Source organism: Cylas formicarius, unplaced genomic scaffold (assembly GCF_029955315.1).
Source record: "Cylas formicarius isolate icCylForm1 unplaced genomic scaffold, icCylForm1.1 PGA_scaffold_7__23_contigs__length_41026272, whole genome shotgun sequence".
Lineage (NCBI taxonomy): Eukaryota > Metazoa > Arthropoda > Insecta > Coleoptera > Brentidae > Cylas > Cylas formicarius.
Window position 1 is genome coordinate 3,195,226 of NW_026844352.1, and position 72,089 is coordinate 3,267,314.

General features: G+C 36.8%; 1 protein-coding gene across 3 annotated transcripts; it reads right to left on the reverse strand.

The window, feature by feature from the left end:
- Positions 1 to 15,464: 15,464 nt before the first annotated feature.
- On the reverse strand, positions 15,465 to 49,026 carry LOC132704773 (ATP-binding cassette sub-family C member 4-like). 3 transcript variants are annotated; one of them, XM_060675008.1, is made up of 13 exons: positions 48,833 to 49,026; positions 41,286 to 41,462; positions 39,325 to 39,435; positions 35,174 to 35,350; positions 34,952 to 35,111; positions 34,387 to 34,905; positions 33,765 to 34,329; positions 28,156 to 28,385; positions 24,576 to 25,343; positions 24,370 to 24,520; positions 21,223 to 21,453; positions 20,293 to 21,007; positions 15,465 to 15,815 (listed from the first exon to the last, which is right to left on the reverse strand). In XM_060675008.1, exons 2-13 carry the CDS (start codon positions 41,357 to 41,359, stop codon positions 15,539 to 15,541), a joined length of 3,978 nt encoding a protein of 1,325 aa, XP_060530991.1. In that variant the 5' UTR covers positions 41,360 to 41,462; positions 48,833 to 49,026; the 3' UTR covers positions 15,465 to 15,538. The 3 variants fall into 3 exon arrangements, with proteins under 3 accessions (XP_060530991.1, XP_060530990.1, XP_060530992.1); XM_060675007.1 differs by lacking the exon at positions 48,833 to 49,026 and adding an exon at positions 43,299 to 43,552; XM_060675009.1 differs by lacking the exons at positions 39,325 to 39,435; positions 41,286 to 41,462; positions 48,833 to 49,026 and having other exon boundaries at positions 34,952 to 35,119; positions 35,174 to 35,299.
- Between the last annotated feature and the right edge of the window lie 23,063 nt (positions 49,027 to 72,089).

The window sequence follows — 72,089 nt, forward strand, 5'->3', positions numbered from 1 at the left end:
GGCTCTTTATGACGCAGGGGGACACTTCGTACCACCGATGCTGATTTTTTATAGGAAAAATATGAATATTCAACTGATGAAAGGTACCTCCCAGGATCTATACCAGCAGTTCATCCTCGTTCACCTAGTTCACCAGTTTCACTATCTAAAAAGAAAACAACAAATAGGGGTAGAAAAGCATCACAAGCAGCGGTAATTACTTGGTCGCCTTACAAAACCGAATTATTCTTGACCACTGCCAATGAAACCACACAAAATATTAAACCAGTTAAAAAAAGGTTTCTTCTCAATCAACAGAAAAGATCACGTTGTACAAAACATCGAAGAACAATAGAAAGCGGCAATCAAAGGAAGATTCTGAAAGTCTGAAAGAAGCTAGATGATTTAGATGCCCAATGCACATTTCGTGAAGCCAAATTTTCTGAAGACCGCAAAGGAGAAGTCTAGATTCAATGTTTAATGTGTAACTTGCGGTGTCATATCGACTGCGCAGACGCTGATAGAAACGACTATATCTGTGACTTATTTTGTTTAAGTGTTTTTTTTTAATGTTAGCATAAAAAAAAATACTTTTTTGCTCTGAAATTATTTATTTTGTTGCGCTTAAGAATACATTACATGTGTCAAAAAAAAATTAAAAACTCGAAACATACAAAAAAATACTGGCACGTAAACGAACCACTGGGAAAAACATTAACTAATGTTTTGGGGCACATAAGATGTAACACATTATTTATACATAAATATACAAAAGAAAGTTCAAATTATACAGAAAACAACTAAAAGTAGATTTTGTGGTGCGTGAGGTAACACCCGGTTTCATTGTTGGAGATATTTTACAAAGCAGGAAATATGTAAATGCACATTACACTTATTACAAACGTAAATTCTGTGGCTGTGGCAGATTCTACATCTCCTTCGGGCTTTATTAGCATGAACATTTATGAGGTGACCTTGATTATCATAACGCACTTCATCTCAGGCAGGTGCAAGATTTCTTTGAGTAATTGTTTTATCAGTTTTTAAAAGTCGCAAAGCAATGTAAGATTTAAAATCTATCTGGGAAATTTTTTGTTAGTTGACAATATTATACAATTTCCATGCATTCACTACTAAACTATCCAGTAAGTTACAAAATAAAGGTCACCACCATTTTTTTCCAAATACCTGTAATTACCAATTCCGTTGTTATCTTAATCTTCCCCACCCATATATCTATTCCATTAGGCAATTAAATAAGGTTGGGGTATATTTACATCTTTCCGTTCTTTACTGTTATAGCGTTTTACATTTTGGACAGGATCTACACTAGAAACATTACTTGCCACAGTTACAACTGAATTGTCGTGCCAACGGACAATAGAAATTTTTGATTCAGATTCATATGCTGAAAGATAGGATCCGGACATTTATTTGTTCTATTTTCCCGGATAGTACCGGTGGCAAAATAACAATCAGTTTTTAAATGTACAAATAGTTTGAATGGTGAAAAAAATTGTCCAAAAAAATTTGGTGATTTACTGGCTTATCTACAACAGAAAGTAGACTCATGCCAACGTCACCGCTAAGACCAAGAATGAGGTTTATTTTGAGTACCATTATATGGAAGTGAATAAAATAGGTAGCCATCACATGAACAAAGGCACCAAAGCTTGAAGCCAAAACGAACTGGCTTACCCCTTATAAACATCTTGCTGGAATGGCAGCCAAAGTGTGGATAAGTTGAACGAAAATATGCCAAACTGAATATTTTTTTTATTTAAGGAAGGGTCTAGCTTTTGAAAATTTGTCATTTATCAAATTATTGTCAGATAGGTGCAAGTTTTGCTTTATCAATTGGGATCTATTTCGGCTCATATATTTTTTAATAAAATCAATTCTCTTGTCTTCATCAGTAGACCAATAATACTAAATGTGTGGCATTGAATGATAGCCCGAGAACAATAAAGTGCCTACAAAATTTAAAAGTTCATTTTTTAACAACGAGATTTCATAGCGGTTATTGTCTTGAGCATATTTTACCGAACATTTTAAAATCAAATCAATCACTTCGTTATCAAAAAACAAAAAAAATATGTCAAGCGGAGTTTTTCCAGAAAGCCTATTTTTTAGTTCCTCACATGATTTATATTCATGAGTGTACTCAATCTGACCTTTCTGCTATTTGACAGTAGAAGCAAACCTGCTCATCTGATGAGTCCTTTCCAGGTTCAGTATCATTAGTATTATTCGGTGTATGTAACTCGAAAGTTCCAACTATATCAGTTGGTTCCCCAAACTCTTGTAGATTAATGTTATCGTTCATATCTTCTTCGTCAGTCAAGATATCCACGTCGGGTGGAATATAAACTTTTTCAATATTTCAACATTTTTAGCATAAATTTTCAAGGAACGGAATGCTACAATAATATTACTTACAACTTTCATTGCTATTGTCCTCATCCATCACGATCTCCTTCGTAGCCGTCTCTAATTCCTCTTGAGTCAAATACCTCGGAAATGCCATATTTTACGAACTGAAACGTTCACTGCACAAGGCACAAACTAATACTAAAGAACACGCTTATTTTTAGTTGTTTATTCTACATGCGCTGACTGGTCTAGACTTGCGATAACAAAGTTTTGTTTCACAGATTAAACCAGTGGTGCATTCACGCACCAGTAAATATTTTCAAAAAATAAAGCATAATTAATATAGTATTTCCAATGTATGTTTTCTGCGATGTAATCTACATGCTATAGACTTAACAAAAATGGTAATATACATACAATTTTTTTTTATTTTTATTTTGGATTTATTTGAAAATGTGATAAAAATTTAACTTTTGAAGTCATATATAAGATCTTTCCTTGACACATAAATTAGCGATTTCTACGGTTTTATGTCCTTTGGTAGTGATAATAATAAAATTTCTAAATGGATATGCAAAAATATTTCCTGTATGTGACAAAAAAAATCATAGAATAGGTGGTGCATTAACGCACCACTGGTGCAAAAATTTTCTGTAGTAGCCCATATTTGTAACACTTTTTCATTGACTTCTATGATGTCATTTTTAATTATTTTATTTTATAAAAATAAAAACATACTTCCTTGAAAATTCAAATTAACTGTCAGTATAACTTGTGTTACGTTCTGCTTGTTCGGCGAAAAAATAAAAAACGTGATACACATCCAAAATATGTCAGATATGTCGAATAAATCAAATGGTAGCCCATATTTGTACCATCTCTTCTACTAACATTTTCTACAATAATAAATGTTGTGAATTTTAATTCACATAACTTACCCAACCGGACGCTGCAGAAAATACGATAAACGCAATATTTCCCTGAGTAATTTCCGCGATAGTGAAAATGAGATAAACTATTTGAAAAGAAATGGCTACCATCAAGTTCGCGCCAAACGCGAAGTCGATGTTTTCTATCAGCTCGCATATACGATTATGCAGACGTCTGTAATGTTTTACTCCTCTGCGGCAGCCGTGTTTCAACAAGTCCGTATTGAATTTTTGTACGATAAGAGTCGCATCCTTGAAGACGATTACGGTCGAAACCAGACTGACTTCAGATCGGTAGTAATAAAAGTCGAGAACGTGTATGGCCGGACAAACCGAAGATATTCGGAGAAGAAGCAAAGTGGAAATCGATCTCAGCGCCATCGCCGAAGCAAAAAGCATAACTTTTATAGCGACGACTTTCTTCTTGCGAAACTCAGCCCTCATTGTCGTTTTAAACATTTCGATATCTTGCGATATTGCGTGCATAGTGTCGTATTGCTTTAACATTGTTGCCGATATAACGTTGTTCATTAACAGTTGAAACATGTTTCCAAAAATGAAGACACCCCTCGGTATCATCTGCATGTCCAGCTTGTCGTAACATGTCACGCCGAAAATCATATAAAATGAGATTGCGTTAAGCGCCGCTGTATACAGTGCCGTATAGAACACTAAAATATTCTTTTTCGGTAACATTCGGGGCGACGCGAGTCCCAAAATGGCGTTGAACAGTGCTGTTTTTAAAAAGGTACTTGCTCTACCTGCCATGATAGAAAACACTCTAACCACCAGCAATCGAATAGAGGAGTAGAAAAGTGATTGACTCGAAAATTGACGTTAAAGATTAAAATAAATTATAATAATGGCCGTTCGAAATATCTATGTCATCCGATGGTAATTTGATGAGAAAGAAAAATGATTTAGATGATAGCACCTTATATATAATTTGAATTTAAATGCGTTTTTGGCGTAAATTTAGGCGATGATGTAATAAGAATCCACCCATCCATTAGTCTAATACCCGTGTAATCACTTTCAAGAGCGATATTTTAATGTCCATTGGCTGCCGCTATCGAACAACACAGTCGACTCAATTTTTTAACCAAACGTTTCTTCTCATACCCTCTGATACATATTCAACTTTCTTATGAACAAAAGTTAATTAAAGTTTGTCAAATATATATATTTTTTAACAGCTAACCTTGAGAAAATATTTTTTCTACTCCCGTCTCTAAAATACCTAATTACCCTCCGACCTAGCGTGCGGGGAGCGTCACTTTTCGTTTCCCATGAATCCGAGCCGCTTCGGACATTTCCGGGATTTTACCGCACCAATTTGGCAGCGATCGGATGTTTTCGGAGATATTTCCCACTCTTTGTATTTTGACATATGTTAATTATGACGGTCATGTCATGTCGTGTTGATTGGCGAAAATGTACCCAAAAACTAACGGTCGTAGAAAAAGTATAGTATGCCACCCGTTCTGTAATGGTATATTATGCAACAAGTACGGTAAACGACATTTGACTCACTGGTTTATTTGACATGAGCGGAGCGAGTTTTTAATAAACAAGTGAGTTAAAAAGTTTACAGAACGTTCAAAAATAGCATCAAATTAAAATTTTAAATTAAATTTGCATTTTCTAATTCCCTAATACTATATTACTGTTTTTAGTTCTTTCCTACCCACCGGTTTACGTTTTTTCCTATCAAAACATTGCTGTTGTCACTACAACACTGAGGCCAGCAGAAAGTGAAAATTTTGGATATAGCTTAGGAAGGTATCGAATATAGTTTCTTATTATAAAAATTAGTTTTACATTATACCGAGTTGGTCAACATTAATGATTTGCCTACCAGATACAAAAATGGGGAAAAGATTATTTTTTATAAGGGAAAACCTATACACATATTTAAAAGCATGAAGAGTTATGTCCCTATACCTCAATTGTTTGGTTTCTGAAATTAACGAAAGCTTCTGTGAAAACTGGATTACGTTGGAGTAATTAATTAATCTTTTAGGTAGCCGACGAAGCAAAATTTCCATTGAAATAATGAAAAATCTTTGGTCTGTCGACAATCCTCATGCCACAAAAGAAATAGGATTTTAAAGAAAATTGAGTTTAAATGTGTTTTGCTTGTTGGAAGACAATAAATGCAGCAGAGCAGAGACTTTCAAGATGGCGGCAAGTGCGGGAGTTGTTCTAGCAGAGCTTAATAAAATTAATAAAAAAGACATTGTCGGAAACTATAAGTAGCAACGGTGTGTTGTGCTATTTTTTCACACTAAAGTACGTGAATCGTATTGGTGATAGTAAAAGCGACGAAAATACCTTTTTCGATAGTGTTGATAACTTCCACATTAAATACAACAATTTAGAATGTGCTAAAATAAAGTTATCCAGTGATTTTTCAAAGAGTGAAACAGAGCTTCTTGGCCAGACAATTTTTCATGTGGAGAAAAGGTTAGTAAATCAGGAAGAAGTAATTAAGTAATTAAGTTGTTAAAAAAGCGAAGATCTCCATCGCAACACAGAAAGCCTGCATAAAAATGTCTAACTTGGATCGGAGCAGAAATCATTGACAATGATGAACCGAAAAATGTTGGAATGGTCGGTTCATAGATATAAGAAAGTGACCAATTGCTTTTGAATGGGATTATCCAAGGGTGGTCATTAACATACAATACAACAAGATTATTACCTAAAGTTTCGGAATTTAAATTCAGGTAAAATTGTGGTCCGTAATAGAAAATAATTTTATACCTACCTGTGTTTAATATTCTTTGGTTTGGTATACTACTTAGCTTAAGTTTATTAGCAATCATTCTTATTTCGTTTGTAATACAGCGTGTGTTGAATCGTGTGCGAATTATGCAAAATTTGTGCGAGTCTATTGTATCTCAGGAGATGCTCCCGCCCAAATGAAGAAAACACTATTCTATTGAGACAAAGGAAGTTATAAACAATGTTTATTTGACTCACATTGAACGTGGTGCCAGCGAGCAAGAATCTTTAGAAGAAACGGCCACATTGACGAAAATTCGAAAATGAACTGTATGGGGAAGTTGTGAATAATCCCATTTCAACGAGGAAAAAAAGCGATGCTGACACTTTCTCGAGTGTAGATGAAAGTGATCAAGATATAATACGGCGTAAAATTTACCAGTTATACGAGAAACAAAGCGTGCCTAAATTAGATATCTTAATTAAGAGGCTTGAAAAAGATGCAACCGGTGTTGAATGTGGCAGAACTATCTTATGGAAGTGTATTCAACACTTATTCAACACATGGGTTTTAGATTAAAAAAAAAATGACAAAAGGCATGTCTTAATGGAATCTTTTAGAATTCGGAAATGGCGAATGGAATATCTAGGAAAAATTAGGATTTACAGAGAACAACAAAGGCCAATTATTTACTTGGATGAAACCTGATTCGACACTTATGATACCCCGGAAAAGGGTTGGGTTGACTCAACTGATAAGTGTAAAACAAGCGCGCCATCAAAAACAGGTAAAAGAATAACTATTTTGCATGCTGGCTCTAAAGATGGTTGGATTCCAAATGGACTTTCTCTGTCTGCGAAAAATATTAAAGATTTTTCTCTGGATTATCATGAAGACACCACCGCTGATTTATTTGAAAGTTGGTTTAAAAACCAACTAGTTCCAAACATTCCTCCTAATAGCGTAATTGTAATGGACAATGCAAGTTATCACAGTAGACAGTTGACTAAAACCCCTTCCTCATGTGACACAAAAGCAACAATCCAGAACTACATGTATAATAACGACATTTATTATTTAATTATTAATTAAATTATTTTATTATATCTGCCATTCATCGTAACAATGTTTTTCCCGGTGTTAACTCCAATGTCCTCAAACTTATAGAGACCGAAGTTTTTAACATCCCTCCACAAAGTTGGGCAAATTCTGTTAAACACATAGAAAAAGCAGAACAATCGTATATCCATATTGCAAATAATTTAGAACAAATAATAATTAGAACAGGCGATGATAGCGATAGTGACACTGATATATTATGTGAATAACTTTAAGTAATTTAAGTAGGTAATAAAAATAATTTGTAATTTTATTTTAGATTTAAGCATAAAAACATACAAAAACAAAACCCCAAATAATTAAATTCTAAGCAAAGTACGGACCTGTTCGGCCGTATTTCATTCTTACAGCTTGGCCGGGTCTTTCCTTGATTCGTGTCAGTTAGTCACTTTCTTATATCTATGAACAGACTTTACCGCCTATGCGTTTACACTTAGTCAAATTAGTCGAGCGGTAGAGTCCTTCACTGTAAAAGAAAATACTCGAAATCAACAAACGCGTTAAAGAGCACAAATTCTAGGAGTCAACATTCCGCATCTCAACTTCAATAAAACTAGACCGATAGTAGGATCTAGTACGACAAGTATGGGGACAAAATTAATCCCCAAACAATGATATCTTTTGAGGCAACTTCTGCCTATTTATTGGGTTTTTTAAAATATACTGCTCCACACATTAAATTTAACTGTTCAGAGTTAAACAGAACAGCAAGTGGTAGTTCCTTTATTGTTTCGTTTCCAATTATAAATATCAGGGAAGTTTACCATCTTTTAAATCTTCTAAATCTAGGTCCGCAAGTGTGACTTCAGTACGGGACAATGAAATAACTCCTCAAAGCCTCAACTCAACCACCGACGTAAATACTATGACAAATGATTTTACTTTGGAAGAAATATCCGTTACTCACATAAATGTTAAAAGTATGAAGAATAAGTCTGATCAGCTCGAATTGTTATTACATTCAATAAGCCTTTCAGAAGTGACATGATGCTATTGGGAGGAATTATCATTAAGAAACTTGCAGTCCTATCGGCTTGCTAATTCCGCTTCTCGTTCTGAACTCACTGGTGGAGGAGTTGCAATCTTTGTTAAAGAGGGATTGAACTTCAAGGTAAAAAATGAGCCTATTTTAAATGTAGACCGACATTTTGAATATACTCTCTGTGAGGTATTTTCTGACTCTGTAAACATTAGGTGAACACCGCATCTTTTTTCTGTGGTGATTTTAATGTGAATTTTGACGATTCTCAGTCTAGACGGGTGGCAGCACTTGTGAATCTGTTTCCATTCTTTGGTTTGAACAAAACCATCTTTGAATATACTCGAATTACTCATAATCACAAGTCTGTGATTGACAACATTTTTAGTACGCTTTCATTAAATGCTTTAAATGCTCAAGTGATTTATACGGATATATCTGATCATTTCATGCAAAAAGTATCTTTTTCTGCACTCCACGAAAAAGTAAAATCTGTTCCAATTTATAGAAGACGCTTTACTGAAGAAACAAATATAAATAACTTCAGGAAAGAACTAATTAACGTAGGTTGGTCTGCCTTGCGAGGCTGGGAGGGCCTAGAGAATAAATTTCGTTGGTTCTTCAAAAAATTTATGGTGAACTTTAGATTTTGTTTTCCCCTAGAAAGATATAAGTCTGATGGTAAAATTAATATAAAGTCATGGCTTTCCAGCGATATTATCAAAGAGGGTTGTTTGCCGGGAGATTTGTAAGGATAAAAGATAACGATATTCTAAATAAATATAATATCTTAAAAAAAGCTACATCACAAAATTGCCGATGCAAAAAAATTATACAATAATCATTTCATTTTAAGTTTGAGCAGTATATGGCAGGCATCTTGGCAAATTTTAAAAAAAGAGGCAAACATTCATAAAGTAAAGTAAAGATACTATTAAGCAATAATAATAAATCTCTTTTCACCAATGGATTGACCTATTTCCGAGTTAGGGCGAAATCTACTAAATCTAAAACATTCATAGGTGGAATACTGGGAAATAAGTTTTGTACATCAAAAGACAATAGTGTTGCGTTAGAAGGGATTTTGATATCTTTAATTTTGTTGATTAATTGAAAAGAATTTTTTATGCCAAATTTTGGTTTAAAATCTGTGTGGAACTTTAAAAGTTTGGAAGTTTAAAGACCAAAATCATTTTGAATTTAATGGACAGATTTACATCTCTAAGGAAGGTTTGATTATGGGAAACCCATTTAGTCCTTTGTTAGCCGAGATTTTTATGGATAATTTGGAAAATATCATACTAGAACATCCTTTAAGTAAAAATTTTCTATGGTGGTATAGATACGTGGATGAAGTCTTTGATTGCTTTGTTGGAACGAACAGACAATTGAATTCTTTTTTAAATTACATTAATTCATTACATAATCGTATAAAATTCACTATCGAGATTGAAAAGGATAACTTTATTAATTTTTTAGACTTAAATATTACGAAATCGCAAAACAACAACAACAAATTAGATTTTTCCATAAACCTTCACACACGGACACAGTCACACATAACAACAACAGTAAACAGTATTTATCCGAAACCTAATACAGAAGACGAACAATTTAAAACAATTACATGCATAGGAGAACTCGGTGAAAAAGTTTCAAAACATTGGTCAAAATGTGGTTTAAAAATAGCTTTCAGAACTAACAACACAATAGGAAAACTTTTAAAAAACAATAAAACGAAATATCCACAATCTTAAAAATCAGGTGCATACAGGTGGAAATGCGGATCTTGTGCTAAAATTTATGTTGGACAGACAGGAAACGCATTAACGAATATAAAAGAGCGTTTAAAAACAATAGTCTAGATTCTAATTATGCTATACACTTAAACACAGAAAACACATTTTTGATATTTTACATACAGCCACAAAAAGTAGAACATTAAATTTATTGGAAGCCATGGAGATTAACAAAATGAGAAATTCCAATGTATTGCTTCACGATCAATGAGATTTAAATACCTCTCCTTTATTAAACTTAAATTCCCGCAACAAGATTAATTAAGGTTTTATTGTCATTTTTCGGTATATGTAGTAGCAGGTAGATTGTAAATATTACATTTGATAAAGATACGGAGTTGCCGAAACAATTTTCATGTAAAAATATATAATTTCGTGAAAATCTTAGTTCTTATTCATTTTGATAATAGTTGCGGCTGCCTGCAAAACTCAGCTATGCAATATTTCCAGTTGGGCACTCTGCTTCTGAGCGACTCGTTTGTTTTTGTCTTAGGTTACAAAAGAAAAACACCAAAATAAACTTACAACTTACCCAGCCAGATGCTGACGAAAATATGGCGAACGTAAACTTTCCTTGAGAAATTTCCGCAAGACTAAAAGTGAGGAAAATTATTTGACAAGTAATGGTCATCATCAGGTTCGCGCCAAACGCGTAGTCGGTGTTTTCTATCAGCTCGCATATACGGTTATGCAAACGTCTGTAGTGTTTTACTCCTCTGCCGCAGCCGTGTTTCAGCAAGTTAGTGTTGAATTTTCGTACGATAAGAGTTGCATCCCTGAAGACGACTATGGTCGAAACCAGACTGACTTCGGATCGGTAATAATAAAAGTCGAGAACGTGACACACTGAGGATATTCGGAGAAGAAGCAAAGTGGAAATCGATCTCAGCGCCATCGCCGAAGCAAAAAGTATAACCTTTATGGCGATGACTTTCTTCTTACGAAACGCAGCCCTTATTTTCGTTTTAAACATTTCGATATCTTGCGATATTGCGTGCATAGTGTTGTATTGCCTTATTATTGTTGCGGATATGACGTTGTTCAGTAATAATAGAGACATGTTACCAAAAACGAAAACACCCCTCGGTATCATCTTCATGTCCAACTTGTCGTAACATGTCACGCCGAATGCCATATAAAATGAGATTGCGTTAAACGCGGCCGTATACAGTGCCGTATAGAGCACTAAGATATTCTTTTTCGGTAATATTTGGGGCGACGCGAGTCCCAAAATGGCGTTGAATAGTACTGTTTTTGCAAAGGTACTTGCTCTACCCGTCATGATGGAAAACACTCTAACCACATGCCCTCCAACAAAGGGGTAAAAAAATGATTAGCTCGAAATTGATATCAAAAATTCCTGCCTTAAAAAAATTATTAACCTAATGTTTCCGAATATCTACTTCATCCAATGATGATTTGTCTAAAAAATAAAAATGATAACAAAATCTCAATCCTTTTACGATGTCAATCTAGGCGGCGAGGTATTACGAATGTTCCATTAGTCCATTATCAGTGTAATCATTCTGAAAAGCAATATTTTAATGTCCGTTGGCAGCAATGACTTACGCGAATCAATTTTTAAACGAGTTATATTCAACTACATGCGTCTTCAAATAACTGGTCAACTACACCGAATTGTTGGTAGAAAGCTGTGCAAGGCAGTCTTATCCAAGGTTGTCTTCCTCTCCATTGTAATCAGACAAGTTAGCTACGACTAAAGCCATAGTCGTTACGTGAGTTTAAATCAAGCATGCTGATTATTTCAGACCTCATGATATTTTCATCAGAAATTTCCGACTAAAGTTTCTTTAACTTCCGTTTTTTTAATACAACAAAAGTATGTCTAAAAATTAAGTTGAAAGTTGAAAGTCCTTAAAACTATTTAATCGTGAGTGTATTTCGAGAAAATACTTCGAATTAGAAGAATTACAATTATAATTTAGGATTGTAAATTTTCTACCTTACCATCGGTTTGGTCAAAGACTTGTACACTCCACATTGCTGTAACAATCAAATACAAATATTTTAACACAGAATTGGTAACCTCTGGCAACACCTGGGTAAGTTATATAAGAGTCGGGATTTATCTATGGTACAAAAAATTCACAAAATTACACAAAAACCAGTTAGGATATGAAACAAAATATCATATAATGAGAACGATTTCTCATGACAGACATGTTTCTTAGCAACGCTTGTAACACTTCAGAATTGTTACTTTACTGGAATACGATCCGGTAGTTCCGCGCCTACATTTTAAATTCTAAGCGCCTTTTTTTTCCTGCCTCACCGGCAAACACCTGATTAGCTCTGACGTCTGCGCTACCCGGTTAAGAAAGTCGTAATTTAATTTGCTTACTAATGTTTCAAATACACACTTCCTAATAAATGGTCTCCTTAAAACTATACCCTTTTATCAATGAAGAATTAATTGAACCCGACAGCGGAATAAATTCGTTCGCGAAATAGATTCGTATCACTAGTATCATTGGGCCTATGGCCTTATACACCAAGTTCCGTGATTTCTCTCCGTTCCGGCATCTCTCTGAGAAAGTAATCTATTTATCTTTCTCACTTCTGGCTCCGAGCGACATGCGTGGTATGATATCGTTTTCCTGTTTCGGTAGAAGAACAGTGTAGTAGCTAGCCAAAAAGTGATTAACCTACCGGCTTTTTCTTCAGCCATCGCTTTGCGGTTATAGGGTTAAATTCACTTAGATGTGTGGTCAGCGATTTGGTGATTCCGTTGCTGTTCATATTTTTGGTTCGTTCGGAGAACTGCCCACACTTACTTTGTAAGAGGATTTGACTACTACCTGCTGCCTACCAAGCTTTCACCCTCAAGAACATCCATCGAGGTAAAGTCTTTAACTATTTAGCTTTTGTTACTTTTACCATTCCGTTCACTCTTTAAAGAGTCAGTAAATTTTCCGGCCCGTTTTCGGAATTTAGCCGCTGTCGGCTTATACGCGGAAACTTTATAGGGTCCTTGGAACACCCGTACTCTCGTTGGAGCACCCACATCTCCTTGAAGCCCTATACTCGCCTTAGAGCACCCGTACCCCCTTTAGGAGGGCTCGCGTTTCGGAGGCTTCTAGATTGACGTATTCGGTGAGGATCCAAACTTCGAAGTTCCTGTGTTCTCTGGATATTGGAGCACATTTGAATCATCGCCTGACTACCGGCTCACTTGATAGATCTGCGCGAGGTCAGACTCCCCCTGTAGGCTGCACTGTTCGGGAAATAAACGAGGTGATGTCCGGTTCGATGTAAGCGCTGCGCGAGATATTGTTAGGCATACCCTTTTTTTTGTTTTCCGTTTTTGTTACGCTCGGTAATTTAATCGATACCCTTTTTTGCTATACCGACACGGAAATTCAATAATCATGTAGTTTTACTCTCTAAAATTTGTGTACAAATGCTTTGTAAATTTGTGTATAATTATTTGCGGGAAGTTGACGTACCGGTAATACTGAGTATGATCGTGGTCGAGTTTTTTTATGTTAATAATTACCTATATTGCCCCTGTACGCCTGTGCCCCTTTGTGTATTTCTATTATTTTGGGAATTTCGTATTAAACGGGCTGTCAACTTGTTGCGGGGACGGCAATTGAATTTTGCGGAGTTTAGGTCGGTATGTAGCGGATTTGTAGTTTCTCATTATCGACGCGTAATAAATAACGTAGACCAGTTTTCATCTGTCTCTTTTTTGTCCCCTTAACCTTCACGACTATCTTTTATCGATTGTACCAATTTAAATTTAATGGTAGGTTTCATCGTTAATGTTCTCTTTTTTGTAAAATATCGGGTTCCTCACACCATCTGAGAGACTGGAAGGTCTGCTACTTCCTGCTACTTCCTGGCGCCCTAAGGATAAATAGTGCTATATTTTCTTTATTATTCGTGGACCCCCCCCCCCATCGTTCAAGAACTCTGAGCACTACGGGTAACTAATTTGCAAGCACCCAGCGACCCAGTTTTGCAAGAAATCCAATCTTTTTTTTATCTATTCATTTATTTACCCTTTTTTTTTCCTTTTCTGACCAGTATTTCGCGTTGATTTTATATAAGATTTAGATCAAGAGGTGTGTGGCACGCAATTTTTTGCTAATGGGGAAGTAATTGTTGCTAACTGTGAGCAAGATGTCGGCTGTATGCTAAGGAAACTAAATGATGAATAGAAAAAATGGAACTAGCATGCAAAAATGAAGTACTTACGTATAAGAGAGGAACAAGAAGTTCTGAATTTACCTAGGCACCATGGTATCAACAGAAAGACTAATGTTGCCACATTGACAATGGTAGAAACAATTACGGATGATGGGTCAGAGTATTGGCAGTGATCAACCAAACACAAAAAAAAGAATAGAAACTATGGAAGAAGTAGGGAGCTGTAATATATGAATCCAGAACGAATACAAAAATTTTTATTCCAATGGGTAAGTTTGCATCAGTGTCCCAGGCTGTGATAATCGCACTATAAAATTGTGCAAGAGAAACCGAAATGATAAATATGGGTATCAGGGCACGAATTTTCGAACCAGAACCATTCTGTGAGGTGGTCTATTGCAAAATCAGACAATGGATGGGAAGATAATCCGGGCAACGGTAGAGGGATATGCCAGGACAAAGACAGGCCAAGGAATTCCTTAGAGGCAAATCAGTCAAATTTACAGAAGCCCTGTAAAAAGGCCTTGAGAATAATGGTGTGTCTATTGACGGGGCCACTGCCGGCTTAAAAGGCATCTAAATGGGAGTGGAGGAAAACACTGAATGCCGATTCTGTCAAGAAGAGGAACAAGTAGTCATACACATATTATGTCAGTGTGAAGGCCTATCCAGAGTGCGCTTTCATCTGTTGGGCATAATCAAAACAGAGACAATTAGTTACACCACTATAGAATTTATGGAGTCTTCTAAAGTATCTTTTCCTACTTTCGTAAAAACCGCCGTTTTTAAACTACAAGAGTGCGCTTTGTATTTAAAAAGCTTTTTTTTTTAATACCAATTACCACAATCCCACTAATCAGAGAATCAAGTCAGCACTGCAAAACTCACAAAGTTGATAAGTCGTTTTAGCAAGAATAACCTGCCTGATATCTCGCGCACAAACCTTATAAAGTCAGTGTTTTGGTGTTCTTCAAATGTTAAAAAAAAAATATCCAATTTTTTTTTTCGTGTACAATGTACATGAACACAGTCTGTCGGGTAAGAATCATTAAATTGTTTTTAACTGTTTGTGCTTAATATGACATTTTCACGTTATTTTTATTGCAAATAAACCTTATTATGATTATTATATTTAAGACCCGTATCGTTTTATTTATATACAGTTTAATGGCTGCTTGGTTAGTAATATTTGATTACTTATCCTCCCCAATAAAAGTAATTTTATGATCAGACTTGACAGGATAATTTTGCAACGATCGAATCTCCCAAAGGGAATAGAAAAAATCTTTAGTTAAATCGGAGTTCTATCAATTCACGATGAATATACCACATACCACATACTCTCTGATATAATTAAGGAAAAAAAAAACAAATTAATAGGATAGTCATTCGCGTTTATTCTTACATATAAAAACAAATTCACTAATTTGTATATATGTTTGTATGGAACTTGTATCTGTCATTCCGGAAGAGAGTGATGTCGGCGTGCGTAGCTATCTTGCGCAACTTTTTTGAGCTGAGTTGCCAAATTCCGTCCGGTTTCGTTAACCATCCCGCTGAAGACACCGTTAGGGTTCTGAAGGAGCGTGTGAGGATGCTCGAACTCTACCATGGTACCCCCGTCCATAACTAGGACTTTGTCCGAGTCCATGATCGTATTGAGCCTGTGCGCCACTGTCAAGACGGTGCAGTCGGCAAATTTTTTTCGTATAGTTTTTTGGATTAATGCGTCAGTTCTTTAAAAAGAATAAACCACAATATTACTCTCGATAAATTAACTGGCTAACTCGCTTAGCAACTTTTTGGATATTCACAACTAAATATATGTGAGTTTGATCGACGCCTCTCCAATCACGAGTGTGATTTTTCACGGAACGAGTGACGTCAGAACTGACACACGTCAAAATATCATGGTTAAAATTTAGAAAACCTCCGGCATTTTAAAGTGACACTTTGCACATACTTTATCAGCGCACAATTGGATATTTTGGAGTAGAGAATAGAAAATAGTGTAAAGTCTGTTCATAGATGTAAGAAAGTGACTAAATGATACAGGTCCGTACTTTGCTTAGAATTTAATTATTTGGGGTTTATTAGGAAAGATACTAAACAATATTTATTTATTTATGTATGTATTTATTTTTAAATCTAAAATAAAATTACAAATTATTTATATTACTTACTTAAATTACTTAAAATTATTCACGTAATATGTCAGTATCACTATCGCTATCATCGCCTGTTTTAATTATTATTTGTTCTATACTATTTGCAATATGGATATACGATTGTTCTGCTTTTTCTATATGTTTAACAGAATTTGTCCAACTTTGTGGAGGGATGTTAAAAACTTCGGTTTCTGTTAGTTTGAGGACACTGGAGTTAACACGGGGAAAACATTGTTACGACGACTGGCAGATTTCAGTTGGTGCCAAACATGTTCAATGGGATTAAATATACAGTGGTTAGGTGGAAGCCTTAAAACGGTATGCCCTAAATTTTTTGCATAATTATTACAGACATATTTTTTTTGTAGGTTCAAGCTTTGTAGAACCTCAATTAATTGCTTTTTAGTATAATTTGGTATACCTGTAGTTTTGGATTGTTGCTTTGGTGTCACATGAGGAAGGGGTTTTAGTCAACTGTCTACTGTGATAACTTGCATTGTCCATTACAATGACGCAATTAGGAGGAATGTTTGGAGAACAATCTTTAATATTTTTCGCAGATAGGGAAAGTCCATTTGCAATCTAATTCTTTTACTTCTTTTTGATGGCGCGTTTGTTTTACACTTATCAGTTGAGTCAACCCAACCCTTTTCCGGGGTATCATAACTGTTGAACCAGGTTTCGTGCAAGTAAATAATTGGCCTTTGTTGTTCTCTGTAAATCCTAATTTTTTCTAGATATTCGAGTAGCCATTTCCGAATACTAAAAGATTCCATTAAAATTTGCCTTTTGTCAATTTTTTAAATCTAAAACCCATGTGTTGAATACACTTCCATAATGTAGTTCTGCCACATTTAACACCGGTTTCATCTTTTTCAAGCCTCCTAATTAAGATATCTAATATAGGCACGCTTTGTTCCTCCTATAACTGGTAAATTTTGCACCGTATTATATCTTGATCACTTTCATCTACACTCGAGAAAATGTCAGCATCGCTTCTTTTTTTCCTCGAGGAAATGGGATTGTTCACAATTTTCCATACAGTTGATGTTGGAATTTTCGTCAATGTGGCCGTTTCAATGAGAGTCGAATAAACATTGTTTATAACTTCCTTAGTCTCAATAGAATAGTGTTTTCTACATTTGGGCGGGAGCATCTCTTGAGATCACTAGACTCGCGCATATTTTGCATAATTCGCACACGATTCAACACACGCTGTATTACACACGAAATAAGAATAATTACTAATAAACATAAACTAAGTAGTATACCAAACCAAAGAATATTAAACACAGGTTGGTATAAAATTATTTTCTATTACGGACCACAATTTTACCTGAATTTAAATTCCGAAACTTTAGGTAATAATCTTGTTGCATTGTGTGTTAATGACCAACCTTGGATAATCCCATTCAAAAGCAATTGGTCACTTTGTTATATCCATGAACAGACCATACCTAACAAGTTGCTAAACGTATGAATTTTTGTAAAAAGAGACAAGAAAATAATTCATAACATGTTTCATAGGTGCTCTTTTTAATACCAGCGTACGTTTCTATACATAATTTATTCAAACGCATTAGGCAAATGACATACGCGTGTTTTGCACAATGCAGTAATGCTGTTCAACATTTTGAAGAAAAGACCAGCCATAAATATATAATTCTGAACACCCATACTATCTCTTTGTCAGAAAAACAAACTCTTTTGATTTAATGCAATCTTATAGCCTTCACAATAACATAAAAGATTCAACAAGAAACCTTCAGGTTTTGCCCGAAGTTACCTCCCAACGGCAATAAAACTCGGGTCCGGTTTATTTAGATCGGTGAAAGCTAATTAAAATTCACTAAGAAAATATAATGACATTGAATATACACAATAAATTCATAACTAGGAATATCTATATATAATTACACGTCGTCATTGAGATTAATTATTACAGGATTTATGTTGTTTTGTATAGAAATGCATAATTGCATATGAATTTAGGATTTCCATTAGTTGCGCTTTTTTGAAACTTGTAAATCCGTCTTACGACGCACAATAGAAAAACAATGTGTTCCTATAGGACAAAATAAAAAATACAAAGCTACGTAGTGACTTTGTAGACTGCGTAGCACATAGTGCGAAAAAGACTATTCGCACAGCCATGGTTTTTCGAAAGCAATTCTTATTAAAGTTTGATATACATTTTTCAAAAACTGTTTTGCATCAAACGACAAATGATTTCGACGCGAAATGCACAGTAAAAACGATTATTCAACACTACCACTCAAGAAATATATCAGAAAGAAGGAAATAAACCTGGCCCATCTCTGGCTTGTCACTCAACGAAGAATAAATTTAGTGTTAATGGCTTTACTTAATAACAATAGGTAATAACATCGTTGAAGTTTTATTGGGAGGGTCAGACAGACTATACACTATTAGAAGCGCCCTCGTATCTAGGCGGAAATTTTTACATAAATAGTATAGGTGTTTTTATTTCGAATTTACTCTGCAGGTGATAAGTCATAATAATGTAGTTGAGAAAATTAAGAAGTTATCTAACATGAAGAAAATGTAATTTCAAGATGTAATTGAAAGGTACGTAGGTATAAGTATGGAAGTATGTACATTAGACCACTTTCTCTCATTAGCAGAGCAATTTTTTCCTACAAACCCTGAAAATTATGGTCCAATAGCAATCACATCATGCTTTGCTAAAATATTTGAATAAGCTATGCTTGACCGCTTACCGATTATTTAAGTAAAAACGCCATGCTGATATATTTTGTGATCTTAGCAGGGCGTTTGTAAGTATGAACCACGACATTTTTCTGAATAAGATGGAACAAATTAAAAAATTTCCAGTCTCGTCAGTAGATAGCGGCGTACGGCAGGGCTTGGCCCTGTTCTATTCATCCTTTTCATCAATGAACTTTCTGCTCACCTATCAAATTTTGGTTTATCACATTCCGCTCAGTACTGTTGAAATTCAAGTTGTTCACTGTTAATTTTAAGTCTTGAAGACAGAATTAATTCAGCACTTGTACAACTAAAGAGCCTTTCCAACACCAATGAACTTTTTTGAATTTCCAAAAAGCAAAGCAGTTTTGAATCAAAAATGCATAATGGTATTCTCTTTTGGGGAAATTCAATGCAATATCAGTTTTCAAATAGCAAAAGAAAGCCCTGAGGTCTATTGAGACTCTTCAAAGAGTGTGAAATACTGAATTTAGCGTATATATACAATTTTGATGTAAAAAAATAAAAATAAGTAACAAAAATACGAAAATTTTCACGACTCTAGTACACGTAACAAATACTGTTCTTTCTAATAAAAAAATAGACTAGAATTTTCCAAAAAATATTTCACGCACACGGGTGTTAGTGTTGGTTAGCTTAAATTGCTAGTTCAATTTAAAAAAAAGTACATTTAAAAATGATGATGTAGTAGCAAGTTTTAATAAATAAAAAAAGATAAAAAAGACCGCGTGAATGATAATTGGAAATCATAAGTGTCGTCGCAAAACCGAATTTTTCATGTTAAAATCAAGCAAAGAATCGTTTCCTTAAAGTTTGCCAAAACGTTTAAATTAAATAAGTATTTAAAGAAGATTAGATATATTATTATATATTACCGCACCTCCTACAGGTTGTACTTGTTAATATTTATAATTTAAGTACAGGGTGTCTATTTTTTTTATGACACTGCAGAATATCTCGCTTATTGATAAAAATAGAGGAATGCGGTTTAGGCAAAAAAAAATAAAATGATTATTAGTACTTTATATTCCTGGGCAAATTCCTATTCAAACGGAGTATCTACCGAATTTAGTTCGGGATTATGTGTTTTAATTTCCCACAACCCTCAAATTAATATGCCGTAATGAACCAATTTTGCATAAAATGAGGGCGGTTCATTCATATCACATAGGATTATGGATGTAATCCCGTGTCACGGAAATTTACAAATACCGATATTATATTGTTGGATTGGTTTTTCCCCGTGAAATCTAAAACGCAATTGGGAGGACAGGATTTATCGATAAATACTTACTGCGGATCGACATTGGCTGTGGCTTCGTCTAGCATTAAAATTTTGTTGTTCCTAATAATAGCTCTCGCTAGGCATATCAGCTGTCTCTGTCCGACGCTATAATTCGATCCTCTATCCATCACCCTATTTTCTAACCGGTTGATTATATTGCTCGGATCTTTCAGCTCGACGTCCTCGATCGCTTTATATAGTACTTCGTCATTGTATTCCTCAAACGGATCCAGATTGTACCTCAAAGTTCCAGAAAATAGTACCGGGTCTTGGGGAATTATCGAAATCTTAGAACGTAAGGTGTTTAAGGTAAGCTCCTTGGTGTCCAAGTGATCTATCCTGATGCTTCCTTCCACGTTGGCCAGACGAAACAGAGCTGTGATTAGGGACGATTTTCCGGCTCCTGTTCGCCCCACGATCCCCACCTTTTCTTTTGGGTGTATTACCAAGTTCATGTTCTTCAAAACCAACTTGCCGTTTTCGTAGTATCTCAGTCCCATGTCTGCGAAAACAATCTCCCCCGTTTCCGGCCACGATTTGGGCGGAGTCAACGGCTTGGCGGGTTCCTTTTCTTTAGGGAGTACTTTATATTCCAGAACTCTCTCGACTGACATCAGCTGATTGGATACCTCGGCCGCTTGTCGCAAACCCCATTGAAATAAGCCAGTCAACGCTGTAGATTGTGTTATCGCCAGGCCAACCTCGCCACCACTTAAACCAGCATCTGGAAAGATTGTAGCCTTTGCCCATTAATCAAACCAAAGCAAATCCAATCAAATTTATATGAAGGGAAAAAAACAGGGAATGTCACAATTTTTAAGAAATGGAAATAATAATACCATTTTTAACAATTTTAAGCGACAAGTGACTATGTCTGTTGGTTTGTGAATAGACAACCCTATGTTTGCATTGATTTAGGATAAATATTTTGTATGTTACCTTTTCCGAAGGTTAGAAAACTGAAAGTCACCGCCGTAATGAAAACGAAACAGAGCATGTCCATATATAGTCCGAAAGCTGAACTGGCGGCGATGTACATAAACCACGCGCTTGTGTGACAATCTTGGTGCTTGTCGAATTCATAGCGCAAAATGTTTTCGGCGTTGAAGGCTCGGATTGTGGTCAACCCTTGCAATGTCGCGTTGAGGTGGCTGAATACTGGACTTCGCACTAAGGACGGATAAAATATTTTAATGAGTTATGATACATTGATTTAAATTGTCAAATTTTTCAAAGAAACTTCCACAGGCTACTGTAAATACTTTTTAAAATACTTCTGAATTCCTCATGAGTCGGTTTTTGTTGGCTTCTACAGAGCTTGATTGAAACTGGCTCGCATTTTACTCTGTACCTGCTTGTATATTGTTTGAGGGGGCGGAGCTAAATGTGGGGCATAAACATCGTCTCGGATGACTGACATCTAGAGACCTGAGTCGCGGTTAAGATTGTTAAGGCCCCCACAGACGTCGTTCTTTTTTAGAAATTTTACCCGCACGATTAAAACGGTGCGGATAAGTTGGTCAGTGTGTGGCCAAAAACTGTCCTTTTTGCTGGCGTTCAAAAATATCTGGCACTGCTTGATTTTAACCGTCCGTTTTAAATGCGTTCGTTCAAGTGTCAGTGGGCGGTGGGAAAATAATTAAGGACAGTTTTTATCAGTGTCGACTCACTTATTTTACACAGCAATAATTAGTGTTAGTTTTGAGTAGTGATTTTAAATTTGTATTGTTGAATAAAAATATATTGCTGTAGTTTTTGCAATGACAGACTTAGGAAATTACAACAAGCAATTTATAATTGAGTTCATAGAACTGTATAGAAGCTATCCGTGCCTGTGTAAGGTTAAACTTACGGAGTATTCTCATTGAGATAAAAAAAAAGCTTACGAAGATATGATAAAAAAGTTACAAGAAGTAGATAACTCGGCAACAAGAGATTCCGTGAAAAAGAGAATTGACTCTTTACGTGACTGCTTCCGTAAGGAATTGAAAAAAGTCATTCACTCTAAGAAATTTGGCTCTCATTCTACTTTGTATCTGGTTATATATTGTTTGAGAGGGCGGAGCTAAATGAGGGGCATATTGGTGAGAGGTATAGACCTGGGAGGCGGTTAAGATTGTTAGGTTGTTTATAGATTTCTATAGACTCTCGGATTTTTCGTTGGTTAGTTTTATCGAATAAAATTTAATGTCCGGTTTCGTAAGCAAGTTCGACGTTGCAAAAACCAATGCAGGAGAAATCCAGAAGTTTTAATTGTCAAAATTAGTATTAGGATACAATGCAATACGTTTGTTTAGATCGACAATAATACATTGTAGGAAAAGTTATTTTTGATATTAATATAAAAGAAAAAACAAAAAATGTAGAAATTTTTTTCTAATAAGAGGGGTTTCGACATAACTTTGGAAAAAAAAACGGTCGCCCTACATTTCCAGGAGAACGGAAAGACAATTTTCAATTACAATAACTTGTTATTGTTGGTTCATACAAAAGCAAAGACAAGACAGTCTTCAAAAAGTACCAAAAGGAGTTAAAGATGTACGAAATGTGCTATAACAAGAACCATTAACAATAACTCAATAAAATCACTAGTAAAAAAATTGCTATAAAATTTAAATGCTTTAATTTGTATAATGTGGCCTCGCCAACCGCTAAATCGATACAAGTAAAACGCAAAAATAGTGGAAATTTTCGGTAGTTCACTTTCATTATCATTCATTAATTTTAAACACGGTACTTTTTGAAGTCATCCAGTATATCTATCATACTTGTGCAAATTTATTTTTGTCACCAAGCATGACTTTTTAGAAAGAGGCACTTTTTTCATAAAATTGGTAAGAACTTCGGAACACACGTTGTGTAGTGTCAAATTAGTTAATTAGTATTTGAACCATGGGGTATTCCGATTGAAAATTAACAAATATTGAAATTTTTAATAATGCCTTTAAAACGATTAGTTTGAAGAGATACGTATTGTTGTCTCTTTGTTAACAAAGACCCACTAACAAAAAATATTTTTTTACAATTATATCAAACTTATTATTATCGACATGGACACTCCCCCAGATCGATCAAGATTATCGGATTTTCATAAAAAAAGTGTATCGTTGGCAATTCGAAATCCATGTCGACAATATTGTATAACCTTTTAGATGCATATTAGGTGTGTAATTTTCAACTTTGCAATCATTTCCTTTAGCAAATATGGAAATAACTGACCCCAATAGAATAAGAGATTCACCAGATACGTAAGTGCTTTTACAATGTATAATACAACTAGTTAAATTAAAAAGTTTTAAAGATAATCAAGATCACTGCATTTTTTAATATTGTCAAAGGTAAATCTAACAGTCCATGGATGGGGCAAAGTTGTATGTATCCATTATCTGAAGAGCCCCTTGGATGCATTCTTAAAAAATATTGGCCACAATTAATGGCTCAGTGATAGGTTCATTATTTTCATTCAAAAAATACCATCCATAACTGCATCTCTTGTTGTAAAAGATAATAATAGCTTTGTTCCAGCCGCAGTGTTTTGAACTGTAAATTCCTCTCACTCAACCAATAAAAGAATCAGTTGAGTGACAGAAAGAAACAGTTCCAAACCGGTTTATGACTGCAGTTGGAACCACTCAACTCAACTGTAGTCTAATTCATAATAGGAATTTCCTGACGTTTCACAATCATCCTGTTAGATTCTTCAGAGCTTAACTGAAACTGACTTGCAGAGTAGAATCTGTAGGTGAAGAAAAGTAAAGACCTTAGTTGCCGTTGTTTGTAGATTTCTATAAATTAAAGGATTTTTCATTGGTAGAAGAATCAATTCCATGCCAGAGAATCTACATACATACGAATCAAATATTTATCTTTCATGCCCCTTCTTTAGCTGCTCCCTCGTCAAGCGATATATAAAAGCCAACACGACGATTAGCGAAACGTCATCAAATTCGAATTATCAACAGCCGATGCAGGAAGAATTCGGAAGAATTTGTAAATAGTCTTACAGTGACTTGTGGAAGTTTCTTTCAAAAATGCTTATTATTTGTGATAATTATTTTACGAATTTCCTAGAACTGGATTACTTACTCACTCCTTCCAGTCGCTTGATATTTTTGGAAGTTTTGAGGAACACGTGTCTCAGCACTGTCGAAAATAAAGCCACTATTCCAACTACTATCAAAAACATGGGATTGACAACTGCCACCAGAACTATCGATCCCGCAGTCATCAAAATCATCTAGACAAATACCAAATTCGTGTCTGGTAATGTGATCAGCGGTATTAAAGCTTACCTGTCCTGCATCTAGAATAGCTTTCGGCAACAGCTCGTCTATGGAGCCTATATCTTTCGAAAACCTGTTTAGTATCCTTCCGCTGGGGTTGGTATCGAAAAACCTCATTCTGGCGTTGATGACGTTGTCGAACATGACATCGTGCAACTTCTGAGAACTAGTCATCGCTAGTTTGTAGAAAGACATAGACCTCAGCAAGGCTATTATGAACACCGAAGCGATGAGTGCTCCGTAGATTTCTAACCACAAATCGGCTTCCCAGTAATATGGTTGCCAGCTGTCGACTGCTGGATCGGTATCATTCAACCCCGCTGCTTTAACTTCCTCAATTTTTACCCAGTAACTCACAAAGTAATCGACGCCCATCGCGGCACCTTGAGCCAATAGGAAGAACAACATCACGCAGCTGGCGAACATCCATTTCCCGCTGGCGAATAAATAATGGAACAGTAGCGAACCTTGCACTTTGCCTTTCGAAGACTCTTCTTGTAGATCTTTGAAGCGTATCTCTCGTTTGTCTTCCTCGTCTTCACTTTCAGAGTCTCCGCCTTCGGGTAAGAAGGCTTCCGGTAAACTCGTCTCGCTCATCATACTTGCGACGGAGCGGACGCTCTTCAGCGACATCTTGCGATCGCGTTTTGCTACTTCCTTTTCGGTTACTTTGGGCCTCTCCAATTCTACTGGCTCCGGCTCGGCCGTTAGAAGTTGAGCGTAGATGTTATCGCTTTCGGAGAGTTCCTTGAATGAGCCTTGGTTATCGATTTTACCCTGGAAATGAAGAGAAAAGTGAAGTCAGCAGAACATTAGAGATATATTGAGTTGCTGGTCGTAGAAAGCAATCTTCACTGAACCAAGACCATCTCGATTCTGCCTGACGAGGAGATTAGAGAAAACATAGACTAAAATGTGAAAATTATGGAAAATTGCGGTTCGCAAATACTGACTTTTGTTTTTGTTTTGATTTGTCAAAATGAAAACAAAAGTGCTTCAGCTACTGATTTAAAGAAGACTAAGTAACGATATGAGGAAAATGTTGTTGAAACCCTATTAATTTTTCTAGAAAGTAAACCAGTTTTTAACCATACTTTGGAAGATGGGGACAGTGGCAAGCGCTTGGATTTAATTGTAATGCTTTCAGACGAGTCAATATGTATTATAAACGACCCTATTGCTTCATGACTGAGCTTCTCACAATGAAATCCGGAGTTTAGAATTGCAAATCACCTTTACTTTTAAGTAATTGTTTGATTTGCCATTCTCTATTATGAGTTTATAATGCATTTTTTGATAACACGTGTAAATTTGGCTCTTCAGTATCGCCCAAATATGTATTTTCAACAGGGCGGGTGTCGCACTGATTGTATTGCAGATGTGCAAATTTGGAAATTGATGGATACACTGCTATGGTATAATTTTATGGCCGCCTAGAAACCTCTTGGTAAGTCTCAAAAAACAGAGGCATCAAAGACCAATTGAAAATGACCAAAAATTTTTGAAGCAGAGAATATTGGAAGCAGTAGAACCCATTTAACTGAAAGAAATAAGAACCAGTTTTGGCAAACTTTGACGTGAAATAGAAAAATGCGTAGAGTATGAATGCCAAGTTTTTGAAATATAAATTTATGTTTTTTAATTCAATATGCAAAATGTTTTTCATTGAATACATCCGTTACTATATAATATTGCATCGCCGATTTTCTGCAACCTCTATGAGTCTGTCATCTCAGTTTTTAAATATTCTATGGTCGATTATGAATGGTACGATACGTTCCGCCAATCATCCTGTTGATGTCTTCAGGACTTAATATTCTACTCTGTATCTATTCATATACTGCTCTAGGGAAGCTGTCTCAGATGACTAATTCCCATATTGGTGAAAGGTAAAGACCTGAGACGCAGTTAAGATTGATTGGTTGCTTAGTTTGGTCGAATAAGATTTGATGGCCAGGTATTATGATTTTGTTTGGCAACTGCTGATGAGTTAATTTGTCGTAGTCTCTTTCATGGTCTTTTAGCCTAGTTCTTTGTTGCAAAATGAATTTTGTCTGGATTTTTAGTCAAGTGGTAAATTTGGTTTTAACGTTATATTTCTTAAGAACATTTGATATTTGGTTAGAAAGGTTTGGAATGTAATTAGAACCACAGTGGCAAGTGTGGGTTACTTTCGGACTCAATTGATTTGTGAGGTTGTTGTGAAATGTATTTTGCGATGGAACGCTTAATATTTCTAATGTGGAAATTATTAGAAAGAAGACCAGATATTTAACGGCTCCCTAAACAAAAAATAATGCATTAAGTTATCGATCTGTGTGCATAGGTTTCCTTCAAACTATACCTTTCATCAAATGGAAATTAAGCTCCCCTCCCAAACAGTATATAAGTAGGTACAGAGTAGAACGCAAACCAATTTCAGTTGAACTCTCAAGAAGCCAAAAGGATGACTGGTAAAAGGTCAGCAGGTTCGATTTACCAACAATCCATGGAGGAATCCAGTATTACAGGAAGCTGTGGAAGTTTTGAAAAATTCAATAAAATAGGTGCTGATGAGATAATGGGAAATACTCGTATTTTGGTTTTTAATGGAAATTTAAGAGTTTAGAATCTTGAAATGAAAACTGTCATGGTAGGATCCAAGTACCAAGTAGGATCGGATTACAAGTAGTATTAACAGCTCCATTATTAATTTTACCCCATGGGCATTACCATTCATAACTAATTTTAGTTTTCTGGAAATTATATGAACGCATTTTGAGCACAGAAAACGATAGGGTATTTGATTTTGGTGGGTTAGTATACTGGTTAACTGACGGTTAACTTCTCTTAAACGTATACTGCTTGAAATTTTTTGAAACCATGCAAAACTGTTTGAAATCTGAAATAGTTTTTCTACATTCTGTTCGTATATATTCGGTCATAAGCAAAACAGCTTTCTGCATATTGCTTTTTATCTGACGTTTAATTAGTAAGTTACAGAAAGCAATATGCAAAATTTTTTTTTCTACAAATTTTCTGGCAAATTTATTAGTTTGATGGCAAAAAAAAATATTTCTTCAAAAACTGGGTCTTACCAAAAGCATCTTACGAAAATATAACAAATCAAAATGTGATGACGTCTACGTTATTGTTTTACTTCTCACAAATAACGCGTTATCGTCAAATAAAAGTATTTTTCTGAGTCCTTTAATTAAATCTTTACAATTTCCGTTCGGGAGTATGAAGTCCGCGATAATATCGGAGCCGCATTTCACATTTAACTGAAACCCTTATAACAAGAGCTGGTAGAAATTAATTGCTCCAATCGAAGTAAACAAACAAGGCGGAGAAATTTAAAGCTCTCCGACGATTTAAAGCAGTCAGACTTATAGAATTTATTAATAATAAGATTGTATAAGGGTGAGATGTCTGTAATTTCATGTATTGCCGTAACAAAACGAAACGTTATTTGGGATTTCCCTTCGTCCGCCGCATAAAGAAAATTTCATTTGTTAATAATAGGCTCGTAAAATTTCTACTTAGTTTGAGTATCATATTTTCGTTAATTCGGAAAATTGCCACCTTGAAACAAAAAATTGTTACTTACATTAGTCAAAATGATGATGTTATCAGCGTCCTTAAGATGGTGAACTTGATGCGTCACCAATATTCTCGTCTTGTTCTGCAAGTACCCGTTTATACAGAGGTCGTAGAGATGCTTCGACACGTGAGTATCTACTGCCGAAAGCGGATCATCTAATAAGTAGATGTCGGCTTCCCTATAAATCGCTCTAGCCAAATTTATTCTAGCTTTTTGACCGCCACTTAAAGAAGCGCCTAAAAATTATAGTAACTCCGTAGAACTCATTTCTCTGGGCGTAAGCTCGGTATTTATTTCAAAATTAACTTTTGCTTGGTCATATTCGTTAGCAATATCTTGAAAGGATCCAATAATAAACAAATCTGCCAATGTGTATTTAAAAGAATTGCCTCTAAATGTTTTATTGATATTTTCACTCGAATTGTTACCATTTTCTAGCAGCTCTAGCTCAGCTGTGTAATGAATCTACTGCAAGTAATAGAGAAACAGCAGAAATAGGGGTGTACTCATTATACAAAAGCAAAGCAAATGGATGCAATGCAATAATTACGAAGTCTAGAGAGCGAGAGAGTGCGAATCCCTAGGTACCACGTCCAACAATACGGAATAAGTCAGCATTTACAAATGTAAGGAAAGTTTCTAGTTTAGAGAAATAAACATCAGATCGATATGGAATGGAGTCATGGACAACGAACAAAATTAACTTAAAAAGACTCCAGGCTTTCGGATTGTGGGTATATAGAATTCAAGTTATAGTTTCTTGCAAGGAAGGAGTAAATAATGAAGAGATATTAAACAGCGGCGATAGTGGACAGTGTAAAAACAAAACCTGAAGAATTTATTTTTTATTTTCGAAAAGGCCACCACATATTAGCCATGGTTAAAGTGAGTACTATTTTGAACCTGACACAAATTTAAACGATTTTTCGTTAATGCTCTGTCTTCTATCTCTGCAAGAAAAGTGTTAGGGATGTTCGCACATTTTGTGAAATAAATTTGCATCTCCAGCAACGCTTAACCCATTTTAGTAAACTTGGTGTCATTACCTTACTTACCTTGCCGTCATGTGGCGCTTTGTGACATAATAAAAAATTAAAAAATGAATAACAGATTTTACAATGGAAAAAAGTCGGATATTTTGAAAAATTTCCACTTTTCGTTTGGTTTAATTTATTATTTAATATGGACAATGATCTTTAAAATCAGAATTAAATGTTATTATTTGTCTTCGTTCCTTTTTTAGAATACCTTTGTATATTAATTAGAATCGCTACATATTTTTTCATTAAAAGTTTGTGTTAATACCTCACTAATGTAATTTAAGTAGTAAAATGAGGAAAATTATTATACAAGGGGTCGAAATAGTGTGTCAAAGTAATATATTTCGTTTATGATTTATTGAATGAAAAGTGTAAAAACTTTTGGATGTGACTAAAAGCAACAATTTCAATTTATTACAGGGAAAATCAAACTTTTATATTTTTAAATTTGACGCACTGTATACTCAATCACCCAATGTAGGGTTGTTATGATCTATACCTATTTATTCGGTATTCATTTGTTGATCAAAAATGTCCGATGTTTCATACCCCATATTTTTGATACCGTTTCAGACAGCTATAATTTTATTATGCCAACAATTTTATAAAGTGGTATTTTTATATTATACTAGAAGTTAGTTCGAGTCGATGATACCGCGAGAGTAAAAATAAAAAATATTAATTATCGTGCAAAAGTCAAATGCAACACCCTGTATGTTATGCTTCTATTAATTACTTCGGTTAAAGCTCTTTCAATTGTGTTAAGCATACCTAAACTTAGTATTTTTTGGGCGTACACATTTTTACGAACTAAAAATTTTTATGCCGTCCGAAAATACCACAAAAGATTGAAAACAGAATGAATATTACCTGAACGCGAAAACTCGGCAGAGACAAATTGAGCATAATTCTTTCTGATAATAGCATCTGCTACATGTTAATACAAAATTTAATGGTGAAATAATTTATTAAATCGAGATTTAATAAAAACACAAAATTATAAACTGCGCAACTTTGGAAAAACAATTCGAACAGTATTTTACGCCAGGGATAACATTAAAAATACATGCATGCATTTGCATGGGAAACCTTTGAAGCAAAAGTTCATAGTTCGGTAATATTTTGGGCTTTTAGAAATTCGGAATTTTTAAATTAATGAAAGGAAAAGAAACATTTTTCCACAAAATTAAAAATTTACCTGCTTTATAATTTACCTACCTACATAATTTGACAATTTTTTTAAATTTTGTCAGTTAAAATGTGTATACCTCAAAAAATATGTTAATTTAGCTATAGCGATTCGAATTAACTTCAAGACAAGTATAGGTTTCTCAGTACATTTGAAAATAATTTTAATGAAGTTATATGTCAGATAAAACAAATTTAGTTTTTATATGGTCAAGCGTTACGCATTTATTATGTTAGTATCTCGTGCTTGTCAAAATTGTCTACCCTGTAAATTTAAAATTATGAAATACTTATTTGTTAACATTTTGACGTAATAAGTATGTAAACTTTTCACAATCTAGTGCTTAGAAGAATTTTTTAAGCTAGGAACGAATAAAATAGTGATTGCTTCAAAATTAGTCATAACAATAAATTAATTGAAAACGGACAAGGATATCAAAAGCAATTAATGTCAGCAACTGGATAATGTGTGAACCAAAGGTATTGCAAAAAAAATAAAAGGTAAAACATAATTTTAAATATCATTTGGTCTAAACAATAAATGACCATTTTATTTGCTAAATTAATAATTAAACATTAAGAAAAATGCATAAATTAGAAAAATTTCCCAAACATTATTTTGTCATAACCTAGGAAAATCCTATTTTGGAGATATGGAAATGAATCTAAAAAAATGGCCGAACACTTCCCATCCCTTTCCTGACAGAGAAGACCAAGCAGTATTAACCAAGCATATTTAAGTTTGTCGCAACTTTAAAACAGTATTTACTCACTTTAACTATCTTCTTCTTCTTCCTGTGCCTTATCCTCAGTGGACGTTGGCGATTACTATGGCCCATCTGATTTTATTTGCTGCAGCCCGAAATAGATCCATAGATGTCATTCCCGTCCATTGTCTTAGATTTCGCAGCCACGATATTCTTCGTCTTCCAGGACCTCTTTTGCCGTTAAGCTTGCCCTGCATAATAAGCTGGAGTAGGCTATATTTCTGGTTTCGCATAACATGGCCGAAGTATGATAGTTTGCGTTCCTTGATTACGTTTAAGACCTCTTTTTGTTTTCTCATACGCTGTAGGACGGCTTCGTTGGTTACGCGGTAGGTCCATGATATTCTAAGCATGCGTCTGTAGCACCACATCTCAAATGCTTCCAGACGTTTACATGCAGCGTCGGTTAGAGTCCAAGCTTCCACCCCATGTGTTAGTATTGAGAAAACGTAGCATTTAAGAACTCTGACTCTGAGGTGTAAGCCTATATTTAGATTGCACAGCACGCTTCTCATTCGGTTGAAAGCTGTTCTACCCTTCTCAATTCGGATCTTAATTTCATTTATTTGTTCCCATTTATTGTTAAGAAATGTGCCCAAGTAGTTTATCGATGTAACCGTTTCTAATTGGGAGCCATTTGCATAAAACTGGCCATCAATATCTTGTTTGCTTATTATCATGACCTTTGTTTTATTTATGTTTAGGTGCATGTTGTAGGTTTCGCATACTTCCGTTACTCTGTCTATTAGCCTTTGAAGACCCTCAGCTGTGTCTGCAATTAGGACTGTATCGTCAGCGTACCTTAGATTATTAATGAGTACGCCGTTTATTAAAATGCCGTCCTCTGCATTCTCCAGAGCCTCTCTAAACAGTCTCTCTGAGTAAACGTTAAAGAGCAGAGGAGAGAGCACGCATCCCTGTCGAACTCCTTGGCGTACTTCAAACTCTTCAGAGAGTGCATTCTCCACCCGAACACGAGCCTTTTGATTCCAGTAAAGGTTAGATATAATGCGGATATCCCTGTCATCCATGCCTGACTGTCTGAGCGTTTCCAATAGTTTCCTGTGATTTACTCTATCAAAGGCTTTCTCGAAGTCGATGAAACAGGCAAAGACATTGCAGTTAACATCGCGTGCCCTTTGTATTAGAACATTAAGGCTAAACAATGCTTCCCGTGTACCGAGTCCGTTCCTAAATCCGAATTGTGTCTCTCCGATATGTTCTTCGAGTTTGGGATAAATACGTTCATGTATGATTTTTAGGAATGTTTTTAGAACGTGACTCATTAGACTAATGGATCTGTAGTCTTCGCATTTTTTAGCTGTGATTTTTTTCGGTATGGGGATAAATGTTGAAAACAACCATTCTTCTGGGATTGTGCCGCTCTCATAAATGTAATTGAATAGCTCTGTAACGAGGTCTAGGTGGTTTTGTTCTATGAGCTTTAGCAAGTCTGCATAAACTTCATCGGGTCCTGCTGCTTTGTTGTTTTTAAGCTTCCTGATTGCATGCGCAACCTCTTCCGTGGTTATAGAGGGCCCAGTTTCTATGATTTGTTCCTCTAAAGTGCCTCGGTTCTCGTCATTATAGAGTGCCTGCATGTACTCCCTCCATCTTTCTATCTTCTGATCAATCTCCAGTAGTGCCTCGCCATTTATGTTTGTGACCATCCCTGTGTTTCTAGGTCTGAATAAACCTGCAGCTTCTTTGATTCTTTTATGTAGATTAAACGAATCATGTTGGTTTTCCAGTTGCTCGATTTCGGTGCATTTCTCTGCCAGCCAAGCCTCCTTTGTCTCCTTGATCTTTCTTTTAATCAAGCTATGGATTTGTCGATATCTTTCTTCGTTGTTGTTTTTATATTTTCTTCGCTCCTCCATGAGGTCCAATATTTCCTCGGTCATCCATCTGGAGTTTTTCTTCTTCCTTTCTGTGAGAAGTCTAGACTTTGCCGTCTCCACTATGGTGTTCTTTGTATCCATCCATTTTCGTTCAATATGGTTATATGATTTTTCTTTGATTTCAGCTATTTTTCTATTTAATTCCTGTTTTGTTTCGGTTTTAACATTTTCGTCTTTAAGTTTTTGTGTATCCACTCGTTCTGCTCGTTTTGATTTTGCTAGCTTCTTTAATCGTAGTCTTAAAGTGGATAGCAATAGATTATTTAACTATGGTCAACAGAAATTTCTGTAGGAAACGAATTTTAAAATTGAAAATAACAATTACGCCCCCTGGTGGCCATTTCTTGACCGATATATTTCATAAATTTCGTTTCTTGTTTCATTTCGAGGTCTGTTCTATTTATATATCTATTGGGATTGGGATAGAGGACATAGCGCAAAAACAATTGAAATGCTTTCGACATGTTCACAGAATGAAGGATGACAGAGTGCCAAAAGAAGTAAGAGAGGACAACCAAGAAAGAACTGGGGTAAAGGACTAAAGCAGCTACGCGTGAAAGAAACCTGAATAAGAATGAGTGGAATGACAAACGGTAATGGAGAACCATCGCAAGGCGTATAACGCTATGAAGTTTTCAAAGCAATAACGACCTTTTTCAAATGAAAAAGAAACCCACTGGACGTCAATGTGAACCAATTTCAACCAAAGCGATACTTGCCTCTATCTCCGACGATAGTTAGATCGCCGTTGGAAAACTGTTCGAAGTCCTTTTCGAGGGCACAAGCTTTCACAACGTTGTTGTAACGTTTCTTGTCGAATTCCGATCCGAACAGAATATTTTGCCTCACGGTGGCCGCGAAGACCCAAGCTTCCTGTGACGCGTACGACAGGGAACCGTTGACGTTAATTTTTCCGGAGACCACGTCCAGTTCGCCCAAGATCGTTTGCAGAAACGAACTCTTCCCGCTACCGACAGGTCCGATCACTCCCAAAAGCTCCCGCGTCTTCACATTCAAGTTGATACTTTCGAGGGCGTACTCGTTGGAGTGCGCGTTCCACTTCACGACCAAGTCGCGCATGCTCAATGCATATTTTTCCGTAACATTGCCACGGAGACTTGCGGTGCCGTTGGTAAGAGCGAGAGCAGAGTACTCTTCGCTGATCATTATGCTTTCCAGTCTTCTGACGGCTACGAATAATTCTGCTATTTCGGAAATACCCCTCACGAACATTTGAGACATGGTTTGCGCTACGCTGGCCAACAGAGATGTTATAACGAACACCTGAAAGAATAATTGCAGATGACAACTAGAGTCTCAAATTGGTTAAACAAGTCTTACGGTGGAAGCCGTTACCGGGCGGTCCATCAAGACTAGCGTTACCAAGGTGCCGAAAAGCGCCATCCTCGTGGTGAACAAATTGAAGGTCATATACAGTCCCCTTACGTACGAAGATTTAATGATGATATCCAGTTCCGCCTTCCGAGCGAACCTGATCAGTTTCGCGAAAGGCTTCTCCCAAGCGTACATCTTGATTACTTGAATGCCAGACAAAATTTCGTCCATCAGCCTGACTCGCTCGTCAGTTTTCAGGGCTGTGGCTTTTCTATAGACGGCTGACAATTTCCCAGTGTAACCTTGCAGAGGCACAACGATGAAGACGCAGGTTATACCAACTACTCCAGCATAACCAGCCTCGAGCCACATGAAGTAAAGCACGCATAAGGTGACTATCGGAGCTTGCCACATATGGTGAATAAAAACCGACACCAAATCAAACCTGCTCACGTCGTTTGAGAGGAGATTGACTATCTTCCCGGAAGCTGTCTCGCCTAGGGCGGTCTTGCTCAGTCGCAGCGACTAAAATTAAACTGTATTGGGCGAATAATGTTGGTGAAGGGTTTACCTTTCTGTAGATGAGGGCGCACGCAGCTGCGCGAACTTTCATGCCGTAATGGAACGCACCCATGATGTACTGATTCTCCAATATAGCTATGCACAACGTGCAGAAGGATATAACACCAGCGTAGATAAGCGCTTCGTCTTTGGTGATTTCCGGTACGACTCTGAAAATCTACCGGGATGAATACCAATTTCAGTTAATCGGGACTGGGCGAAGTTAGTTTACCTGAAGTATTTTAGTAGAACCCCTAAAGCTAAAGGTTGTACCAGTATGACGAACTGTAGTAAGGCCAGCGTAATACCCAATATAGTGTATTCGGGCCAGAACGCTTTAATGAGAGCGATCATCAGGCTGGGCTTTCCATTTTGAAGTTTCGCTTTCTCGTATTGTTTATTCCATTCTCTAGAACAAGTTTTTGATTTCGTATATTCGGAAGACATCGAATTTCACCTGCTCCTAAATTTAAATATAATACTGATAAATTATTTGCTTATGGTGTGCGTGGAGATGCACTTGACTGGTTAAAATATTTTTTCACTAACGGATGTCGAGCAGTAGAGTTGCCTATGACGCACACGTTGCGTCGTGGCCTTCCACCCCCACAAGCCAGTTGCGTCGAGTGCACTTAAAATTTTAGGCAGTCAGTACTTTGCCGGCTTTCGAGAGGGTTTGTTGCTTTTTTTCGAGCAGTTTTGGCTAGTTTTTGCATTGTCGGTTTTGAGAATTTGGGAATTTCGTCAAAGAAGTAGTGTTATGGATAGTGAGATCCCAAGCTCTTCGGGTGCGAAAAAAAGACGTGTTGAGTGGGATAGAAAAACATTGGTAAAATGGATGAAATTCATTATCCCGGAAAAAATCTGTAGCTTGATGAGTCAATGGTTTTATGGCGAGGGCGATTACTTTTTCGTACATACATTAAGAATAAGAAGCATAAGTTTGGTGTAAAATTGTATATCCTTTGAGAACCGTCCGGTTTAGTTTTAAAAGTAAGAATTTACACTGGTGCAGAAGATGACATGTCCGGCCAGTGAATGTTGTTTTAGCATTGATGAAAAAGTATTTAGGCATGGGAAATAGTGTGTTTGTCGATAATTTCTACAATAGTTTTTCCCTTGCCAAAGAGCTTCTCCTAAGAAACACCTTTGTGGCTGGCACTCTAAGAAAAGACAGAAAAGAAAATGCAAAAGAGGTTGTAGACGCAAAGCTCAAGAAGTACTTAGAAAATGCCCAGAAAACATACTGATTGGAAAGTCGAAAGATAAGAGAGAAGTTTTGTTTATTTCTACAGTACTTTGGAACAACAAAAGAATCGAAGAGGCGAAAGTAAAGACAAGCCAAAGGCGATAGCCGAATCTAATAAGAATACGTCAGGAATAGATCGTCAAGACTAAATGATTTCTTATTATTCCTCTGAAAAAAAAATTCCAAGTTGATACGAGAAGTTGTTTGTGCACTTTTTGTCGATTACTACAGTTTTCGGCACACTCTTATAAAAGAACTGCATTCTGAAGCAAACAAAACAAATAACCAAACAAGCCCAGCTATAAAGGTGATACCGGAAAGCAAATAAGAAAAAGATACAGAGTATGCTACAACCAGAAACTGCAGAAAGACACCGGTGTTTTTCTGTCCCTCCTGTCCAGAAAAGTGGGAACCAAATTACGTGTCATTTTAATGTTTAATGTGGATACCCGAAATCTTTATGGAAATAAATTTCATTTGATTTGATTTGATATGATTGTTGTGTTGATAAATCGAACTTGCTGTCATTTCCTTTTGGCTTGTTCAGAGCTTAAATGATGATGTTAATACTGCCAACGTCATAGCTTGACCCGATTAGGTATGATTTATCATTAATTTAACCCATTAATGCCCAGAACTATGAACTTTTTAACAACTAAATTCATCGTTTTGAATTAAAAAACGACAAAATATGATATGAAAAAGTGTTAAAAAAAATTTTGAAATGTGGTTTTTGATTTTGATAATGGGTCATTAACGACCCCTTCGGCGCTTATTGAATAAGAAACAAGAGTTAATTATCTTTTGTTTATTTTTTGATATTTTAAACAGAAACATTAAGAAGTGGTTACATTTTATGGAATTCATGAAAAACTTTGTCGTGAAGTGGAATTTGACAAGTTTCACACGATTTTGTGGTTTTGTTTTTACATAAAGGACACCTCCTTGGCTGTTGACAAACTATCAAGTGGCGTCCTTCCGAAGTGGTACATTATATAGAGGATCTCTTTGGCCCAGGCATTTTTGGTTTTACTCCGTATTTCTTTAAAAGATAGCGGGAAATTTCTCGTCGAAAATAAAGATTATCTTGTTCATAACTGTATGCGCGGGCTAGTTGACTAGCATTAGCAACGCTCAAATCCAATACAGTATGGGGGTGTACCACTTTTTGTCCCTCATGGCAATTCGGTAGTTGGATATATTATTATCCATTTGATCCACACCTCAAACTTGTTATACATTTTTATTGCATGGGGTTGGGGAACATCAACTTTGAACCGAAAACCTTTTACATTTTTGTAAAGGCTCAACGCCGTACTCATTTGACAAAACACTGACAACACTGTTGGCCTTCCATTTTATTCCTACGATACCTTTGTCTTTATCCACCGCACTGTCCATAATTCGACAGGATGACTATCTTTAGATAATGTTGATGGTGGTAACTCCAAGAGACATTTGTCCTATTCAAATCACCCTTCTCCCATTGAAATTTTATTTCGGGTTTACTCTTTTTTTTAGGAGGTTGCATGCTTTTAGTAACTGACTGCGATTGAATGTCAACATTACCACCTTCTTGCTGTTCTGCCATAAGTTGCCGCGTACTAAGATGATTTGGATCGTTATCTTGTTCATCCCCTGAGTCGCAGTCGGTATTTTGGCTATCACTTTCGGGATAAGGGGGGGGGGGGGTAATATTTGCACTTCATCCTCGACAAACTTTTCAGCTTCTTCTAGCAGTTCAGCACCGGAAAGTGACTTTTTCCTAATAAATTATAAAAAGGTCTCATAAGTGCCCAAGTGCCAGCAACAAAAAATGACTTGTCAGTTTTATATATAACTAAAAACACATTTAAAACTATAACAGATATTTACAAGAATCTCTAACAAATATTTAAAAATAATTATAAAAACAAAATATTAAAATTTAAGCTACTTACCAATAATAATTCGATGACATTGTTTTGCCTTTTTCTTTTTCTTACACGCGTAAATCTCAGCACTTACGAACAAGAGTATACGGGCTACATGTTGGTGCCTGCTAATTGCAGAGGACAAATTCCGAGCGCCATCTCTATATTGCAACACACAATAGAATAATTTTTACTTGGTGGGTTATTAACCACCCCTTGGGCATTAATGAGTTAATGTGGACCGCAGAAGGTGCTTTGGAAAAAAGTATTTTTTTAATTTCACACTATTTGAGGACATTCTCTATAAACATTTTTGTGTCGGAATACTTATTTCACCTCACGGTTATCGCTAATATTTTAATGACTATCACTTGTAGCAACTGATATTGGTAGCATCTCAATATGTGAGGCAGGGACATAATCAGACTTTAAACTTGAACTTAACCCAGATAAAAACTCCGTTTAAAGTGCTTAATGGTGTGGCTAATTATCCATTAGATTGATATTTTGCTGGGTCATGGAAATCGTAGGAAATATTGGGAGGCTTCAGAACCACACACATTTTTCAAAAGAATGCATGGTATCCTGATAGCAACAGTGATCGCTTAGATATTCTAAAACTAACTCAGATCAAAGTCCAAAGCTGTCATGGAACCTATAATGAACATGTGGTAGTAAGTTTTAGTTAATTTCACCAATTTCAGTAAAGTTTTGAAATCTGCCTTCACGCTCAGACAAACTTATTATGATATTGATACTGCCAACATCACAACCTGACTTGACATTAAAGCACGAAAGGAATCCTGCGGAGGCGCCTGCTGACTTAAGAGGCATCTCTTCCTATTTTGGATATTGCAGAGTTCATCGAAATTGAGGAAGAGTAGGTCATTTGCGTGCTATGCCATGGGCTAAATCTCCCAAATTATACTATACTCTTTCTAATCTGATGTTTGCCTAAATATTAAGTATTTTGGTGCTTAGAAAATCATAATGAATGAAACAAAATTATATGATTTTCGATATCGTTCACAGAAAAGAATACCGACTTAATCTATACATAAAATATAGGCTAAGTACAATTATTACTATTATTGATGTCGCGGCCTTGAAATCATGCACTGATATCAATGTGTCATGTCATGCCAAATTATCAGTTCTGCCAATGTGATAAGATATCTAAACGACCTTGATTGTTTTTAGATAATCTGAGTGCGAACTCACCTTTCTAATCGATCTCCCAACACGGAACTCTTATCACTTTTTATGGGATTATATAAGTCTTCCACTTCTAACTTTTTAGTGTAGCCTTTTTTGAACATATCAGTAGTGTAGCTAAAAAAAAAACTTAACTTATTCTAAATGGATGCGGATCCCCTAGGCATTATAAAGTTTTCCTTAATAGAAAAGCTTTAGATATTACTAGAGAAAACCAGAAATCACTTTCTGCTTTCTTTATACGATGATGTCCAAAACAAATACGTAAAATGTGTAAATTTCTTGGTAGTAGGGAGCTTCAAAAAATGTTTTTAATGTTTTTTAACTCTTATCCTCTCAAAAAAAAAATCCTCAGCAAAGATGAGCCCTGTAGCGCAACTTTAAGGATTCGCTATTAATGTTTTAGTTTCATTTTTAAATAACATGGGAAAAATTCTTTTTCCACTAAAATTAAATTTACGTATAATATTCGCCATTTTTTACCAAAAAAAATTATATTGTTAAAGTTGAGTCTTTAAGCTAACTTAAGCTAACCAAAACTAACCAAAATCGTATAACAAAGTATGATTATAATTAAAAGAAGAATAATTACAGCCATTTAAATATTACTAAATTTTGAATTTTTCAGAAATAGCTTCTAATAATTTTTTATCTACATAATTTCCCAAAATTTTTATCCTAATTAATAGTCAGTGTTTTTTTTCTATGGATTGCAAATTTTAAAACGGTTGTCAGTACGTAGTGTAGGTGGCAGCACTAGATCACACAGTACAGTTGTCAAATTATCAGTGTCTGCAACACATATTATATTAAGAAATTATTTTGGATTGTCATTCTCTCAGCTCTCAGTAATTTCAATTATTATCAGTAAAATGGCTGAAAAGAAAATTTATTTGGTTGGTTTTTCACGTAGAAAAGTTTTATAATTATTCTTCTACAAACATGCAGATTCTAACCTCACAATTCGACAGTTTGGATGAAGTGATGCGTGATGTTATGAAAATTTGGAAAACTACTGGTTTTTCCGTCTGTTAGCCATATAACGCTATTACTAAAATTATGGAGAGTGGGAAAGAAAACTCAGAAACAAAAAATTACGGAGCATACATTTAAAAATCGACTTGAGTATTTGTTTGATATATCTAATCATAACTCAGCACATTCTTTAACAGAAGCTGAGTCTAAATATTTAAATGAAGAATAGAAAACATCAAATCGACATAGTATTTTTTTAACTTCTGCAAACTTAGAAGTTTTGACAGAGACTCTAATGAATTGTAAGGTTAGAATCTGTATGTTTGTACAAAAATGATTGTAAAACTTTTCTTATACTCGGTAATTTTAGTTTACTTAATTTTCTACATGAAAAACCAACAAAATAAATTTTCTTTTCAGTCATTTTACTGATAATAATTGAAAATACTGAGAGCTTTAAAGAATGACAATACACAATAATTTCTTAATGTATGTGTTGCAGACCCTGATAATTTTATAACTGTACCGTACGATCTAATATAATTAGTACTGCCACCTGCACTACGTACGGACAACCATTTTAAAATTTGAAATCCATAGAAATAAAACACTGTCTATTAATTAGGATAAAAATTTCTGAAAAATTCAAAATTTTGGTAATTTTTAAATGGCTGTAATTAATCTTCTTTTAATGATAATCATACTTCGTTATACGATTTTGGAAAGCTTATAGACTCAACTTTAACAATATAAATTGGTATTTTGTAAAAAATCGCGAACATTATATGTAAATTTAATTTTTGTAAAAAGAATTTTTCCCAAGTTAATTAAATCTGAAACTAAAATAAAAATAATAAATAATTAAAGTTGATCTACATGGTTCATCTTTGGTGAGGATTTTTTTATATCAAAAAGAAACATTTGAGAGGGTAAGAGCAAAAAAAAATTATTTTTTTTTGAACCACCCTAATGGGTAGCCTTATATGACTTACGTGAAAAACATTTTTCCCAGCGGGGTGGACGATTCTCGCGGGTTGGGATTGACATTGTCTTTGGTAATATCCATTACGGGAGTTCTAATATAAAAAGTTACAGCTTCTAAAATTTCACGCGTTCATTGTTCTACTTAGTTATTTGTTCCAGGCTAAACCGTTTCCCTCTCGTTTCACCTGAAACGGAAAATTTGAATTGTCAACACAAGTATAAAGTATCTGAGACGTTATTAAAATTTCTGAAGTTTCGGTCGTCCGGCTGAGCTGTACGGCTGTGACATTTCCCTTTAAATACTAACAAGCTGACCCCTAAAAGAACGATGTGATATTGGAAAATTTAATTAAATGTTTTCTTTGACTAGTATATGAAACTATAACTTTTAGTTTAACAATTGCTGATTCCTGATCATTGTAACTAGTTTTCAAGTAAACATGTCAACCAAAAAAAAAAAAGTTTTAATAAATAATATCCCTAAACTGGTTTTGTTGCAATTTAATGCTGTTTGATACGACAAGATTCTCATTTGGTGTTCTCAAATTAAAATTGCGTTGTGCAGTGGAAATAGCCCATCGAACATTCATTTATTTCAATTTAATCAAATGAAGCAACAAAAAATTTAAATTTCTGTCTCTTGAAGTTTTTTCGTATAGTGCTTGTTTTCCAGAAGGAAAAAACAATTTAATGCGTGTCCCTAATTTCCAACAAATTATAATCGATTTTTTTTTTAATAAACGTTATTCAGATTTATTTCTGAATTAGAACTGGAAGTCCAGTGGCGAATTTTTTCAAAAAAGAAATACCCGTTATCTTGAGAACTGTGGATTTCTGAACCATGTTCGTCTAAGAGAATTGTACTATTTTTTCATATAGAATCAGTCCCTAAATGTATGTTCCTCGATACAAACAATGCTATACTGAATACTAAAATGTCATAATGCTGTGTTTACTAAAGATAAGTAATAAGCTTTGCTTGCCGTGTAAAATTTTCGTCAGATTTTCCTTTAATACATGTGCGTTAATACAGGCTTCTTTACCCCCTCAATAAATAAATAAATCCTATACTGCAAGCTTGTAAAAAAAAATGAATAACATATCTTTGTGTGTAAGTGAGTTAAAAATGCCATTATATATTATCATGTGCTTTACATTATAATATATGTATATGTATAATTTTTTTCATAAATTTAATATTGGCCAGAATTAGTTTTCTTTTACAAATCCAATTTTAAACTGTATAATAGAATATAATAAGTTTAAAAGTACTTCGGATTAACAACCAAATATCTGGATTTCGAATATTTCTGCTAACCAAATTATCAGCATAGAGTGGTATAGTGTGGTTTACCCTCTATATTTTTAACAAGAATTTTTCAATGAAAGAAAAAAATACGTAGTTATTTTCAACCTTACCGTCTTCACAACAGTGAACAAGAGACGATAAGACTCCCCGAATAGTGCATTTTTGAAATTTTTGAAAATTTCATCGCCTTTATGATAGAGATGGATGAAATTAGACAATTTTCAATAGTTTCATTAGTTTGAATGATGATTGTGCATTTGTTCGCATTAAATACAGTTTTCGCACAAAAGCTTAGCCTTTCTTGTTGAGTTTTCGAGAAAATGTTATTTGAAAAATTTGCTGCTTTTGTTAAGTCCCCTAACGTAGAGTGGATGTAGGATATACTGATTTTGGCACGCCCTGTATATTTAGTGTCACAGTATTTTCTATTAGTACTAATGTGGTCTTATCAAACCTAAATAAAAACCTAATATTATATTTAATTAAATAATTTTCAATAATTTTAAAAGTCCGCCCCTTATGCTCTGCCCTACAGTACTCATTGCACATTAGTTTTGTTGTATTGGGCAGGTTATTTCGACAACTGCCGCCAAAAACTTAAAGGATATACTTTGTTAGAAAGTATACCAAAAATTTGCAAAAGTTGTCTAGTTCTCCAGCACTTTTGGTAGAACAAATGTTGTTGGCACACCTGGTATATTCACTCGCTTACCCTCGTTGATGCTACTAAATGTGACGCGCAAAATTCGGTTTGTATCCTGAATCCCAAAACACCGTTCGTTGGTACACCACAAAAATAGATTAGATTTTGGAAACTCGTTAAATTCGGCAGAAAATTTTTCCAAAAACCATAACCATAACGTACGCTCGTTTATGTTTTTAATTATAACTGTTAATTGCACATAATTGTTCTCACGAAATATTCCACGCTGACCGAAATTAAAACACACATGGTCTCGTAACGAGACACACACTGCCAATGAAAAATCGCGCGCTGCTTATCTAGCGGTGCTAGTAAAATCGTCATCGTAAGCAAATATAAATTATTTTTCGCGAGAATCTGAGCGCTAATAGTAAGTAAAAATAGTATTTATCATCCGGACGCGAAATCAAAGAGAACAGGAATCGATCGGTGTAAAATTCGCTGACGGACGTTTCCCCGAATCAGTTTGGTTTAATTCCGATAGTCCATAGATATAAAATTAATGGCGATTACCGCTGAATGACGTTTAATAAATTTACACACACATCCATAGCAGGATAGATGTTTTTAACAACTTTATAACGGAAATATTAAACTAATATTTACAGGGTGGCCCGTTTAAACATTAAACTATTACCAACCATTAAACACAAAAGTTATTTCTATTAAAATGTTGTTTATTTTTTTTCTTTTTTCGTAATCGTCACCTTTTTATATTTATATACAGGGTGGTAAAACAAAATTTCCTTTTTTTAAACAGAACACTCTACATTTTATTGCATTTTGGATAGTCCTTTCAAAGACAAATTGAACGATATATATGAGTATGGGTCTGCGATGCACCGTTTCGAACTTATTTGCGATCATCTTCAGAATTTCGGTTATGTTTAAACCATCATTGTTGGGTTGCTTATTAACTTTTTAATCTGCTTTTCGTCTATTATTTTTACGAAAATAATGCTTTTCTTTATGCGATGATCAAATTTAAAATATTTTCTTAGAATACACGGTATTGCCTGGTTTCGCGAAATGATAATTTTCTCAATTGTCTTAAATATACGAGGTTAGCGCCAAAATTTCCCGGCCTGGCATAGATGCAGTTCCAGTATCACGATAAAACTTTGTCTTCTTTTAAATATATATCTTAGTAGATTGGGAAAAAAAATTGAAGTCTTGCGTCAAATAGTTTTTTATTCACAGCATTTTAAACAAGACATGTCCGAAAAAATGTCGCATAAAGTTTTTGACAAAAGAAGGGTTAGCACCTAAAATTATTAAAGAAAGGCTGAATGGTGTGTACGGCCAAAGTTCTCCTTTTTTTTTATTGGTAAAATATGGGTCCCAAAATTCTAGACCCCCAGATTGCGCACCATACCTTTATGGATCTTCGCCCCTGCTTGTTTAGTTCAAACACACATTTTTTATTTTCTGAACTGCAATAATGCGTATTTTTCCTATTAAATAACACCGCAGTCGTTGTAAATATTGATTCATTAGTACAAATCATGTATTGAAATATATTATCTAAAAAATGCCTATCCCTCATTATATTGCAAAATTCGAGTATTAAGTTAAAATTATTTGTACTGGTGTGAATTTAAATGGATTATAGCAAGGCGGGTGGACGTCTTTCACTAAAACACTGCCATTTGTTAGAAATTGTTGGTATATTTTGGAAACAATTTTTTTTCTGGCAATCGCCTATCTGGAAATTTGATTCTATATGGTCTGAGAGCAAAAGCCGGACTTTTGTTACTGGAGATGTAACATCAACTTTTTCCTCCTTCGTTTACTTTACACAAAATAAACTCATCAAAAATGCAACTTAGTAAAACAAATAGAAAATAGTGGCAGTCCGATTACTATTAAGAATATGAATATTTTTTTCCTATTTAAGGACCTTATTTACAAAATTGTTAAATTATAAATGTAAAAGAATTTATGTACTCTTGGAAAATACTTGCCAATTAAACGAAAACGGTAAGCCAATATTATGTTATATAATTGAAATTGCTATTAAAGTGGATATTCGAAAATCCAATAATATACAGGGTGTCTTATTTAAGAAAATTGAGAAAAGTATCGTTTTGCGAAACGTGGCAACTCCGCGTATTTTAAGAAAATATTTTAAATTTGATCAGTGCCTAAAGAAAAGCATTATTTTCGTAAAAATAATAGTTGGAAAATAGTTGGAAGACGGTGCATCACACTTATCCAAAAATTTAATAAAATGTAGGATGTGTTCTATTTAAAAAAAATTTAATTTAAAGTTATCATGTTATTAGGTATTGAATTATAATATTTCACAAAAAACTCCAATGACGACACATTGTTAAATATTTCGTAAACCTAACACTCCTGGTATGTATTTCGCTCCTAAACTCCTAAAAAAGATCTTAAAGTTCATATTTTCACGAAATTATATATATTCACATGTTAATTGTGTGGACAACACCGTGTCTTTATCAAATGTAATATTTACAAACTACCTGATACTATATATACGGAAAAATGTGGCTGTATGTAAAATATCAAAATTGTCGTCAAAAATGTGTTTTCCTGTGTTTAAGTGTGTAGCATAATTAGAATCAGACTATTGTCTTCTAACGCTTTTTTACGTTTCTTGAAGGATCTACCTGTTTGTCCAATATACATTTTTAGTTATTATTTATTCTGTTAAATCGATTTTCATCAAATAAAAGCCATCTCAGTTCAATTTTTGAAAGAAGCTGAAATTGGTTATTTGGTATTTTAAATTGCTTCTACATTGCCGAAAACAGAAGTCCCGCTGCAAGGAAAACCCAGATCCAAAGCCAGACGAAATGGTTGAAGGAAGAACGAAGACACGAGTATAGAAAACAGGATACAAATAACATTTATGTAAAGGTAATAAATCCTGAATTGTCTCATAGACTTAATCCCATAGAAGAATTTGACACATTTGATTATAGAGTTCGAACACACATTTCATCAATCATTTATAAAAAGTTTCTTAGAAAAAATATAAAGTTAGACAAAGTAATTTCTAATACAAAAAATTCTAACAGCAAGCCAGATATTACAAAGTGTACCGACCATCAATTTTACAACAGGTTCATAAAGTTAACAGACCCAACATTTATTTAAATTTATGTAAAAAAGTTTAACTTTAACTTACAGCACTCGAACATTAATAGAGAATTAGACTGTTTAGGGATGGAATGTGAATTAGCAATTAAGGACATTAACGATTATAATTTAAACATTTATTAGCGAATATAATAAACTGTCAATTATTAAATAACAACAAACCCTAAGAAATTTCTCAAATGTCACTAGTAAAATCTATCAAAAGCAAAGCTTCTGAAAATAACATAATATTTACACGTGCAGATAAAGGGAAGACAGTCATGGCTATCAATCTCACAGAATACATTTCAAAAACCAACAATTTTCTTAAACCAGAACTTTTCCAATGTATCAAACACGATCCTACCTAGTTATATCAAAGACAAGTCAAGGAAGTAATTACCAAGTACACACTATTTAGTGGCAAAGACAAGTATTTATTAACAATTATGAATACACAACCGCCGAAATTATATTCTTTAGTTAAATTACATAAACAAGATATGCCCATTAGATCAGTAGTGCCTTATGTAACAGCTCCAGCAATTAAACTCTCAACGAAATTAGTAAATATTTTAAAGTTCCACAGAGATTTTAAACAAAAATTTGCAATAAAAAATTCTTTTGAATTAATCACCAAAATTAAAGATATCGGAATCCCTTCTAACGCAACACTATTGTCTTTTGATGTACAAAACTTATTTCCCAATATTCCACCTATGAATGTGATAGATTTAGTAGATTTCACCCTCGCTCGGAAACAGGTTAACCCATTGGTGAAACAAGATTTATTAAATTACTTAAAAATTTATTGAGATCAAAATTAGTTTGAATTTAATGGACAGATTTACATTTCTAAAGAAGGTTTGATTATGGGAAACTTATTTACTCCTTTTTTAGCCGAGATTTCACGGATAATTTGGAAAATATCATACAAAAACTTCCTTTAAGTAAAATTTTTGTATGGCTTGCTTTGTTGGAACGGACAGACAATAGAATTATTTTTTAAATTACATTAACTCATTACATAATCGTATAAAATTCACTATCGAGATTGAACAGGATAACTCTATTAATTTTTTAGACATAACTTTTAGACTTAACTATTACGAAAACGCAAAACAAATTACATTTTTTCATTTACCATAAACCTACACACATGGACACAGTCATACATAACAGCTCAAATCACTTTTTATACACACAACATGGTTGCATTTTGCAAAATTACAACAAAGAACTTAATATCATTAAACGAATTGCACTGAACAACGGCTACAATCCGTCCATTATCGATAAAATTATAAATAAAAAATAAATCCAGACAACAGTAAATTCTGTTTATCTGAGACATAATACAGAACACAAACAATTTAAAGCAACTACATACATAGGAGAACCCAGTGAAAAAGTTTCAAAACATTTGTCAAAATTTGGTTTAAAAATAGCTTTTAGAACTATTAACACAGTAGGAAAATTTGTAAAAAACAATAAAACGAAGTGTCCAAAATCTCAAAAATCAGATGCCTGCAGGTTGAAATGTGGATCTTGTCCAAAAATTTATATAGGACAAACAGGTAGATCGTTCGAGAAACGCATTAACAAACATAAAAGAGTGTTTAAAAACAATAATCTAAATTATAATTATGCTACACAATTAAACACAGAAGAACACATTTTTGACTACAATTTTGATATTTTACATACAGCCACAAAAAATAGAAAATTAAATTTATTGGAAGCCACGGAGATTAACAAAATAAGACATTTAAATGTATTGCTTAACGATCAATTAGAATTAAATAACTCTCCATTATTAAACTTAAATTCTCACAAGAACATTAATTAAGGTTTTATGGTCATTTTTTGGTAGATACAGTAGCAGATAGTTTGTAAATATTACATTTGATAAAGACACGCTGTTGTCGAAACAACTGTCATGCGAATATATATAATTTTCCTAAAAATCTGAATTTTTGGTTCTTATTTATTTTGTTAAATGGATTTTCATCAAGTAAAAGCCACTTCAGTTCAATCGCTTATAGTCTTTATTAAAAAAGTACAGAAATTTAGACTTCTATGAGACTCTATCCTAAGCCACCAAATCTGTTTATAAAAATTAGAAATATCATCATATTTTCTTAAACCATACACAAAGCTCACACAAGACAAAGGACCCGCACGACTTTTTCCTTATCTTTTGACCTAAAATTTGTTTACTATTAATGCCGTATATACCCTTTGAAATACGCTTTTTTAATGTTCTTAGCATTGTAACTCTGCCATCAATTAAAATATTTAACGAAATTTTGTTCCTATTCATCTTATTTGTATTACCTAAAAGAAATAATGCAGATTTTGTAAGGTTTAACTTAAGATTATGGCATTGGGAGAGTTCGTATCTTCTAATATCTTCAATTTTAATGAGGTTTTACCTTCAAATTGCTTCAATCACCATAAACGGCACTGCACTATTAACGATTCATTAGGTATTTAAAATTTACTGTCACTTTCGTGTAATTATTTTGCGCACTCACTTCAAATTTTGATATAAACCAGGAACTAGATAAGGAAAGTGAAGAAAGTCGATTTATGTAAGGGCAGTTCTGATAAGAAACGTACAATCACAACTACATTTCACTATGCCACCTTTTTGCCAACCAATTGCGTTTTCATTGGAAAGAAATTAATTTGCAATCAGGAAAAGCAATTGGAATAGAATAACGAGCAACAGTGACGCATACACATGGTGAGAAAATAATTTCTATTAATTCGCTTAAACGTTTCACACAAACGCAGTCGAAGGCGATATATCGAAAACGATCAACAAATTAACGAATACTTCCGAAAGGTTATTATAATATTGGTTAGTTAGTTATTAAAATTATTTAGTTGTATTTGTGACTAAAAAATATTTCAAGCGAAGTTTTTCAAGAAAGCTTATTTTTTAGTTCCTCACATGAACTAAATTCATCGGATGTAGGTGTATGAGTGTACTCAATCTGACCTTTCTTCCATTTGACAGTAGAAGCAAGCCTTCGTTTGCATTCCAGCGTTTGAATTATAGCGTTTCATCATCTGATGAGTCTCATTCAGGTTCAGTAGTTGATGAATTACACTTGAAAGTTCCAACTATGTCAGTTGGCTCCCCAAAATTCTTGTAGATTTATGTTATTGTTCATATTCCCAATATGTTCTGTAATAGTATATTATGCAACAAGTGCCGTAAACGGCATTTGACTTACGAGTTTTTAATAAACCAGTGAGTTAAAAAGTTTACCAAATATACTATACTTTTTCTACGACCGTTAGTTTTTGGGTATATTTTCGCAAAACAATACGAATACATTCATTGACATGACCATCAGAATTGACAAACGTCAAAATTCAAAGCGTGGGAAATATCTCCGAAAACATCCGATTGCTCCCAAACCCGTGCGGTAAAATCCCGGAAATGTCCGAAGTAGCTCGGATTCATGGGAAACGAAACTGATGTGGTAAAGTGCGCTTCCCGCAGGCTAGATCGGTGGGTAACTAGATATTTTACAGACGGGAGTAGAAAAATATTTTTTCACGTTATTTTTAGAATAAATTTACAAGGAATGGAATGCTACAAAACACAAAGATACGTAAATCCAAATAATATTTACGACTTTCATTGTTATTGTCATCATCCATCACGATCTCCTCCATAGCCGCCTCTAATTCCTTTTGAGTCAAATACCTCGGAAATATTTTATGAAATGTAACGTTCACTGCACAAGGCACGAACTAATACTAAGGAACACGTTAATTGTTGGATGTTTATTCTACATGCGCTGACTTGTCTAGGCTTGCAATAACAATGTTTTGTTTCACAGAAAAAACCAGTGGTGCATTCACGCACCAGTAAATATTTTCAAAAAATAAAGCATAATCAATATAGTATTTCCAATGTATGTTTTCTGAGATGAAATCTACTAGTATAGTAATATAGTATAGGGTTAACAAAAAAGGCTATACAAATATAAAATTTATGTACCGCTTTTGTTAACTTTTAAAGTCATATATAAGATCTTTCCTTTAAACATAAATTAGCAATTTCTACGGCTTTATATCCTTTAGTAGTGACAATAATAAAATTTCTAAATGGATGTGCAAAAATATTTCCTGGATGTGACAAAAAAAATCATAAAATTGGTGGTGCATTAACGCACTACTGGGACAAAATGTTTGATCAACCATCACGATATCATAGACGTCTTTGGAAACACCGCGATCGTATTTTTTTAGCATTTCCTACGACCAATTAACACGAGCCTTTTTTTGAAATGATGTCAAATTATGTGGAATCCAACTCGAACAATTTTTTTTGCCGGTCAAATGTTCATAGGTATGCTGGTCCCACTAATGCCCAAAAATATGCAAAATCAGTTTCCACACTACATCAATGTTTTCTTGGACAACCGCCGATTTTGGACGACGAAATTCATCCTTAAGAAAACTAGCACAACGACTAAAGTCCGAAAACCAGCGGTGAACAGTAGTCCCAGATGATGCTTTAACTCCAAAAGTGGAATTAAGTTCATTGATGCATTGTTCTTGAGTTAGTCCACGTGTAAAGTTGTAAAAAAATATTGCACGAAAATGCTTGGGATTTTTTAATTTATCACAAAAAAACACCAAACCTAACTGAGTAAACTACATTTCAAAATGTCAAACAAATACATTTTTGTTAATAATTTTGGTGAAAATTGTAAAGAGCGCTACGTATGGTGCTTTTCGTGCATTTGATACTTGCGCCTTAGTGTATTTAAATTAGATTTTTAATAGATATCACTGTTAAAATATTTTTTTCACAAGTCGCCCCTGGTCGCCTTTTTAGAGAAATTCGCGTTTTAAATTTTCACTATAAGAGAGAGCAAACTAGTGCGAAAATCTTTAATACTCGGCCGAACTGGTTCATTCCACCTCAAGGGGGATTCTGTGGGTCGATCAAAAATGATTACATCGGAGCTGGGAGAGGAAATTTTAGTCCAGGTTGCTGAAAATCCGGAAACAAGCACAGGCGACTGGTAGTGGGAACCGAAGTGAGCAAACAGACAGTTTGTAAAGTTTTTCACTAAGAAAAGCTTTATCCATACAACTTCACTCACTTTGCTTGTTTTTTTAAATAAAATAATGTTTATAGGCGAAGCAAGATTTGCACGCATAACTTTAGAAATAAGCATACCTAGGATCTAGAAAATCTCCTTTTAACAACTGAACACTATTTCGTAGAGGAATTTAAAATAAATCTTTGGTGCTGAATAATCGAATTGCCACCTAATTTAAACGGCAAGCTGTAGCTCAATTTTTTTGCAAGCTGAATTCGCCGTTTGTCCTTAGAGTAAAGAAGAACAATGATTTTCATGCAAGATGGCGCTCCGCCGTAATTTCCGAGACATGTTAGAGACTACCTAACTACCCAAACTTACCTTGGCCGCCTACGTGTTCAGATTTCCATCTTATTGATATTTGAATTTGGGGCATATGAAGTCGCTAGTGTATGAAGAAGTAGTTGATGCTCGAGATGAATTATGGCACAAATCTTGTATATATATATACATATATATATATATATATATATATATATATATATATATATATATATATATATATATATTCTCACGTATTGATTCACGGATGGAAAAATGTGATGACACTATATTCCGGGATATCATCCGTTCGCTCGTTGAACTCCGACTGGAATCCTGCATCCGACTGGAATTCTGCAAATCTTGCATCCGACTGGAATCCTGCAGACGTTTCGCCAAAATCTCACTTGACGACATTATGGCAAGTTTCGATGTCAAATCCCTCTACCCGAGTATTCCAGTAGAAGAGGCACTCTTGCTTATAGAAGAAAACGAAGATCTTCCGCCATACATAATGGATCTGTCAAGACATTGCCTGAAAAACGCTTACTTTATGCACAACGGGAAAATTTACCGACAAATAGATGGAGCAGCAATGGGATCATCTCTCTCACCTGTGATTGCCAACCTCTTCATGATTTACTTCGAAAAGAAAGCAATAGAGAAGGCAAATCTGAAGCCAAAACTATGGACAAGATACGTTGATGACGTATTTGTTGTATGGCCTTTTGGCAAGGAGGAGCTTTTGAAATTCCTAGATCATCTGAATTCCATTCACCCAAGGATTCAATTTACAATAGAACTTGAAGAGGATAACAGTCTGCCCTTTTTAGATGTGCACATCACAAGGACCGAAGATGGACACTTGGAACACACTGTCTATAGAAAACCAACACACACTAATAGATATCTGAACGCTAAATCTCATCACCACCCATCACAGATACAGGCAGTGGCAAATACATTAATTGCTCGGTCCTTCAGGCTCACAAACGAGAGGAACAGAGATAAAGAACTGAAGAAAATTAGTACCTGTCTTCAACAAAACGGATACCAAAGGCGCACCATCAGCAAGGCAATCAGTAAACAACAACAGCCGCAGCAGAGAGTGCAGGACGAGACCCAACGAAGATCGATCGCTGTCCTGCCATACATCAAGGGGGTTACTGACAAAATCGGCCGAATATTACGGAAACACGACATATCAACGGCATACAAACCTGACCATACCATCGGAGCAATACTAAGAAACCCAAAACAAAAAATTACTCTGGAAAACCAAGGAGTATACAGTGTAGCATGCGGATCGTGCAGCCTGACGTATGTGGGACAGACCAACAGAAGGATTTCAGCCAGGCTCGAGGAACATCGTTTAGCCATAAGAAACAAACAAACAACATCTGCTTTGTTTCAGCACCAACATCAGACAGGCCATAAAATTGATTTCGGCACTTGCAAACAAATAGCTAATATTCCTGATTTTAGGACTAGGATTATACGAGAGGCCATCGAAATAGAAAAGTCCGGACACCTCAATACGAGAGACGACGCTCTGCATTTATCCAACACGTGGAGAACGATAATCAAACAGCAGAGCGATGCGCAGCAGCCAACGGGGACATCGCAACTACGATCGGGCGAAATTAACAACGCGACAATTCAGGGGGCGGAGCCACCTCCCCCCACGCACAAGCAGCACCGTTACCATCTCCGGCGCAGAGTATAAATACCTCACGCACCGCCGATAACCTCCCAGTGTTCGAAGTGTTTTCGGAGCGCGAGCATTGAAGATGCCAAGTGAGATTTTGGCGAAACGTCTGCAGGATTCCAGTCGGATGCAAGATTTGCAGGATTCCAGTCGGATGCAGGATTCCAGTCGGAGTTCAACGAGCGAACGGATGATATCCCGGAATATAGTGTCATCACATTTTTCCATCCGTGAATCAATACGTGAGAATATCATACACCTTTACGGGAAGGAGATCTTTACAGCCACCAAGTGTTATGAAAAACTAAGACAAAGGAGGGTTATTTCGCTGTGCAACTTGAATTTTCTTAAAAGCTGCCGCAACCAGAACTTGCTGCCAACATTTACAAGGTTGTCTTATCACACACGCACCAGAAAGACACAAGCTATCCTGGACAAAGCTAGCAAGGCCCTACTCCAAGACCAGATCAGGCGGACCCGGTACGAAATTAGTGAGACTGAGCTACAACTTTTCAGACTCCACCTGAAACTGAGCAACAAGATCCATCAGTTGCTGTGGGACCGCATAGAATTATTAACATCATGGCGCACTGAGAAAGACAAGGACATCACGTCAAAAAAACTGTGGAAGAAATTAGAAATCCTTCAGTCAAATTCCAAAAAATCAGGACAAGTGCCAAATACAAACCGAAGCAGTACAGTTCATAATATTTCAGCATACCATCTTTCCGATACAGAAGTCAGCGTACTGAATAAAGGATTTAACTACGCAATAGCTCCAAAAAGAGTACCCGTCGAAGAGATCGTTTCCAACGTCGAAGCAAGTCTTTCCACCATAGACGAACAAGATGCGGAGTTAATTAGGCAAGATGTCGCCAGAGTCTTAAGACAGTCAAAACCACCGCAACCAAACTTAAGCAGAGAAGAAATGCAAGCCTTAAGGAATCTAAACAAAAACGAAAACATTCTAATAATGCCAGCAGACAAAGGAAATGCCACTGTCGTCATGAATACGTCGGATTATAATGCAAAATTGGAGGATATTTTGAACGACCCAATATACAAACTAGTCACCAGAGATCCCACGACATATTTGGAAAAAACAACTAAGTCCAAAATTCTCGATTCATCAATAAACGAGGATACAAAGAAGAAACTTATTCCGAGGGAAAAATCGAGTCGTTGCCCAAAATTCTACGGGCTCCCAAAGATCCATAAGGACGGGGTTCCCCTGCGTCCAATCGTAAGCGCCTTTAACTCACCATTATGCAAGCTGGAAAAACATCTGGCCAGTGCACTTCAGCCTATAGTGGAAAAGGCAGATTCCTATGTTAAAAACTCAGAACATTTCACTCAGATTTTAGGTTCTCTCAGGATGGACAAGGACGACATTATGGCAAGTTTCGATGTCAAATCCCTCTACCCGAGTATTCCAGTAGAAGAGGCACTCTTGCTTATAGAAGAAAACGAAGATCTTCCGCCATACATAATGGATCTGTCAAGACATTGCCTGAAAAACGCTTACTTTATGCACAACGGGAAAATTTACCGACAAATAGATGGAGCAGCAATGGGATCATCTCTCTCACCTGTGATTGCCAACCTCTTCATGATTTACTTCGAAAAGAAAGCAATAGAGAAGGCAAATCTGAAGCCAAAACTATGGACAAGATACGTTGATGACGTATTTGTTGTATGGCCTTTTGGCAAGGAGGAGCTTTTGAAATTCCTAGATCATCTGAATTCCATTCACCCAAGGATTCAATTTACAATAGAACTTGAAGAGGATAACAGTCTGCCCTTTTTAGATGTGCACATCACAAGGACCGAAGATGGACACTTGGAACACACTGTCTATAGAAAACCAACACACACTAATAGATATCTGAACGCTAAATCTCATCACCACCCATCACAGATACAGGCAGTGGCAAATACATTAATTGCTCGGTCCTTCAGGCTCACAAACGAGAGGAACAGAGATAAAGAACTGAAGAAAATTAGTACCTGTCTTCAACAAAACGGATACCAAAGGCGCACCATCAGCAAGGCAATCAGTAAACAACAACAGCCGCAGCAGAGAGTGCAGGACGAGACCCAACGAAGATCGATCGCTGTCCTGCCATACATCAAGGGGGTTACTGACAAAATCGGCCGAATATTACGGAAACACGACATATCAACGGCATACAAACCTGACCATACCATCGGAGCAATACTAAGAAACCCAAAACAAAAAATTACTCTGGAAAACCAAGGAGTATACAGTGTAGCATGCGGATCGTGCAGCCTGACGTATGTGGGACAGACCAACAGAAGGATTTCAGCCAGGCTCGAGGAACATCGTTTAGCCATAAGAAACAAACAAACAACATCTGCTTTGTTTCAGCACCAACATCAGACAGGCCATAAAATTGATTTCGGCACTTGCAAACAAATAGCTAATATTCCTGATTTTAGGACTAGGATTATACGAGAGGCCATCGAAATAGAAAAGTCCGGACACCTCAATACGAGAGACGACGCTCTGCATTTATCCAACACGTGGAGAACGATAATCAAACAGCAGAGCGATGCGCAGCAGCCAACGGGGACATCGCAACTACGATCGGGCGAAATTAACAACGCGACAATTCAGGGGGCGGAGCCACCTCCCCCCACGCACAAGCAGCACCGTTACCATCTCCGGCGCAGAGTATAAATACCTCACGCACCGCCGATAACCTCCCAGTGTTCGAAGTGTTTTCGGAGCGCGAGCATTGAAGATGCCAAGTGAGATTTTGGCGAAACGTCTGCAGGATTCCAGTCGGATGCAAGATTTGCAGGATTCCAGTCGGATGCAGGATTCCAGTCGGAGTTCAACGAGCGAACGGATGATATCCCGGAATATAGTGTCATCACATTTTTCCATCCGTGAATCAATACGTGAGAATATCATACACCTTTACGGGAAGGAGATCTTTACAGCCACCAAGTGTTATGAAAAACTAAGACAAAGGAGGGTTATTTCGCTGTGCAACTTGAATTTTCTTAAAAGCTGCCGCAACCAGAACTTGCTGCCAACATTTACAAGGTTGTCTTATCACACACGCACCAGAAAGACACAAGCTATCCTGGACAAAGCTAGCAAGGCCCTACTCCAAGACCAGATCAGGCGGACCCGGTACGAAATTAGTGAGACTGAGCTACAACTTTTCAGACTCCACCTGAAACTGAGCAACAAGATCCATCAGTTGCTGTGGGACCGCATAGAATTATTAACATCATGGCGCACTGAGAAAGACAAGGACATCACGTCAAAAAAACTGTGGAAGAAATTAGAAATCCTTCAGTCAAATTCCAAAAAATCAGGACAAGTGCCAAATACAAACCGAAGCAGTACAGTTCATAATATTTCAGCATACCATCTTTCCGATACAGAAGTCAGCGTACTGAATAAAGGATTTAACTACGCAATAGCTCCAAAAAGAGTACCCGTCGAAGAGATCGTTTCCAACGTCGAAGCAAGTCTTTCCACCATAGACGAACAAGATGCGGAGTTAATTAGGCAAGATGTCGCCAGAGTCTTAAGACAGTCAAAACCACCGCAACCAAACTTAAGCAGAGAAGAAATGCAAGCCTTAAGGAATCTAAACAAAAACGAAAACATTCTAATAATGCCAGCAGACAAAGGAAATGCCACTGTCGTCATGAATACGTCGGATTATAATGCAAAATTGGAGGATATTTTGAACGACCCAATATACAAACTAGTCACCAGAGATCCCACGACATATTTGGAAAAAACAACTAAGTCCAAAATTCTCGATTCATCAATAAACGAGGATACAAAGAAGAAACTTATTCCGAGGGAAAAATCGAGTCGTTGCCCAAAATTCTACGGGCTCCCAAAGATCCATAAGGACGGGGTTCCCCTGCGTCCAATCGTAAGCGCCTTTAACTCACCATTATGCAAGCTGGAAAAACATCTGGCCAGTGCACTTCAGCCTATAGTGGAAAAGGCAGATTCCTATGTTAAAAACTCAGAACATTTCACTCAGATTTTAGGTTCTCTCAGGATGGACAAGGACGACATTATGGCAAGTTTCGATGTCAAATCCCTCTACCCGAGTATTCCAGTAGAAGAGGCACTCTTGCTTATAGAAGAAAACGAAGATCTTCCGCCATACATAATGGATCTGTCAAGACATTGCCTGAAAAACGCTTACTTTATGCACAACGGGAAAATTTACCGACAAATAGATGGAGCAGCAATGGGATCATCTCTCTCACCTGTGATTGCCAACCTCTTCATGATTTACTTCGAAAAGAAAGCAATAGAGAAGGCAAATCTGAAGCCAAAACTATGGACAAGATACGTTGATGACGTATTTGTTGTATGGCCTTTTGGCAAGGAGGAACTTTTGAAATTCCTAGATCATCTGAATTCCATTCACCCAAGGATTCAATTTACAATAGAACTTGAAGAGGATAACAGTCTGCCCTTTTTAGATGTGCACATCACAAGGACCGAAGATGGACACTTGGAACACACTGTCTATAGAAAACCAACACACACTAATAGATATCTGAACGCTAAATCTCATCACCACCCATCACAGATACAGGCAGTGGCAAATACATTAATTGCTCGGTCCTTCAGGCTCACAAACGAGAGGAACAGAGATAAAGAACTGAAGAAAATTAGTACCTGTCTTCAACAAAACGGATACCAAAGGCGCACCATCAGCAAGGCAATCAGTAAACAACAACAGCCGCAGCAGAGAGTGCAGGACGAGACCCAACGAAGATCGATCGCTGTCCTGCCATACATCAAGGGGGTTACTGACAAAATCGGCCGAATATTACGGAAACACGACATATCAACGGCATACAAACCTGACCATACCATCGGAGCAATACTAAGAAACCCAAAACAAAAAATTACTCTGGAAAACCAAGGAGTATACAGTGTAGCATGCGGATCGTGCAGCCTGACGTATGTGGGACAGACCAACAGAAGGATTTCAGCCAGGCTCGAGGAACATCGTTTAGCCATAAGAAACAAACAAACAACATCTGCTTTGTTTCAGCACCAACATCAGACAGGCCATAAAATTGATTTCGGCACTTGCAAACAAATAGCTAATATTCCTGATTTTAGGACTAGGATTATACGAGAGGCCATCGAAATAGAAAAGTCCGGACACCTCAATACGAGAGACGACGCTCTGCATTTATCCAACACGTGGAGAACGATAATCAAACAGCAGAGCGATGCGCAGCAGCCAACGGGGACATCGCAACTACGATCGGGCGAAATTAACAACGCGACAATTCAGGGGGCGGAGCCACCTCCCCCCACGCACAAGCAGCACCGTTACCATCTCCGGCGCAGAGTATAAATACCTCACGCACCGCCGATAACCTCCCAGTGTTCGAAGTGTTTTCGGAGCGCGAGCATTGAAGATGCCAAGTGAGATTTTGGCGAAACGTCTGCAGGATTCCAGTCGGATGCAAGATTTGCAGGATTCCAGTCGGATGCAGGATTCCAGTCGGAGTTCAACGAGCGAACGGATGATATCCCGGAATATAGTGTCATCACATTTTTCCATCCGTGAATCAATACGTGAGAATATCATACACCTTTACGGGAAGGAGATCTTTACAGCCACCAAGTGTTATGAAAAACTAAGACAAAGGAGGGTTATTTCGCTGTGCAACTTGAATTTTCTTAAAAGCTGCCGCAACCAGAACTTGCTGCCAACATTTACAAGGTTGTCTTATCACACACGCACCAGAAAGACACAAGCTATCCTGGACAAAGCTAGCAAGGCCCTACTCCAAGACCAGATCAGGCGGACCCGGTACGAAATTAGTGAGACTGAGCTACAACTTTTCAGACTCCACCTGAAACTGAGCAACAAGATCCATCAGTTGCTGTGGGACCGCATAGAATTATTAACATCATGGCGCACTGAGAAAGACAAGGACATCACGTCAAAAAAACTGTGGAAGAAATTAGAAATCCTTCAGTCAAATTCCAAAAAATCAGGACAAGTGCCAAATACAAACCGAAGCAGTACAGTTCATAATATTTCAGCATACCATCTTTCCGATACAGAAGTCAGCGTACTGAATAAAGGATTTAACTACGCAATAGCTCCAAAAAGAGTACCCGTCGAAGAGATCGTTTCCAACGTCGAAGCAAGTCTTTCCACCATAGACGAACAAGATGCGGAGTTAATTAGGCAAGATGTCGCCAGAGTCTTAAGACAGTCAAAACCACCGCAACCAAACTTAAGCAGAGAAGAAATGCAAGCCTTAAGGAATCTAAACAAAAACGAAAACATTCTAATAATGCCAGCAGACAAAGGAAATGCCACTGTCGTCATGAATACGTCGGATTATAATGCAAAATTGGAGGATATTTTGAACGACCCAATATACAAACTAGTCACCAGAGATCCCACGACATATTTGGAAAAAACAACTAAGTCCAAAATTCTCGATTCATCAATAAACGAGGATACAAAGAAGAAACTTATTCCGAGGGAAAAATCGAGTCGTTGCCCAAAATTCTACGGGCTCCCAAAGATCCATAAGGACGGGGTTCCCCTGCGTCCAATCGTAAGCGCCTTTAACTCACCATTATGCAAGCTGGAAAAACATCTGGCCAGTGCACTTCAGCCTATAGTGGAAAAGGCAGATTCCTATGTTAAAAACTCAGAACATTTCACTCAGATTTTAGGTTCTCTCAGGATGGACAAGGACGACATTATGGCAAGTTTCGATGTCAAATCCCTCTACCCGAGTATTCCAGTAGAAGAGGCACTCTTGCTTATAGAAGAAAACGAAGATCTTCCGCCATACATAATGGATCTGTCAAGACATTGCCTGAAAAACGCTTACTTTATGCACAACGGGAAAATTTACCGACAAATAGATGGAGCAGCAATGGGATCATCTCTCTCACCTGTGATTGCCAACCTCTTCATGATTTACTTCGAAAAGAAAGCAATAGAGAAGGCAAATCTGAAGCCAAAACTATGGACAAGATACGTTGATGACGTATTTGTTGTATGGCCTTTTGGCAAGGAGGAGCTTTTGAAATTCCTAGATCATCTGAATTCCATTCACCCAAGGATTCAATTTACAATAGAACTTGAAGAGGATAACAGTCTGCCCTTTTTAGATGTGCACATCACAAGGACCGAAGATGGACACTTGGAACACACTGTCTATAGAAAACCAACACACACTAATAGATATCTGAACGCTAAATCTCATCACCACCCATCACAGATACAGGCAGTGGCAAATACATTAATTGCTCGGTCCTTCAGGCTCACAAACGAGAGGAACAGAGATAAAGAACTGAAGAAAATTAGTACCTGTCTTCAACAAAACGGATACCAAAGGCGCACCATCAGCAAGGCAATCAGTAAACAACAACAGCCGCAGCAGAGAGTGCAGGACGAGACCCAACGAAGATCGATCGCTGTCCTGCCATACATCAAGGGGGTTACTGACAAAATCGGCCGAATATTACGGAAACACGACATATCAACGGCATACAAACCTGACCATACCATCGGAGCAATACTAAGAAACCCAAAACAAAAAATTACTCTGGAAAACCAAGGAGTATACAGTGTAGCATGCGGATCGTGCAGCCTGACGTATGTGGGACAGACCAACAGAAGGATTTCAGCCAGGCTCGAGGAACATCGTTTAGCCATAAGAAACAAACAAACAACATCTGCTTTGTTTCAGCACCAACATCAGACAGGCCATAAAATTGATTTCGGCACTTGCAAACAAATAGCTAATATTCCTGATTTTAGGACTAGGATTATACGAGAGGCCATCGAAATAGAAAAGTCCGGACACCTCAATACGAGAGACGACGCTCTGCATTTATCCAACACGTGGAGAACGATAATCAAACAGCAGAGCGATGCGCAGCAGCCAACGGGGACATCGCAACTACGATCGGGCGAAATTAACAACGCGACAATTCAGGGGGCGGAGCCACCTCCCCCCACGCACAAGCAGCACCGTTACCATCTCCGGCGCAGAGTATAAATACCTCACGCACCGCCGATAACCTCCCAGTGTTCGAAGTGTTTTCGGAGCGCGAGCATTGAAGATGCCAAGTGAGATTTTGGCGAAACGTCTGCAGGATTCCAGTCGGATGCAAGATTTGCAGGATTCCAGTCGGATGCAGGATTCCAGTCGGAGTTCAACGAGCGAACGGATGATATCCCGGAATATAGTGTCATCACATTTTTCCATCCGTGAATCAATACGTGAGAATATCATACACCTTTACGGGAAGGAGATCTTTACAGCCACCAAGTGTTATGAAAAACTAAGACAAAGGAGGGTTATTTCGCTGTGCAACTTGAATTTTCTTAAAAGCTGCCGCAACCAGAACTTGCTGCCAACATTTACAAGGTTGTCTTATCACACACGCACCAGAAAGACACAAGCTATCCTGGACAAAGCTAGCAAGGCCCTACTCCAAGACCAGATCAGGCGGACCCGGTACGAAATTAGTGAGACTGAGCTACAACTTTTCAGACTCCACCTGAAACTGAGCAACAAGATCCATCAGTTGCTGTGGGACCGCATAGAATTATTAACATCATGGCGCACTGAGAAAGACAAGGACATCACGTCAAAAAAACTGTGGAAGAAATTAGAAATCCTTCAGTCAAATTCCAAAAAATCAGGACAAGTGCCAAATACAAACCGAAGCAGTACAGTTCATAATATTTCAGCATACCATCTTTCCGATACAGAAGTCAGCGTACTGAATAAAGGATTTAACTACGCAATAGCTCCAAAAAGAGTACCCGTCGAAGAGATCGTTTCCAACGTCGAAGCAAGTCTTTCCACCATAGACGAACAAGATGCGGAGTTAATTAGGCAAGATGTCGCCAGAGTCTTAAGACAGTCAAAACCACCGCAACCAAACTTAAGCAGAGAAGAAATGCAAGCCTTAAGGAATCTAAACAAAAACGAAAACATTCTAATAATGCCAGCAGACAAAGGAAATGCCACTGTCGTCATGAATACGTCGGATTATAATGCAAAATTGGAGGATATTTTGAACGACCCAATATACAAACTAGTCACCAGAGATCCCACGACATATTTGGAAAAAACAACTAAGTCCAAAATTCTCGATTCATCAATAAACGAGGATACAAAGAAGAAACTTATTCCGAGGGAAAAATCGAGTCGTTGCCCAAAATTCTACGGGCTCCCAAAGATCCATAAGGACGGGGTTCCCCTGCGTCCAATCGTAAGCGCCTTTAACTCACCATTATGCAAGCTGGAAAAACATCTGGCCAGTGCACTTCAGCCTATAGTGGAAAAGGCAGATTCCTATGTTAAAAACTCAGAACATTTCACTCAGATTTTAGGTTCTCTCAGGATGGACAAGGACGACATTATGGCAAGTTTCGATGTCAAATCCCTCTACCCGAGTATTCCAGTAGAAGAGGCACTCTTGCTTATAGAAGAAAACGAAGATCTTCCGCCATACATAATGGATCTGTCAAGACATTGCCTGAAAAACGCTTACTTTATGCACAACGGGAAAATTTACCGACAAATAGATGGAGCAGCAATGGGATCATCTCTCTCACCTGTGATTGCCAACCTCTTCATGATTTACTTCGAAAAGAAAGCAATAGAGAAGGCAAATCTGAAGCCAAAACTATGGACAAGATACGTTGATGACGTATTTGTTGTATGGCCTTTTGGCAAGGAGGAGCTTTTGAAATTCCTAGATCATCTGAATTCCATTCACCCAAGGATTCAATTTACAATAGAACTTGAAGAGGATAACAGTCTGCCCTTTTTAGATGTGCACATCACAAGGACCGAAGATGGACACTTGGAACACACTGTCTATAGAAAACCAACACACACTAATAGATATCTGAACGCTAAATCTCATCACCACCCATCACAGATACAGGCAGTGGCAAATACATTAATTGCTCGGTCCTTCAGGCTCACAAACGAGAGGAACAGAGATAAAGAACTGAAGAAAATTAGTACCTGTCTTCAACAAAACGGATACCAAAGGCGCACCATCAGCAAGGCAATCAGTAAACAACAACAGCCGCAGCAGAGAGTGCAGGACGAGACCCAACGAAGATCGATCGCTGTCCTGCCATACATCAAGGGGGTTACTGACAAAATCGGCCGAATATTACGGAAACACGACATATCAACGGCATACAAACCTGACCATACCATCGGAGCAATACTAAGAAACCCAAAACAAAAAATTACTCTGGAAAACCAAGGAGTATACAGTGTAGCATGCGGATCGTGCAGCCTGACGTATGTGGGACAGACCAACAGAAGGATTTCAGCCAGGCTCGAGGAACATCGTTTAGCCATAAGAAACAAACAAACAACATCTGCTTTGTTTCAGCACCAACATCAGACAGGCCATAAAATTGATTTCGGCACTTGCAAACAAATAGCTAATATTCCTGATTTTAGGACTAGGATTATACGAGAGGCCATCGAAATAGAAAAGTCCGGACACCTCAATACGAGAGACGACGCTCTGCATTTATCCAACACGTGGAGAACGATAATCAAACAGCAGAGCGATGCGCAGCAGCCAACGGGGACATCGCAACTACGATCGGGCGAAATTAACAACGCGACAATTCAGGGGGCGGAGCCACCTCCCCCCACGCACAAGCAGCACCGTTACCATCTCCGGCGCAGAGTATAAATACCTCACGCACCGCCGATAACCTCCCAGTGTTCGAAGTGTTTTCGGAGCGCGAGCATTGAAGATGCCAAGTGAGATTTTGGCGAAACGTCTGCAGGATTCCAGTCGGATGCAAGATTTGCAGGATTCCAGTCGGATGCAGGATTCCAGTCGGAGTTCAACGAGCGAACGGATGATATCCCGGAATATAGTGTCATCACATTTTTCCATCCGTGAATCAATACGTGAGAATATCATACACCTTTACGGGAAGGAGATCTTTACAGCCACCAAGTGTTATGAAAAACTAAGACAAAGGAGGGTTATTTCGCTGTGCAACTTGAATTTTCTTAAAAGCTGCCGCAACCAGAACTTGCTGCCAACATTTACAAGGTTGTCTTATCACACACGCACCAGAAAGACACAAGCTATCCTGGACAAAGCTAGCAAGGCCCTACTCCAAGACCAGATCAGGCGGACCCGGTACGAAATTAGTGAGACTGAGCTACAACTTTTCAGACTCCACCTGAAACTGAGCAACAAGATCCATCAGTTGCTGTGGGACCGCATAGAATTATTAACATCATGGCGCACTGAGAAAGACAAGGACATCACGTCAAAAAAACTGTGGAAGAAATTAGAAATCCTTCAGTCAAATTCCAAAAAATCAGGACAAGTGCCAAATACAAACCGAAGCAGTACAGTTCATAATATTTCAGCATACCATCTTTCCGATACAGAAGTCAGCGTACTGAATAAAGGATTTAACTACGCAATAGCTCCAAAAAGAGTACCCGTCGAAGAGATCGTTTCCAACGTCGAAGCAAGTCTTTCCACCATAGACGAACAAGATGCGGAGTTAATTAGGCAAGATGTCGCCAGAGTCTTAAGACAGTCAAAACCACCGCAACCAAACTTAAGCAGAGAAGAAATGCAAGCCTTAAGGAATCTAAACAAAAACGAAAACATTCTAATAATGCCAGCAGACAAAGGAAATGCCACTGTCGTCATGAATACGTCGGATTATAATGCAAAATTGGAGGATATTTTGAACGACCCAATATACAAACTAGTCACCAGAGATCCCACGACATATTTGGAAAAAACAACTAAGTCCAAAATTCTCGATTCATCAATAAACGAGGATACAAAGAAGAAACTTATTCCGAGGGAAAAATCGAGTCGTTGCCCAAAATTCTACGGGCTCCCAAAGATCCATAAGGACGGGGTTCCCCTGCGTCCAATCGTAAGCGCCTTTAACTCACCATTATGCAAGCTGGAAAAACATCTGGCCAGTGCACTTCAGCCTATAGTGGAAAAGGCAGATTCCTATGTTAAAAACTCAGAACATTTCACTCAGATTTTAGGTTCTCTCAGGATGGACAAGGACGACATTATGGCAAGTTTCGATGTCAAATCCCTCTACCCGAGTATTCCAGTAGAAGAGGCACTCTTGCTTATAGAAGAAAACGAAGATCTTCCGCCATACATAATGGATCTGTCAAGACATTGCCTGAAAAACGCTTACTTTATGCACAACGGGAAAATTTACCGACAAATAGATGGAGCAGCAATGGGATCATCTCTCTCACCTGTGATTGCCAACCTCTTCATGATTTACTTCGAAAAGAAAGCAATAGAGAAGGCAAATCTGAAGCCAAAACTATGGACAAGATACGTTGATGACGTATTTGTTGTATGGCCTTTTGGCAAGGAGGAGCTTTTGAAATTCCTAGATCATCTGAATTCCATTCACCCAAGGATTCAATTTACAATAGAACTTGAAGAGGATAACAGTCTGCCCTTTTTAGATGTGCACATCACAAGGACCGAAGATGGACACTTGGAACACACTGTCTATAGAAAACCAACACACACTAATAGATATCTGAACGCTAAATCTCATCACCACCCATCACAGATACAGGCAGTGGCAAATACATTAATTGCTCGGTCCTTCAGGCTCACAAACGAGAGGAACAGAGATAAAGAACTGAAGAAAATTAGTACCTGTCTTCAACAAAACGGATACCAAAGGCGCACCATCAGCAAGGCAATCAGTAAACAACAACAGCCGCAGCAGAGAGTGCAGGACGAGACCCAACGAAGATCGATCGCTGTCCTGCCATACATCAAGGGGGTTACTGACAAAATCGGCCGAATATTACGGAAACACGACATATCAACGGCATACAAACCTGACCATACCATCGGAGCAATACTAAGAAACCCAAAACAAAAAATTACTCTGGAAAACCAAGGAGTATACAGTGTAGCATGCGGATCGTGCAGCCTGACGTATGTGGGACAGACCAACAGAAGGATTTCAGCCAGGCTCGAGGAACACCGTTTAGCCATAAGAAACAAACAAACAACATCTGCTTTGTTTCAGCACCAACATCAGACAGGCCATAAAATTGATTTCGGCACTTGCAAACAAATAGCTAATATTCCTGATTTTAGGACTAGGATTATACGAGAGGCCATCGAAATAGAAAAGTCCGGACACCTCAATACGAGAGACGACGCTCTGCATTTATCCAACACGTGGAGAACGATAATCAAACAGCAGAGCGATGCGCAGCAGCCAACGGGGACATCGCAACTACGATCGGGCGAAATTAACAACGCGACAATTCAGGGGGCGGAGCCACCTCCCCCCACGCACAAGCAGCACCGTTACCATCTCCGGCGCAGAGTATAAATACCTCACGCACCGCCGATAACCTCCCAGTGTTCGAAGTGTTTTCGGAGCGCGAGCATTGAAGATGCCAAGTGAGATTTTGGCGAAACGTCTGCAGGATTCCAGTCGGATGCAAGATTTGCAGGATTCCAGTCGGATGCAGGATTCCAGTCGGAGTTCAACGAGCGAACGGATGATATCCCGGAATATAGTGTCATCACATTTTTCCATCCGTGAATCAATACGTGAGAATATCATACACCTTTACGGGAAGGAGATCTTTACAGCCACCAAGTGTTATGAAAAACTAAGACAAAGGAGGGTTATTTCGCTGTGCAACTTGAATTTTCTTAAAAGCTGCCGCAACCAGAACTTGCTGCCAACATTTACAAGGTTGTCTTATCACACACGCACCAGAAAGACACAAGCTATCCTGGACAAAGCTAGCAAGGCCCTACTCCAAGACCAGATCAGGCGGACCCGGTACGAAATTAGTGAGACTGAGCTACAACTTTTCAGACTCCACCTGAAACTGAGCAACAAGATCCATCAGTTGCTGTGGGACCGCATAGAATTATTAACATCATGGCGCACTGAGAAAGACAAGGACATCACGTCAAAAAAACTGTGGAAGAAATTAGAAATCCTTCAGTCAAATTCCAAAAAATCAGGACAAGTGCCAAATACAAACCGAAGCAGTACAGTTCATAATATTTCAGCATACCATCTTTCCGATACAGAAGTCAGCGTACTGAATAAAGGATTTAACTACGCAATAGCTCCAAAAAGAGTACCCGTCGAAGAGATCGTTTCCAACGTCGAAGCAAGTCTTTCCACCATAGACGAACAAGATGCGGAGTTAATTAGGCAAGATGTCGCCAGAGTCTTAAGACAGTCAAAACCACCGCAACCAAACTTAAGCAGAGAAGAAATGCAAGCCTTAAGGAATCTAAACAAAAACGAAAACATTCTAATAATGCCAGCAGACAAAGGAAATGCCACTGTCGTCATGAATACGTCGGATTATAATGCAAAATTGGAGGATATTTTGAACGACCCAATATACAAACTAGTCACCAGAGATCCCACGACATATTTGGAAAAAACAACTAAGTCCAAAATTCTCGATTCATCAATAAACGAGGATACAAAGAAGAAACTTATTCCGAGGGAAAAATCGAGTCGTTGCCCAAAATTCTACGGGCTCCCAAAGATCCATAAGGACGGGGTTCCCCTGCGTCCAATCGTAAGCGCCTTTAACTCACCATTATGCAAGCTGGAAAAACATCTGGCCAGTGCACTTCAGCCTATAGTGGAAAAGGCAGATTCCTATGTTAAAAACTCAGAACATTTCACTCAGATTTTAGGTTCTCTCAGGATGGACAAGGACGACATTATGGCAAGTTTCGATGTCAAATCCCTCTACCCGAGTATTCCAGTAGAAGAGGCACTCTTGCTTATAGAAGAAAACGAAGATCTTCCGCCATACATAATGGATCTGTCAAGACATTGCCTGAAAAACGCTTACTTTATGCACAACGGGAAAATTTACCGACAAATAGATGGAGCAGCAATGGGATCATCTCTCTCACCTGTGATTGCCAACCTCTTCATGATTTACTTCGAAAAGAAAGCAATAGAGAAGGCAAATCTGAAGCCAAAACTATGGACAAGATACGTTGATGACGTATTTGTTGTATGGCCTTTTGGCAAGGAGGAGCTTTTGAAATTCCTAGATCATCTGAATTCCATTCACCCAAGGATTCAATTTACAATAGAACTTGAAGAGGATAACAGTCTGCCCTTTTTAGATGTGCACATCACAAGGACCGAAGATGGACACTTGGAACACACTGTCTATAGAAAACCAACACACACTAATAGATATCTGAACGCTAAATCTCATCACCACCCATCACAGATACAGGCAGTGGCAAATACATTAATTGCTCGGTCCTTCAGGCTCACAAACGAGAGGAACAGAGATAAAGAACTGAAGAAAATTAGTACCTGTCTTCAACAAAACGGATACCAAAGGCGCACCATCAGCAAGGCAATCAGTAAACAACAACAGCCGCAGCAGAGAGTGCAGGACGAGACCCAACGAAGATCGATCGCTGTCCTGCCATACATCAAGGGGGTTACTGACAAAATCGGCCGAATATTACGGAAACACGACATATCAACGGCATACAAACCTGACCATACCATCGGAGCAATACTAAGAAACCCAAAACAAAAAATTACTCTGGAAAACCAAGGAGTATACAGTGTAGCATGCGGATCGTGCAGCCTGACGTATGTGGGACAGACCAACAGAAGGATTTCAGCCAGGCTCGAGGAACATCGTTTAGCCATAAGAAACAAACAAACAACATCTGCTTTGTTTCAGCACCAACATCAGACAGGCCATAAAATTGATTTCGGCACTTGCAAACAAATAGCTAATATTCCTGATTTTAGGACTAGGATTATACGAGAGGCCATCGAAATAGAAAAGTCCGGACACCTCAATACGAGAGACGACGCTCTGCATTTATCCAACACGTGGAGAACGATAATCAAACAGCAGAGCGATGCGCAGCAGCCAACGGGGACATCGCAACTACGATCGGGCGAAATTAACAACGCGACAATTCAGGGGGCGGAGCCACCTCCCCCCACGCACAAGCAGCACCGTTACCATCTCCGGCGCAGAGTATAAATACCTCACGCACCGCCGATAACCTCCCAGTGTTCGAAGTGTTTTCGGAGCGCGAGCATTGAAGATGCCAAGTGAGATTTTGGCGAAACGTCTGCAGGATTCCAGTCGGATGCAAGATTTGCAGGATTCCAGTCGGATGCAGGATTCCAGTCGGAGTTCAACGAGCGAACGGATGATATCCCGGAATATAGTGTCATCACATATATATATATATATATATATATATATATATATATATATATATATATATATATATATATATATATATATATTCTCACGTATTGATTCACGGATGGAAAAATGTGATGACATTATATTCCGGGATATTATCCGTTCGCTCGTTGAACTCCGACTGGAATCCTGCAAATCCTGCATCCGACTGGAATCCTGCAAATCCTGCATCCGACTGGAATCCTGCAGACGTTTAACTAACTAACCAAAACTAACCAAAACTAACCAAAACTAACCAAAATCTCACTTGGCATCTTCAATGCTCGCGCTCCGAAAACACTTCGAACACTGAGTTCAACGAGCGAACGGATGATATCCCGGAATATAGGGTCATCATATATATATATATATATATATATATATATATATATATATATATATATATATATATATATATATATATATATATATATATATATATATATTTGAAAAATGTGATGACACTATATTCCGGGATATCATCCGTCATCATATATATATATATATATATATATATATATATATATATATATATATATATATATATATATATGAAGAAGAAGTTGATGCTCGAGATGAATTATGGCACAAATCTTATATATAATATTAATAATATATAATATATAATTTTAATTTTTCTTGGTACATGTCTTGAGCTACGCTATTATTCTCGTTATTGAGAATGAATGTTGTGGCAATACATATTTTATAAGAGTTTGGTAAGTCAATAGGGGTACCAATAATAGAAATATCGACCCTAAGAGAATAACATTTACATGTTTAGCAACCATATGTCCCAGAAAACACCGTTTTGAGCAACTAGGATTTAAATTTAAAAGTTTAAGTTTAAGGGTATTAATTTCTAGATGAACTAAGGAGTCTGGCATTCTTCTAGGAATGCAAAGAATCTGCTTGAAGAAAACTATCTACACGTTTCCGAAAACATCATCATATCTTAACCCCCATACTATAAGTTAGCCAAGGCAAAATGTCGCTATCATAGACCTCCATAGGTTCGTTCACGATCTAGATTTTAACTATTTAACAGCCGCAAATCATTGCTTACATTTTGCCTTGGAAATTTTCCAATTTCATGCAAAAATGCAGTCTGAGAAACAAACTCCCAGATAGGTCTAGATAATTGATAACTTCTAACTCTTGGCTATGGTAATAAAACTTATGGCTGCTTTTATTGTGATTACACATGCCAATATAAGGCAATTATTATCAAATGATTTATTGCTCATCATTTGATGTCTTATTATTCATAAATCGCAAAAAAGATTTAGATGTAACTTTGACTTTTCTTATTACATTTCCGGTTTTGAGAAACTTTCAGGATTTTATTTTCTCGCTTTCACACGACCGCTTACTCAGCCGGCCAACTTTTTCAATATAAAGTTCGAAATTTTAATGTCTTGTTTTATTATCTTTAAGGGGTGAATTGCTTATGTCTAGGGGTCGTTCTGATCGAGGTGAAAAAACTCGTGCAGTTCAATCTTTTTTCGCAGATTTTATCATTGATAGCTCCAAACGAACCACTCTCTGGTTTATGCAAAAAAAGCTAGCGTAATTAATAGCTGCTATCAAATACAGCGGCTGAAATATATAACAAATTTATTTAAAAATCAGGCATTGGATTTCAAGAAAAATGCTCCCACACTTCCATCATTATCTTTTTTTGGGCATTTTTTGTAATTACCAAAAAATATACAAGGTGGCTCAACAATTAGATTTCGATAGCAAGTTCCTTTATTTAAATGCAACACGATTTTTTTTTCTGTAACAAATTTCAAGCATATTCACTTTCTTTACTGACTTATTGAACTTAACTGGTATATACTAGCTACTTACCTGGTCATTTCAAAATTAATTTTTTGTTTTTTTAATCTTTTGCACATAAAAAGTTTGCCACAGAATTCGCAAATGGACTTCAAAAATGGCGTTCCATTTAAAAAAAGGAACGTGTCGATATCTACTTTTTCACCGACATTGTATATTTTCTGTTTACTTCATGTTTAGCTGTTTAGCTGTTTCAACTGTTCGCCAGTTTTGTTCCGAATTTAAAGAACTGTCGGATGCGCAAGTTTGTCCATTGCTTGTATATTTTTAGTCACAGTGATTCCGTTTTGAGTTAACAATAATGGATATGGCTAACTCAATCATTTTTGCTAAAAATGACAATGGTTGTTACTAAATGGGATTCTGTTTCTTCAGTTTTTACCATATAATAATTTACATTTACTCCGCTGTATTCAATAT

Coding starts and splice junctions, on each gene's coding strand:
- LOC132704773 (XM_060675008.1), bottom strand. CDS start 41,359: ATGGATATTACCAAAGACAATGTCAATCCCAACCCGCGAGAATCGTCC. Junction 34,906..34,951: donor GCGCCCTCATCTACAGAAAG/GTAAACCCTTCA, acceptor GTTTAATTTTAG/TCGCTGCGACTGAGCAAGAC. Junction 34,330..34,386: donor GCCCGGTAACGGCTTCCACC/GTAAGACTTGTT, acceptor TTATTCTTTCAG/GTGTTCGTTATAACATCTCT.